At 31.3% G+C, this 69,675-nt stretch overlaps 9 protein-coding genes across 11 annotated transcripts; 4 read left to right on the forward strand and 5 right to left on the reverse strand.

The window, feature by feature from the left end:
• The first annotated feature begins 528 nt into the window (after positions 1–528).
• On the forward strand, positions 529–9,625 carry LOC114382800 (bifunctional dethiobiotin synthetase/7,8-diamino-pelargonic acid aminotransferase, mitochondrial). 2 transcript variants are annotated; one of them, XM_028342418.1, is made up of 14 exons: positions 532–1,299; positions 1,398–1,568; positions 2,613–2,874; positions 3,103–3,183; positions 3,448–3,568; positions 3,913–4,061; positions 4,446–4,540; positions 5,107–5,222; positions 5,304–5,441; positions 5,826–5,959; positions 6,061–6,192; positions 6,953–7,087; positions 8,565–8,677; positions 9,209–9,625. In XM_028342418.1, the coding sequence occupies exons 1-14, from the start codon at positions 662–664 to the stop codon at positions 9,387–9,389; spliced, it is 2,466 nt and encodes an 821-aa protein (XP_028198219.1). In that variant the 5' UTR covers positions 532–661; the 3' UTR covers positions 9,390–9,625. The 2 variants fall into 2 exon arrangements, 1 of the variants encoding a protein (XP_028198219.1); XR_003660289.1 differs by lacking the exons at positions 8,565–8,677; positions 9,209–9,625 and adding an exon at positions 6,475–6,548 and having other exon boundaries at positions 529–1,299; positions 6,953–7,080.
• Positions 9,626–11,818: 2,193 nt separating this feature from the next.
• On the forward strand, positions 11,819–18,184 carry LOC114382250 (calmodulin-binding protein 60 B). The gene is made up of 9 exons (XM_028341534.1): positions 11,819–11,966; positions 12,345–12,481; positions 14,179–14,254; positions 14,957–15,015; positions 15,231–15,724; positions 15,832–15,992; positions 16,068–16,271; positions 16,635–16,854; positions 17,213–18,184. Exons 2-9 carry the CDS (start codon positions 12,384–12,386, stop codon positions 17,794–17,796), a joined length of 1,896 nt encoding a protein of 631 aa, XP_028197335.1. The 5' UTR covers positions 11,819–11,966; positions 12,345–12,383; the 3' UTR covers positions 17,797–18,184.
• A 687-nt stretch (positions 18,185–18,871) lies between these two features.
• On the reverse strand, positions 18,872–20,302 carry LOC114382252 (xyloglucan endotransglucosylase/hydrolase protein 22-like). The gene is made up of 3 exons (XM_028341536.1): positions 19,916–20,302; positions 19,559–19,752; positions 18,872–19,461 (listed from the first exon to the last, which is right to left on the reverse strand). The coding sequence occupies exons 1-3, from the start codon at positions 20,174–20,176 to the stop codon at positions 19,059–19,061; spliced, it is 858 nt and encodes a 285-aa protein (XP_028197337.1). The 5' UTR covers positions 20,177–20,302; the 3' UTR covers positions 18,872–19,058.
• Positions 20,303–22,104: 1,802 nt separating this feature from the next.
• LOC114382251 (probable xyloglucan endotransglucosylase/hydrolase protein 23) lies at positions 22,105–23,708 on the reverse strand. Its single transcript, XM_028341535.1, has 3 exons — positions 23,131–23,708; positions 22,821–23,014; positions 22,105–22,696 (listed from the first exon to the last, which is right to left on the reverse strand). The coding sequence occupies exons 1-3, from the start codon at positions 23,407–23,409 to the stop codon at positions 22,306–22,308; spliced, it is 864 nt and encodes a 287-aa protein (XP_028197336.1). The 5' UTR covers positions 23,410–23,708; the 3' UTR covers positions 22,105–22,305.
• A 3,286-nt stretch (positions 23,709–26,994) lies between these two features.
• Positions 26,995–27,683, reverse strand: LOC114382622 (probable xyloglucan endotransglucosylase/hydrolase protein 23). The gene has a single exon (XM_028342178.1). It carries the CDS (start codon positions 27,497–27,499, stop codon positions 27,152–27,154), a length of 348 nt encoding a protein of 115 aa, XP_028197979.1. The 5' UTR covers positions 27,500–27,683; the 3' UTR covers positions 26,995–27,151.
• A 1,287-nt stretch (positions 27,684–28,970) lies between these two features.
• Positions 28,971–30,364, reverse strand: LOC114382621 (probable xyloglucan endotransglucosylase/hydrolase protein 23). The gene is made up of 3 exons (XM_028342177.1): positions 29,987–30,364; positions 29,664–29,857; positions 28,971–29,533 (listed from the first exon to the last, which is right to left on the reverse strand). Exons 1-3 carry the CDS (start codon positions 30,251–30,253, stop codon positions 29,137–29,139), a joined length of 858 nt encoding a protein of 285 aa, XP_028197978.1. The 5' UTR covers positions 30,254–30,364; the 3' UTR covers positions 28,971–29,136.
• A 6,019-nt stretch (positions 30,365–36,383) lies between these two features.
• LOC114381302 (probable xyloglucan endotransglucosylase/hydrolase protein 23) lies at positions 36,384–37,841 on the forward strand. The gene is made up of 3 exons (XM_028340520.1): positions 36,384–36,753; positions 36,926–37,119; positions 37,228–37,841. The coding sequence occupies exons 1-3, from the start codon at positions 36,469–36,471 to the stop codon at positions 37,628–37,630; spliced, it is 882 nt and encodes a 293-aa protein (XP_028196321.1). The 5' UTR covers positions 36,384–36,468; the 3' UTR covers positions 37,631–37,841.
• A 5,728-nt stretch (positions 37,842–43,569) lies between these two features.
• Positions 43,570–45,360, forward strand: LOC114381446 (CASP-like protein 2C1). Of its 2 annotated transcripts, none has more exons than XM_028340700.1 (3): positions 43,570–43,933; positions 44,112–44,169; positions 44,755–45,248. In XM_028340700.1, the coding sequence occupies exons 1-3, from the start codon at positions 43,776–43,778 to the stop codon at positions 45,004–45,006; spliced, it is 468 nt and encodes a 155-aa protein (XP_028196501.1). In that variant the 5' UTR covers positions 43,570–43,775; the 3' UTR covers positions 45,007–45,248. The 2 variants fall into 2 exon arrangements, with proteins under 2 accessions (XP_028196501.1, XP_028196500.1); XM_028340699.1 differs by having other exon boundaries at positions 43,578–43,933; positions 44,037–44,169; positions 44,755–45,360.
• A 12,361-nt stretch (positions 45,361–57,721) lies between these two features.
• On the reverse strand, positions 57,722–58,989 carry LOC114381478 (zinc finger protein 2-like). Its single transcript, XM_028340744.1, has one exon. The coding sequence runs from the start codon at positions 58,618–58,620 to the stop codon at positions 58,126–58,128; it is 495 nt and encodes a 164-aa protein (XP_028196545.1). The 5' UTR covers positions 58,621–58,989; the 3' UTR covers positions 57,722–58,125.
• Between the last annotated feature and the right edge of the window lie 10,686 nt (positions 58,990–69,675).

Raw genomic sequence — 69,675 nt, forward strand, 5'->3', positions numbered from 1 at the left:
AAAACCTGCATATTTTTTGTGATTTTGTTAAATTTTTGGATTTTGTTATAAAAAACTGAATCAAACTAACTGCAATGTATAATTATATTAATTTTTATTATGAGAATTAGTAATAAGTAGTAAATAATTTATTATTATTATTTTACTTTATAATGTATATTTTACTTTCATACCCTAAAAATGAAAATGATGTATCAATTGTGTTAAATATCACACGATGCATAATTTATTATTATGTTAAAAAAATTGATAATAAAATTTTATATTAATATTAATTAGAAGTGAAAATAATATTTTTTTAAAACTAAAATATGGTAATTTTTTAATAAAAATAAATTCATTTTTAAAATAATATACCATATATAATAATTATATAAATTTAATTAATAGTTTTAAATTATGATAATAAATTAAAAATAAAAAAAATCTTAAAATTAAATGGAACCAAACCATAAAAATTTAATTTGAGTTATATTTAATTAGAAAAACATCTTATCTAAAAACCCAAATTGCACCCCGATTCCCCGAAAGTCCGTGAAGAATTGGAGTATATCTTTTCAAATTGCTCTTGCTTGGTTTCCAAGTTCTTCAAACAGCGGATATCATTCCAGGTTTCCCTCCTTTTCCACTTGGTCACTCATCTTCTCCTTCGCCAATAGACATGTTCCGCTTCCCCTCCGTCCTTCTCTCCCGCCGCCTCCACCGCCGCGAACTATCCTCCTCCACCACCTCTCACCCGCCCTCCCTCCCTCTCTCCCACCCCATCTACCTCATATGGGGCTCCAACACCGGCGTCGGCAAAACCCTAGTCTCCGCCGGTATCGCCGCCGCCTTCCTCCTCTCCTCCCCCACCCCCTCCCAATTCCACTACCTCAAGCCCCTCCAAACCGGCTTCCCCTCCGACTCCGACTCCCGCTTCGTCTTCAACAAGCTCCGCCAACTCTCCCTCATCCGCAACCCCCACATTCCCCTCTCCGCCTCCCACCGCGTCATCAACTTGTCCCCTGCCGTGACGGCGTCAAATCCGTTGGCCGGCGAGGAAGGAGTTGGGCCCCCTCCGGAGCTGCTCTGCAAGACGCTGTACGCGTGGGAGGAGGCCGTGTCGCCGCACTTGGCAGCGGAGAGGGAGGGTTTGGTCGTGAAGGACTCGGTGGTGCTGGAAACTCTTGGTGAGTGTCTCGAAGACGTGGCGGAATGCGGGGCCGGTAAGGAGAGATCGGAGGTTCTGTGTGTGGTGGAGACTGCTGGTGGAGTTGCCAGTCCAGGACCTTCTGGCTCGCTTCAATGTGACTTGTATAGGTCTGTGTTGTTGCAATCTTGTTCTTAATAAGAATTGTTGCCAAATTTATTTATTTATTTCTGGGTTAAATATGTTTGTTCTTTTTATTTTCTGTCAGGCCATTCCGTATTCCTGCAGTTCTTGTTGGGGATGGGAGGCTAGGAGGCATTTCTGGAACAATATCAGCTTATGAGAGCTTGAAGCTGCGAGGTTATGATGTTGTCGCTGTTGTTTTTGAGGATCACGGTCTTCTAAATGAGGGTCCACTGATGTCTTATATGCGAAACAAGTAAGCTTGATTACACTAGTTTTTATATTTCCTTTCTGATTGTGACTTGAAAAACAGATAGCTTTTATTGCTCTTAAAGGATTACTTATGTTCCTTTTTCTAAGCTTGTTTTTATAAAACTGAAAATTTTGGACTGAAAAGGTTATAAGCACTGAGCAGTGAGCACTAAATCTCAAATTTTGAAAACATTCTCTATTTTAAGTACTGATGTCTTATTAAACAAATTAGTCAACAGTAAAGGTAAAGCAAAGTATTGGCAATTAATTAAATTAGTCTACAATAAAGGAAATGATTGTAATTTAGTTGGTTAAATAAGAAAATAATAATTGTTTTTATGGTGAATGCATTTAATGACCTCAAGCATGCTGAATGGTTTCAGCATTATTTATTTATTTACTTAAATTCATTTTTGGCAAGTATTGAATAAGCACCCCTAAAATCTTGTTTGGACTTTGGACAATTTACACAACATAACTGTTGGGTAAAATATTATAATGAATTTCAAAAGAATTAGTTTGAATGTTTTGCATATCAAAGGTGGAGTTTCAAGTTTGAGAATATTTATCCCATTTTTTTTTTAGTAAAATGATATTTGTTTGAGTAAAATTGATAAAATTACTATTTATGTGCTAATTTAGTGAGTTGGACACATTTATTCGAAAAAAAATGTTGCTTGAATATTATTGGTGGGGATAATTTGATAAAATCAAATATTTTGACGAAAGTAAAAAATTTAACCTGTGCCAATGTGGGTTTGAGGCTTTCAAGTTCCAACTTTCAATACAGAATCATTCTCTGCCAATAGGTTGCCAAATGTGGGGTTGAAACTTGAAATTTTCAGCTCTGAATTGAGCTTTATAAACAGCCCCCCCCCCCCCCCCCCCCCCCTTTTTTGTATATGCATACTTCCATGCATTTAAAGTTCCTTTATAGCCGCATTTATGATTCAACTAATCATTAATCTTTTTGATTTTTGGCTTTTCTGCTGTTTTGCAGTATTTTTGCTCTATGTTCTTATATACTATTTTTGCTTTCTGAATGCAGGGTCCCTGTTCTAGTGCTACCACCTATTCCAAAAGATCCATTGAATGACCTAATGGAATGGTTTGAAAGTTCTCATTATATATTTAGTAATCTAAAGGAAATAATGCTATCAGCTTATTTTGAGAGAATTAAAAAGTTGCATGACATGCCAAGAGAAGCAAGGGATATCATCTGGTGGCCTTTCACTCAACACAAACTTGTTCCTGACGGTGGGGTCACTGTAATTGATTCACGCTGTGGTGAGAACTTTTCTATCTTCAAGGTTTGTTTCTCGTAAAATCTTTATTCATTATTATTTTTTAATTCCTTAAAGCTTTGCAATAAAAATCTTATTGGGCTGCACTATGTTGTGCTTAGCTTACTGCATCTAGTGTTTACTTTAGAGTTAGATTCAGTGGTTTTATGGAATTACTTCGTTCATACTTCTTTATATGTATTTTGATATTGACACATAGATTTTTTTTTGCTTCATCTTGTGAATTTTTTTTAGGTTCAGAAGACAGAAGTCATAGCACCACAATTTGATGCATGTGCTAGCTGGTGGACTCAAGGACCCGATGCTATAATGCAGGTCATCCTCATTTTAAGCTATTAACTCTGTTATTCGAACTAAATAATCAAATTGGCTGTCTGATTGAGGGACAATAGGACATATACTTAAATAGTCAGTTTGAAGCCCAAATAAAAAGGAGGGTTGAATGTAACGTTTAGCGTTTAATGAATATATTGTTATTTGATACCAACTATGTTTGGCATATTTAAACTTGGTTGCCCCTTCATGATATCATCTCTCCAGTTTTCCTTTAATGCAATCTTTCCATTTAGGTGATTTCAGACTGAACTTGCTAGGGAGATGGGATATGCTGCTGCAAGATTTGGGCATGTAATGTTCCCTGAGAATGTTCATGAGCCAGCCTTGAATTGTGCTGAGCTTTTGCTTCAAGGTGTGGGTAAAGGTTAGTATGTCCTTTTATTACTTTCACATTATATGCATATGGGTCTGTGTGTGTATAAACTATTGAGATTCCACATTGACTAGAAATATGACCAATGTAGTTCTTATAAGACTAAAGCAGTCCACACTCCACACTTTAAAAGTTGATTTTGTGTGGTTGAGTTAGGATCTGAATTCTGATCTCAAAGCTATTTGATACTTCAACTACAAATATACGTTTCAGTTTAATCCTACTGATATTTATAGATGTTTGCCAATGCTCATTGTTATCTATTGAATGATGATACATTATTTTATGAGCAGTTTGAAGTTCTTTGCATAGTAGCTAACTCATTTTTTGTGCAGGCTGGGCTTCTCGGACATATTTTTCGGACAATGGATCTACAGCAATTGAAATTGCTCTCAAGATGGCGTTTCGTAAATTTTCTGTTGATCATGGACTTATTGTGCATTGTCATGAGGATACCACAAATGAAAGATCCACTGAGCTTATGGTTGGTGCCTTCAGTCTTTTAATTAATCTGTGATAGTTTTTGTCTCAGTGTATAAAGTTCAATTTTGACTTATGAGGATGGTATTCTATAAAAGCAATGGTATAATTTGCAGTTAAAAGTAAAAGAAGGGGAATATTGGCTGCTAATATCAGTCAAGCCCTTTTTATGCTTGGGGAGAGCAAAGCAATAGTTTGAAAACAAAAACCACAATGTTATGTGTCAGGCATATTTCCTTTTTGATTGAATATTTGTGATTATATGCTTGAAGTGTCGAAAGTTGAGATAATACAGCTGATATGTAAAATGTTTAATCCTTTTTATTAAATTTCATTTCATCCTATGAAGTTCACATGTTTTTAATGCTTGTGGATTTCACTATTTCAGGTCCTTGCACTTCAGAGATCTTACCATGGTGACACATTGGGTGCTATGGAAGCACAGGCACCGTCTTCTTATACAGGCTTCTTGCAGCAACCATGGTATAGAGTATAGACATTGCCCTCTACTGTGTATTTGTGAAATTGAATTTTTCTAATTTGTTTAATCTTTTGACTATTGTCATTTTGCACTATATTGTTATCAAAGTAATATGTGATAGATATTGGCTAAAAGTACTCCTCGTGAATTTGTAGGTTTTGAGTTGGGGATTTAGCTAGCACGAGAGTTTATAATCTCTCCATGTAAAACATTATAAGTAAAGGTGTTGAAAGATAGACCAAAAATAGACGAAACAGTTTTGGTCTGTGAATTTCTGTTCAGCATAGGTCCGATTACTAGTTTTATTTATTTTAGTTATTGGTTAAAAATCTATTCTTCATGTCAGTATACTTTTGTTTTACGAAGCTATGTTCTATTTTGTTTGAGAATTTTGATATTGATTGTTAGCTTGAGCCTTGATACTGTAGATCATCCTTTCTTGGAGCATATTTTCCATATTACTATCAGCCTATCAGGGAATTGATTTTAGTTTTCTAACCTAGCTAATACTCATGAAACCCTAGCCAATACTCCTGAAACCCTTCTAAGTTTATATTCTGTTTCATAGGTACACTGGGAGAGGTCTTTTTCTGGATCCTCCTTCTGTCTTTATGCACAACAGTACATGGAATGTTTCCATACCTGAAGGGTATCATTTGGAAAGTCTGAAAGGGAAAAGTATCAGTAAGTTCAAAATTTCCAACTTCAATTCCTTTATTGATTACTGTTTAGAATATAATTGTTTTATTGTTGATGCTTTCACAGCCTTTGCCTCACCTGATGAAATATTTCACAAGGGCAGAGATAAGTCTGAGCTTGCTACAGTTTATTCATCTTACATATCAAAAGTATTATCTGGATTTAGAGGGTCAAATAATGTTGGAGCATTAATTATGGAACCAGGCAAGATATTTGAGATTTTTCTTTTGCAGATTATAGTACCATTTTATTTTCTGTATCACCTCATGTACCCTTAATAATGTAATCCTGTTGATCTTATATTAGTTTAGTACATGAAACTGAGAAGAAAAGTTTCTCACTTTACACACTTCAACAGATAACACATCGAAGTACTTATCTAAATTATGCCCACAGTAGCACAATTACCTGTGTGAAATGTGAATGAGAGTGGTTCTAGGTCTTTCATACAAGTGGTTTTTTTTTTTTCTAGGTTCCTATATCTTCTTTCTAAAAATTGTTTCAGTGGCTCTCTGGATATTCTAATTAACTTATTTTCACCTTTTCTGGACATTGATCATCTCATTTGGGGCCTGAGCTGTTATGTAGTTATCCAAGGTGCTGGTGGAATGCATATGGTTGATCCACTTTTTCAGCGTGTGCTTGTTAATGAGTGTCGGAGTAGAAAAATTCCAGTAATCTTTGATGAGGTTTTTACTGGCTTTTGGCGTTTGGGAGTAGAGGTGATTTCTCTCAGTGACTGCTATTCTCTTATTTACAAAACTGTTTTTCATATTGTTCATTAGTTCATTTGTTTGATCAGCAGTTTATATTTTTCTCACAGACTGCAGTGGAGCTAATCCATTGTGTACCAGATATAGCTTGCTTTGGGAAGCTGTTGACTGGCGGAATTATACCATTGGCAGTCACCTTGGCAACAAATGCTGTTTTTGATTCATTTATTGGAGACTCAAAGGTATTGCAAATTTTTTTGGAAGACTTCTCTTTTGCAGGTTGGCTAGTAGGCACGGAAAGTCTGAAACTCCTGTTTTATTAGGTTTTGGTGCCAATGGAATGGATTTGTTATTATACTGATATTACTGACAACTAATGTATCATTTTTGCTGGCTGCTTTCCATCATACTTTGATTATCTAGTGAAAATTCTTTTGTTAATTTCCAACTTGATTTCCTTTTTGATTTATCAACCTATACAAACTATTAAGTAGCTTGAAATGATTGCTTATTCTTGATTGTAGGTTTTCTGAGTGCTCTTGTACGTTTGTAAACCAATGCCTGAAAATATACTGCATGATTTCTTGTGAAGGCAATGGTATTTTTTTTATCACCATTTGTATTTTAAGCAATTGACATGAATCTATGATAGATACTCCCAGTAGTTAGTTAGTTAGGTTAGTTGGTTGAAGCAAATTTATATAGCATGTGTGCTATATAAATAAAAAGGGAAGTGAAGAGAGAAGAGGCCATGTTGTCAGTTGTGAGAGCATTGGAGTCTTTGTGCATTGGGAGGTGCAGACCCCCTTGAAGTACTACAAGTTAGGCACTGTATTTAAAGGAGAAATCTGTTTTTTTTTTTTTTAATAAAACACGAGGTTCAATCATTATTAATTTGCTCATTATTTTTGGTCATACTAGTATTGTGTTCATGCGAAGCAAAGTTCCTGGACAGTGTTTTGATGACATAATAAAAGTGATGTATACTCTTGTTTTGGTTAGCTCAAAGCCCTTTTGCATGGACATTCTTACTCTGCACATGCTATGGGCTGCGCTGCTGCTGTTAAATCAATCCAATGGTTTAAAGATCCTTGTTCCAACCCTAACATCACTTCTGAAGGAAGATTACTTAGGGAGGTATGATTACTGTGATTTTTTTCCTCTGAACTTATTATATTAGCTTCTTACTCCACATAATAAATAAAAACCCAGAAGAGCATATATTTAATTTATATTTTTTTGTAATCCTTTTCAAGGTTATATGACTGGATGACAATACACCAACCATTTTTTTGATGTATTTCTTGCCATGTAATGAAACAAGGATTTGTTATTCCCTTGTTAGTTGTTATTACCATCCTATCATGCATTTTTGAATTTGTGCGTTCTTGTTTTTGCTAATTATAAATTGGACAAATGTTTAGTGTTTCCTTTCTAGCCTCTTCACTTTACTTTTGCTTGCCATTATAAGATGGGTATATAGTTTTTGTATTCAACTTAAAATAAAATTCAAGGAATTCATAAAGTAAATGTTCTACATGATGGAAATCTTTCTTGGACAATTTTTTTTGATTTGGATAAATTTTTTTATTGACTGTTACAACAAAGATAAAAAGTGGTACATTTTCTGCTGATTATGATAGAAACATTTCTGCCACCAAGTTATCTGTTATGGACTATGGACCTTCACATAGGAATGATAGGATTGAGTCACGGATCTAGAAATGGGAGATTTCTTGCAACCTAGAGTAAAAACGAGAAACATACCCGTCCTTGATAGAAACCGTCCCAAACTAACAAGTTTTCTGAAATTAATTTATCATCGATAATATTCCTATCAGATCCGCCCTTTAAAAAGGCTTACAAAAATATTCATAATTAATAGGATCATAATTAACAATTATCCTAATAACAAGTCGTTGGTTTGAGTGAAATTGAACTCAGACCCATTAAGCACTCAAGACCCCTTAAGCAAAGTCTCAAATTCAAGTCTTGTGGATGAAAAATATATGATTGGAAGGGGATATCCACTAAAGGTTGTCAGAAAGGTCTCCCAATGGAGATAAGTCAACTAGAATATATTAAACAAAATATTCCTATCAGATCCGCCCTTTAAAAAGGCTTACAAAAATATTCGTAATTAATAGGATCATAATTAACAATTATCCTACTAACAAGTTGTTGGTTTGATTGAAATTGAACTCAAATCCATTAAGCCAAGTTTTGAATTCAAGTCTTGTGGATGGAAAAACGTGATTGGAAGGGAAGATCAGATCCACTGAAGGTTGTCAGATAGGTTCTCTGATGAAGATAAGTCAACAAGAATAAAGAAAAAAGATAAATTGAAATAATTCATGATATAATAAAAGAGATTTGGTAATACTAATTAGTGGCACTCATCAGTATCTTTAATGAAACAAATGATACTTATATGTTCTAGTTTCCATAGACTGACATGGTTTGTTCCAGTAATTATGGGACTTGTCAAAGTTAGCATTGGAAGCTTTTCATATGAAATTCGATATGGTTGCCCACTGCCTTAACTTAATAAAGTATGTTATTTTTCACTATAGAGTAGTGTTCATTTGATCAAATTTTTATTGTGCATTTGCAGTTATGGGATGATAAAATGGTTCACCGGATTTCATCACACCCTGCAATTCAAAGAGTAGTTGCTTTGGGAACTTTGTGTGCCTTGGAATTAAAAGCAGAAGGCAATAATGCCGGGTATAAATTTATCAACTTTATCCTTTCCCCTTTTCAATAGTTTTGTGCATCTCGTTCCAGAATTCCTCTGTTAGAAAGCTTAATATGCATAATTTATGTATAACTGTGTCATACAAGAGTTAGTATGTTCCGAAATAAGTGACGATTGCAAGTAATATCTGGTAGTGTTTATACTGCTTTGCTACTACTGTAGTTTTGGTAGTTGTGATATTAAATTCCCCTAAAAAACTATTACAAGAGGTAAAAGGAAGCTCTTGAGAAAAGATGGTTTTGATTTTAGCAACGTGTAGATTGACAAAATATATCTTGGTGGTACTAAGATATGCCAGACTTAACGAGGGCCGTGAACTACAATCCAATGTGTAATAATTGGTCATGCATCCTTCTGTTACCTGCAGTTTTTTATTTTCAAATTCTTCTTGTTACAAAAACTTTTTAACTTTTTGATGGGTAAAATGTACAAATAAACCATTAATTTTGAGCACTTATTGATCCTTCACGAGGTTTTCTTCTAAATAAAGTTATACACAGGTATGGATCGTTGTATGCAAGACCACTTCTTGAGAAGCTTAGGGAAGATGGTGTATACATGAGGCCTCTGGGTAATGTCATTTATCTGTTGTGTGGACCCTGCACATCTCCAGAAGTTTGCAATCAACTACTCGTCAAACTTCTTAGGCGGCTTGAAGAATTTGACGTATGTAAGAATTGAAGTGGATAAGTCTAATATTCCTGCTATGGATTTTGGCTAAGTTTATTGCTACTATTATTTTTTGTGGGGGAGGAGGAAGGGGCATGAATTGTAAATCCAAGGGTTGCAATTAGCTTGGTTTTTTTTCAATTCAGTTAATGTATTTTATTTATAAATAAAAAATGTATCTTATTTCAATTCCCACCCTCCCCCCATTTTTAAGATGTTATTAATAAAAATGTTAAAGTATTTAATCATTTTCTTTCAATATTTTTGGAAAAAAAATCAAGTTATGTAATTAAAAATATATATTAACTGGAAACAAAACCAGAATAAATTAAATAGTCAATAGGTCTAGTTCAATCAATTGAATAGAGTGTGAGTAATTGTAAATTTTTTGATATTATTTTTTATTTTTATGGATAAAAAAAATAAATTAAATATAACCTTAGTTATTTATTTTTTGTAATGTATATTATTGTTTGAACGTTATGAACTTTTATTAAAAATGAATTATTTGATGTTGGATTTAGTATATATACTTTATCGATGACCATTTTTTTTAGAGAACCTGACTTAACCTATTTCTTAATTTGAGAATGATTTTTTTTTCCAAAATAAATATTGCTCTAAATTATGTGTCTGACAAACATTATTACGGACTACAGAAATATAAGTAGTATATTTTTAAAGAATGTGTTTTTTTTCTTTTGATTCTGGAAGAATGGATTGACAAGCATTGTAGATTGACAAAAAAAAAAAACATTATTATGATTTCTAGATGTATAACTTGCATGAATAACAATGATGTTAAGATATCTGTATTCTTAATTATATTTTTGTACCATGATATTTTATTATAATTTAATTATGAAAAAAATAATAATGATTTTGTTTTCATATTTGGTAAGCTGAGGGGGCTATTTTCCAAAAAGAGATGTATAGAGACTCTTATAATTCAGGTTTGTTCTCTTTGTATGATCTATTAATTAATTAATTGGTTTCTGAAAATTAAATTTTAAATACGAAGAAAGAAGTAATAACTGATTTATAAAATTGCTAATATGAAGAAATAGAAAAAAAATGAGAGATATTGATTGAGTATTTGTAAATAATGTCTAAATATCATTACTTATGTAAAAAAACAAAATCCTATCAATATACAACTGTTTCCTTTTTTTATTTTATTTCCTGACTTATAAACAAACGGCATTAATGGATAATTTTTCATAAATACTTATAGAAAAAAATAAAATGTAAAATGAATTGTGCTTTTTTAACAAGTTTAAATTAACTCATGTACTACAATTTTTAGAGAAGTCAGATAGAAGAATTTTATAAAAGCTAAGTTTATAAATTGATTTCAAGTTTATAGAAAAAATTTGATTGATTTTTTTTCTCTTGTTTATGAAAAATATATAAAAAAGGTTTAATTACTTAAGAAATTAGGAAAGCCATCTATAAGTCGATTGAAAAGGAACAATTTCGCAGATTTTGTTGGATGTTTCATCAATTTTGCTCGATTTGGCAAACTCACGTTGAGTTAACGCCAGTCTACAGCTTTCAAACTGCCCCAGCTCAGTTTTCTTACACACACCCCAAACACTGACTAGTTTTTGTGAATCCTCACGTTTTTAATGGTAATAAAACAAAAAAAAATGTTGACCAATAAACCCTACTAGTATTCTGTTCCTCACCCTGAAATTAGGATTTAGAATTTTTAATTAATTGCAAAACCAAACTCTCTCTATGTATCTATCTATATACACCGAATCCTAATGGGTGACTCTGCCAACGTGTCGTTGAATTGTTAGTTTATTCTCCTACGCTATTAATTAAAGAGTGCAAACAAGAGAAACTCTCAAGTGCTCCCGGCCTGCAACATATATATCATTTTCACCATATAAATTATTCATGTCTTTTCAATTTGATAGACAGCTAATGTAATATTATGTACTGGATTTAATAACATAACTCTATTAACAAATGCCTTAAGAACATTAATTAAAAAGTAAATAATTTTTTTATTAAAATTATAATAAAAATATATTAATAATATTTTCAAAAAATTTGTTATTTTTGATTCCTTAATCCGAAGTTGTGATGTTGTGGTTGTAGCATGGTGTTATCCACAACAAAAGCAAAGTGATGATGTTAGCAGTTAGTCACCCAGTGACGTGATCGGAGAGTACAGGGTGTCTGCAGTAACGTAGCAACTAGCAAGTTTGGTTTTCTAATATCATCCACCAAACATACGGCTACGATTGCACGACAAAAACTCAGAAGCATGATCAAAACAACGCAATAAGCGCATCATCGTTAAATAAGAAGATTAGAATCATCATACGTGTGAGTAAGACGTTAATTCAATTGGTTAAGTAATAAGGAACATTGTTCCGCAAAGTAGGTGATTATTCCCCCCTCCAGTTGAAAGTCTCCAGAGTAGACCGTAACTACATGAACGAACTGAAACTGTTGGACTTCCAACTAAGGCAAAACCAAAACTCATCTCATCTCATCTCATTTTCTCGCTCCTCTCTCTCTCTCTCTCTCTCTCTCACACACACACACACCAAACACTCTCAAGTTTTCTCTCAGGTAGTAGCATAGCACCTTCGTTTTCTTGCTTTATGTTTCCCTTTACTTTATCTCTCTCTCTCTCTCTCTCTTTTTTCTTTCAATTTTTCAGCTCGGCATAAACAATTTTGTTAGTTTTTTAAGTGTGTTTACTTCGTTTCCGACTGTTTTTCGATAATTTGCCGCTAGAGGTTGCATATTTCGGGCTTCGCACGTGCGCAATTTGAAGGGTTTTTTTTTGTGAAATTCGAGTTTAATTTGTTTTGTTCCTGTAATCTAGATCTGTTATGAGTTTCGTCTTTTCGGGCGCTGTAGCTGCTAGGGTTTCGTTGTTTGCTAGTTTCTTGTTTTAGTGTAGTTGATAGTGGTGAGTTTCTGTGGTTTTTGGAGTGGTTGCAGATTTGGTACTTTAGGGTATTGTTGAAGGAGAGAGTGTAAATGAATAAACCAACAAGCGACGCAATTAATATGGGGAAAAGGAGCCTGGAGGGTGGAGAAGATGATCAGCCCGAACGAAAGAGGCCTGCTCTTGCCAGGTAAATTAATTCCTCATCGTTTTTCAATTGTGTGCTTCCTTGAATTTCCATTCTAAATCCACCTTTTAAGTTTGGGGGTGAGAGTGGGATTTTAATTTTGACTTGGTCACTATTTTGCATTAGTTAGTTAATCCGAGCAATTGATAATTTGTTTGTTGGGGGGGGGGGGGGGTGTAGAATTCTAGTTCTAATTAAACATGGGAGGTGCTGTTTGTACTGATTCCCAGTTGGAAGCAGGTCAAAGGAATGCCAATCCATTGTAATCGAACAATATGCTTACTGCTGAAGATATTTTGAGTGTTGGTTAATTATATCACTATTACTAATTTTTTACCCCTAATTTGCTACTTGAGTCTGATGGCTGTGCCTATCTTACTGAAGTGCTGTTGTAATTGAACCTTTTTGTTGTCAATTGTCATTTTGAATGGAATATTACTTGTTACCAGTGTTTGAGACATACCGGTGTCATCTTTTCACTGTGGTGGCTTATGTGAAAATGCTCTTCTTGATGATTTTGATTCCATTTGAGTATATGATGTCATGCTTTTAAAAAGATTTTCTTCCTGATACTTCTAAATCATCCTTGTGGTTAAAACAGTTATTTGAATGGCCAAGCAAAGTTAACCAAGGTTGCATCAGTTAGTTGATTTGTTTTTCTTGTTTGCTTTTTTGCCCCTTTTAAAGTAAGAATGCTTAATACTACACTGTCCTTTATATCAGAAACAAATGACTAATTCATCATACTAATAAAAGTAGGTAAGTTAGTTAATTTAATTAGTATTATTATAAATTTAAATCTTATTCCAAAAATACCCATAGAAAGTAGTGGTAATATTTAGTGACACTATTCATAATTCAATAGATGATGCTTTTTCCACTAATGGATGTGCTTGCATTGTTAATAGGTCAATAATGCATCCACTTGCATGGAGAATGAATGAGCATCTTTCACAATAAATTAAGGATATAAAAGAAATTTAGCAAGTATTACATCTTAAAGTGGGTCCATGTTTCTTATAATTAGGACCAAAACAATAAATTCATTTGTTTCTTATAAAAAGGACGGGAGGGAGTATTTGATTGAGTATCTCACTCATTTTCTTATCTAATATTCTTCTTCCTTTAATAAAAATTTTCTTGTAAAAAGGTTGTAACTCGGAATATACTAATAAATATTGTGACTTGAGAGATTTTATCTCTTTTCTTATGATATTAAAAAATGTATTACCTCCTCTTAAAAAACAATTGAAACTTGTTTCCTTGGTAAGGAAGGTTATTGGCTTGATATTATGAAGTGCATAGGTGGGAGGCATTTCCCAGTGCATAATCTACAGTCATTCTCTATAAAAAAAAAATTTAAAAATTTTCCCCCACGTTTACTTATCTGAGCATGTTTTTCTATTGTTTGTTAATGACGTTTTTTGTTTGTTCAAATGCACTCTAAAAACGTTCTTCGGAGTTATGATCAAATTAGTATTCAGTAACTTATAACAAATGAAATGTTTCAGTGTTTATTTCAAGTAAATCAATATATATATGCTTTTAAACTAAAATAGTTATATGATTATTTATAAATTCATCTGTTAAACTTATAATGAAAGAAGATTTTATTTCTTATTAATCATAATCCATCTACTTGTTTCTAATTTATATTTATTGTTAGTTTCCTATAATTGATTGATACACATATTTTGCAGTGTAATTGTGGAAGCTCTCAAGGTGGACAGTTTGCAGAAGCTTTGCTCATCTTTAGAACCCATTCTTCGTAGAGTTGTAAGACATTTGGCTTCACACTATTTTCTGCTATATACTTTTCTTTTTGACATGCTTATCTTTTTGGTTTGGGGAACTGGGGTTATGCATTCTACAAAGTTATTTCCTTTTTACTCCAACTGGAAGCCATTTTTACACATTACATCAATTTCTGAAGTTATGTCTTCTGATATGCTATTTGAGAATGCTGGAGTATTTGAAGTGCTACCATGATATAGGCTTCAAAAACTCATTTTTATCCTTGAATAATGTTGATTTGGGATTTTTGGGAAAATTTATGATTTCTCCCCGATTTTTTGACTTATTAACGTTGTTCTTATTGCTCCTAGTTTGATGTAGTATAAAAGATTTTGGATTATAATATTTAAACTAGTGGTTATCCTACTTACTGTATTCTGCTATAGCATTTTCAGAGCTGACTGCTATGCGCCATAATCCAAGATTGGTATCTATGTTGTTTAGATCATGACAGTATATTGCACAAACAATCTGCTTTCAGTGTTCCATCTAACTTCATCTTATTCTTCCTTCTTAGTATGTCATGATTATAGGTCATTTATGTGAAAACAAGTTTGGCACATGATTGAGAAAACGAGCAATTTTGTATTCATAGATGAAATTATACTGTAATATGATTTATTATGTTATACTTGTAAGTTTCTGCATTTGGTTCTTAATTGATTCAGTAATACTGATGAACAGGTCAGTGAAGAAGTGGAGCGTGCTTTGGCAAAGTTAGGTCCTGCAAGACTTAGTGGAAGGTTTAAGAAATTCTTTGCAAATGCTAATCATTAAGAAAGTTGCATTATAAAAATTAAATTCCATTTGCCTTTTTCCCACCCTTCTTATATTATGTCCATCCTTTCAAACATATACATGTAAACTGTCACCACTTCAATGCCACCATAACATCTGCCATTTAAATTTAGTACCTCAGTGAGTCTGGTATTTTCTTGTGACAGTTTAAAAATTCCAGGTCTCCTCCTAAAATGATTGAAGGCCCTGATGGTAGAAGCTTACAGCTGAAATTTAGGTCCCGGCTGTCTCTTCCCCTATTCACAGGAGGAAAAGTGGAAGGCGAGCAGGGGGCTCCAATACATGTTGTTCTGATGGATGTCAATAGTGGAAGCGTTGTAACATCTGGACCTGAATCCTGTGTTAAACTTGATGTTGTTGTCCTTGAAGGCGATTTTAACAATGAAGATGATGAAGATTGGACTCAGGAGGATTTTGAAAGCCATGTGGTAAAAGAACGTGAAGGAAAGAGACCTTTGTTAACTGGGGACCTGCAAGTGACACTCAAGGAAGGAGTTGGGACATTAGGGGAACTGACGTTTACAGATAATTCCAGCTGGATAAGGAGTCGGAAATTCAGGCTTGGCTTGAAGGTTGCATCAGGTTTTTGCGAGTCCTTACGCATTCGTGAAGCTAAGACAGTGGCTTTCACAGTTAAAGATCATAGAGGAGAACGTAGGGCTATGCTTCTACATCTTTTAGTTTTTCTCTAGCATCAATGCTCTCCCTGCATCTACACTTAATACCATCTTTTAAATTTTATATTTTGACCTTTTTCTCAGTATATAAGAAGCATTATCCACCAGCATTGACTGATGAAGTGTGGAGATTGGAGAAGATAGGCAAGGATGGGTCATTCCATAAGAAGCTGAATAATGCAGGAATAGTCACAGTTGAAGAATTTCTTCGGCTTGTGGTTAAAGATCAACAAAAATTGCGGAATGTAAGTTTAGGTTTTGCGTCTTAATCTTGAAGTTAGGCCTTTTTCCAGTTGTTTTCTTATATCATTCAACTGTAGATCCTTGGGAGTGGTATGTCAAACAAGATGTGGGAGGCTCTTTTAGACCATGCAAAAACATGTGTTCTAAGTGGGAAGCTCTATGTTTATTATCCAGAAGATGCAAGAAATGTTGGCATTATTTTTAACAACATCTATGAGCTGCGTGGCCTTATATCAGGAGACCAATTCTATTCTGCTGATTCTCTCACTGATAGCCAGAAGGTTAGTCCGTGTCATGTGTTTCATCTGCTGATATTAATAGATAATGCGACTTTAAGTGTTTGATGAGCTTCTGTAGTTCTCTATGATAGTTTTTTCTTCTCCAAAAGTTGAGCATGCACTTAAGTTACTGGCATACTTCAATTTATTAATTTAATTGATGCAGCATTGCTGTCTGTATCTTCTTCCCTCACACTTGCACAAACATACAAATATTGAACACAAATAAACAAGTAAATCTGTAAATGTTATGTTACTGATTAAGAAATCCTAGATAATGATCAGGACTGTAACATTTAAGACTTGCCAAGGCTCAAAGTTTGCAGTTTCCTTTAAGAAATCTTCAAAATGCTTTTGCAAGTCCAGGTTTATGTAGATTCATTGGTGAAGAAAGCATATGAAAATTGGGATCAGGTTGTGGATTATGATGGCAAATCACTCGTGAATGCTAAAATTGCTTCTGAAAATGAACTTCGGGTGGAGTCAATTGATTATGGTAGTGGTTTAGATCATCAACTGCAACTGCCGGCACTTCCCGTGTCTGTTCCTTCTGAGCAGCAAATCAATTCAGGGATGCCTGTTGGAGGTAAGCATTACCATTTCCTTGAACTCTGATTTGATGGATGTCTCTCCCCACCCCACCCCATCTCTCTTTTCATTTGGGCTGGGGTGGTCAGATTCAGTTACTTTTGTGTCTCAAAATATGATTTGAGTACAGCTCTCCGATGATAATATTGATAGAAATGAGATATTTTCTGTAATATTGTAAATAAGAAAATTTCAAGATTAAGAAAGATATCTTAAAAATGAATCTTCTCCCCCCAAGGGAACTATTGCATATACATGAATAAATTTGTTTGTTTGCAAGCGTTGTGCTACATTGCTGATTGCAAGTGTGTGATGATCTTGAGTTGCAAATGTATGCTAATACAATCCCTTTTCAGGTTATAATGATAATAATATAGTAATACGATATCCAACCCAGTCATTGATTCCAAACTCCAGCTCCCGGACTCAGTTCGATAGCTCATTATATGTGTCTAATGACCAATTAATTAGCAATGCTCACCAAACCCAAAGCACTAGTAATGATCGTGGCCCAATTGGGTTAGCTCTTGGTCCTCCTCAATCATCGACATCAGGGTTCCATGCTGGTAGCTCTTCTATTCAGCCATCTACTATAAATCCTTTTGATGATTGGTCACACAACAGGGACAAGGGGGCTGATGAATTCTTTTCGGAAGAAGAAATCCGCTTCAGAAGTCATGAGATGCTAGAGAATGAAGATATGCAGCAGTTGCTTCGCCTCTTCAGCATGGGAGGTAATGGCTCCATGAGTGCTGAGGATGGCTATTCATTCCCATCATTCATGCCATCTCCCAGTATACCAAACTATGATGAGGATCGCTCTCGCCCAGGCAGAGCTGTTGTGGGATGGCTGAAGATCAAGGCAGCAATGAGGTGGGGCTTCTTTATCAGGAAGATAGCAGCTGAGAGGCGGGCACAGATAGAGGAGTTAGATGAATAGGTTGTTCGGACAATGGTTGCAGGCTTAACAGTTAGCCTTAAGATAATACTGATATTCTGCAGATTTAGTTGTCTTTATCAGTGCCAACCAAATTGTGCAGTCCATGGTGTTAATATTCTTGATTTATGCATCTCTGTATCTGATTTGACAGCACGTTTGCCCCAGTATCCTGTACAGTTTGTTGAAGCTTAGGAAAAACTGTGATTGTCAATTTGTTTTTCACTTTCACGTTTATGCTCCTCACTTTCCATTGGCTTTGGGTTTTTAGGGATGATGTGTTTACGCAACCTCCCTCATATTTGAGACGATAACTAAGATTGGTCATCTCACTGTATATTTTGAGCTACTTGATTTTCTATTTATATTACGAGTTATTATCTTGTTATCATCCGTGGCTGTCTTACTGTTATCTTGTGCTGTTGAACATTGGATGCTCGTTATGCTTTTAGTTGTTGATTCTGAGCACGGAAGGATTTTCACAGTATATCCATATCCTGTGTTGGTTTGGCAGTGTCTTCGTATGAAAGAGAAAGTAGAAAGATTGATCCGTTTTGCAGTAGTAGGACTGATTTCTCATTCCCTGAAGTACGAAATCATCCCATCAAAAGGTTTTGGGTCGTCGTAGTTGCTATAAATAGGCTTGGTTAACCGGCCCTCATTTAATTTTCCAATGGAAAATTAATTCTATATGAAAAATATCTTGTAATGTATATTTATAGTTTAACTAAATTAATCATATATCTTAATTACGTATAATGGTTTATAATATTTTTAAAATTAGTTTTACCTAATTTATAAATAAAATTTTGCACTTAATCAAAATATATTTCAATATAAATTTATATTTGAGATTAATTAAGTCATTCATTCTAATTTTGTTTAAAAATTCAGAGCTAATTTTATCGATATTCTTCCTAAATTTATTAGGAGGAGCTCAATTTGGACCAAGTGCTTGTATGTTTTAAATTCTAATGAAAATAATTTTTAGCCTTCATACATATACCTAAAATTTTAATCACATTTTACTTGCGTTGAAGTGCGAGATTGATTTTAGTAGTGTCACGAGTCTAAAAGGTGGGAAATAAAAAATATAAGAATTTATTTTATTATAAAAATGGCCATATTTGTTTACATAGTGATGACAAACAGGGGAACAAATGAAAGAATTTAACTACAGTAGCTACAACAATAAAACTAATACTGGTAGTGGTATGACATTCTGATCATAGAAAATATAAGGAATGCGTTGCAATGTTTTTCTCTCAAGAGATGTTGCATTCTGGAGGAAGACCCTGTGGGAAGCGCTTAGTGTCTGTGCAATAATTGTAAATCATGTAGTTCTTCTGCACCCACTTCAACCTCTGATGGCCTGTAGCGTCCAATTCCTGTGAAAGCCATGAACCACTGCCACTGGTGGGTGTAGAAGAAGTTTTAGCACAAGAAGATGCTCCAGAAGACCATATGCAAGCCTCAGCATTGAAGTTTCTGTAGGAAGCTGTGAACGGAGCTTGTGTCCAATCTGTCTTCACAAGTCCACCTCTTGTTGCCCAGTCATCAGCATTCCACAAACTAGAATATATCCTCATTGGCTGATTCTTTGGGAAGGGAACCCCAATAGCCTCCGAGTTCTTGAACTCTCTAATGGGAGTGCCATCAACTAAGAATCTGAATTGAAGAGAGTATGAGAAACTATGTTAAGGATCATAGGGTAGAATAGAGAAAAAAGGAAACAGAGTGGAAAAATTTGTAGATAAGGACTTACATAATCCTCTGGGGGTTCCACATGATGGAGTAAGTGTGGAAATCAGCAGTTGGGTCAAACCATAGATAGAATTGTTGTTCCCTGTCCCCCTTGCCTTGGCTGAAAACGTTTGTGTGAAGGATGTATGGATCACCACTCAGATTTCCAAGAAATTCATAGTCTATTTCATCCCAAGTTGATCCTTTTGAAGATAACTGCAAATGCAAATGCAAACAAAAGGCATGTTTTCTATTATTAACTTTGAATGACAGTGTTTATAATAAAGGGATAAAAAAAAGTAAACCCCATTAATGGGTTATTAGTATTTTTATTTTTCTACAATAATATAATAGTAATAAAGTTAAAGGAAGAACTTACATAATAGGCAGTGACGGTGCCAGCAGAGTTTCCAGGGACAAGCTTGAGCTGCATGTCAATCTTCCCAAAGAGATACTCATTCTTTGATTGAAAACCTGAGCCAGATGCTTTGTCCAATGAAAGAGTGAGTAACTCTCCATGGTTTAGTATCTTGGAGCGGCCATCTCCCCATGTGATGTCAAAGTCTTTGTTTAAGTCCCCAGCAAAGGCAACCATCACTAGAAGGGGAAGTAGAAGCATGTAAGAGACAGTTGAAGCCATCTCCAGAAAGCTGTATTAGTAGTGTGACCAGTGAGTGAAATATCTTTAGCAATTGGTAGTGATTAGTGAATGGATAATGTCATGTGTAGGAAGCAGGGTTGATGATGGTATTTATAATATATAGTAACATTTCCATAAGTCGGTTGGTAAGGAGAGGATAATTGTGAGGTGAGGAAGGGCATGCGAAATTGGCAAGCTAAGCTGGACACAGTTGCCTAGTTTTTGTCAATAAGACAGTGTCCAGATGCTACTCGCTATTATCTTGTTAGAAAGGACGCGGTTGCTCTCTTTTTCAAAGACATGCTTAAGATTCAGGATGTCTTTTCATAACTTTTAAAATTATGAGGTGGCTCAATTTCGATTTCGATTAAATTTTTATATATTTGAATTGTTTTCAAAATCAATTATGGTACAAAATATATGATAGAGCTGAAATAAATAAAAATAATTTTTATTTTTTTTATCAAAATTAATCAATTATGTAAAATTAATTTATTGTACAGTGCACGGTGCAATTGTTTGTTTGAGTTTGAGTTTGAGTTTGAGAACCTACCAGCACAAATTCTATCTACTTTGGTAGACACCAGCAAGTGACAACCAAGCCACACACTTTTCCAGCTAAAACTTTAATATAACAACCATCACGTACGCAATCTAATGTTTCATCCTTACCTCAAAAAATATCTAATGCAGATCTTGTCTTTGTTTAGTTGACATATATCAGTAACATGTTTTTTTTTAATTGTTAAATAAAATCTGTATTTTTTAAATAAAAAAATGAAACTCGCATCTTTTTATAAATTCTAAGTTTACTTTTTTTATAAAGACCAATATTAATTGATAATTATTAATTTCTTTCAGCGGAAAGGATTCATACCACAAATTCCCCATTCCTTTCTTCTGCCGTACAGTTTATTCAATAAAAATATACTCAACAAAAATTCACATTTCTTAATACCACTTTTTTTTTTATTTATTATTTTGCCTTGCAATTGATTAGAAAAAAAAAATATCCCCAGAGTTTTTAGTTTAGCTTTTTTTCACTTTCTGTTTCAAAATAGTAATAGATTTTATGCCAGAAGTGGTTTATCACCTAGAAATTAGATAATTTTATTTTTATTTCTTATAATTTTTATTTAACGTCTAATTTATTAAAATACATATTTTTAGTTCTTATACTGAGATAAATTACATAAACTAATAACGTGATAAAGAAATCATTCAAAGCTGATATAAATTGATTATATGACATAATTGATTAGTAGAATAAATTAATTTCAACAACTAAAAATATGTATTCTAGTGAAATTATGGATCAAATAATTTTTTAGTTACAAATTTTATTTTTATTTTTGTCTATCATATTAATTACTCATTTTATCTCACACTTTTCTCTTCCTAATTTTATATTTTCAAATAAAATTATATTAATTATTTATATAAATTTAAATTAAACCTTTGTTTAGTTCGTGACTGCTTTAGAAAATCGCATGAAAATGTCCTGATAGCGATGTCCCCTCAATGTAATTAACTTTTGGATTTTGCTAGTTCTAAAGGTATTAGTTAATGAATGATATGAGGAGTATATTTTTACGGATTTTAATAAAAATATTTTTATTATTACATCCTTAATTGGTGAGGACGAGCCCTAGTGCAGCGGTAAAGTTGTGCCTTGGTGACTTATTGGTCATGGGTTCGAATCCGGAAATAACCTCTTTGCATATGCAAGGGTAAGGCTGCGTACAATATCCCTCCCCCTTCGCATAGCGAAGAGCCTCCGAACAATGGGGTAAGAAGTTTTTTTATTACATCCTTAATTGGTGTTCTTGAGGCACTGATAAAACATTATCTCACTCATTTTTTATAGTACATGCAGAAAACATTAGGCTTCAACTATTTTTGCTCAAAAAAAAAATAAAAATAGGTAGTTTGTAAAACGGTTAAGAAATTTTAGTTTAGGCCCATTTACAAGTACAAAAATCATGAAAAAATTTGACATCCAAATAACAGAACCGTTATTTTACATCGTAAAAGAGCACAAACTGTGAACAGGAATTAAAAAAAAAATAATAAAAGAATGGTAAATGAAATTATAATGTAACACTTGTGCTAGTGGAAGATGAAGTCCTCTACGAATGTGTGCATTCGAGTGGAAGGCCTTGAGCAAATCTGTTTTTGTCGGAGCAATAATTGTAAATCATGTAATTCTTCTGCACCCAGCTCAGCCTTTGCTGAGCAGTGGAATCCAGCTCTTGTGATAGCCATGCATTAGAGGATGGTGAATTTGATTTGCATGTGGATTTTCCTCTGTTCCAAACACAAGCGTTAGCGTTGAAGTTTCTGTAGGATGCAGTGAAAGGAGCTTTGGACCAATCGGTTTTGATGCGTCCACCCCTTGTGGCCCAATCATCAGCGTTCCATAGGCTTGAGTATATCCTCATCGGTTGCCTCTTCGGAAAAGGAACTCCAATTGATTCTAAATTCTTGAATTCTCTTATAGGGGTGCCATCCACAGAAAAACTGCAACGCACAATTATAATAATAAAAATTATCAACTAATGTGCTACAAAGAACATGTGATGATGATCTATTTATTTAGCAGTAATTTGCAATTATATATGTGGATTGGGTGCTTAGTGCTTACACAATGCGTTGGGGATTCCAAAGAATTGAATAAGTGTGGAAATCTGCAGTTGGGTCAAACCAGAGATAGAATTGCTGCTCTCTGTTGCCCTTGCCCTGGCTGAACACATTAGTATGCAGAATGTAAGGGTCACCACTGAGATTCCCCAAGAACTCGAAGTCAATCTCATCCCATGTTGATCCCTTTGAAGATAGCTATTAAAAGAGAAAAAGAAAAAAATTATATTATATTATATTATATTATATTATATATCTCTGTCATTGTCAACCACAGAATTAATCATGCAATCTCCATAATTAATATAACTTACATAATAAGCGGTGACAGTGCCAGCAGAGTTTCCAGGAACGAGCTTGAGCTGCATGTCAATCTTGCCAAATAAGTATTCGTTCTTGGATTGGAAGCCAGAGCCAGAGGCCTTGTCAAGGGAGAGAGTGAGAAGATTGGCGTTGTTGAGTATTTTTGCACGACCATCTCCCCACGTAATCTGAAAGTCTTGGTTGAAGTTACCGGCAGCACAAACCACAATGAAAAGGCTCACAAGCAGAGGCACAAGTGATGATAGGCTTGGAGAGAAGGAAGAAGCCATATATGTTATTTGTATATATGAAATGATGCTAAGGTTTGATGGTATTGGTTGTGGTGTGATGTATATATATATATATATATATGGTGAGAGGGTGAGAGAGAGAGAGAGAGAGAGCGTGTGTGATTAATTTGCATGAAGCTGTGGATAGTTGGTATGGTACTGTAAGAAGAAAGCTGTCAAAAACTATGATATGGTACAAATTAATGGCAACTTTGTCGTATTTAATTGATCCCCAAGGTAATATTGGCTGTTGATGCACGCACGCGGTTTTTAAGAACTGAGGCTGCATATGCAGTCACTATCCTGATCCTCAGGTAAGTTAGTATGATGAAAGATTTTAATGGATAGGGTCAATCACTTTTTAGTATAAAATCGATATTACAGCCCAGAAATTTCATTCTACACACCAGAATATTTAAAGAGAAAGCATATTCGAATATATGTGCAAGGAAACCATCCACGAGTTTCCGAGTGCGTGTGTCCCACGAGTTTCTTCTAGGGTCAAATTTGGAAAGCTCTATATATTTTATTCTAGTTGGTGTTCTCGGTCAAGCCATATTCGAATATGGTTGGGGCGTATATTGGAGAGCTCTCTATCCGCGTTTCTCATACAAGGTTGGTTAATCTTGTAAACATATCACGTTTTACCATTTTTTTCGATAATCCCACGAATTTTAAGTGAAAAGTGGACTCCACATGTTTTCTAGCAAATTTATTATTACTTTATTCTCAAACCAACAATAGAAATGAAACTTTCTTTTGCTTTTCTTTTCAATCCTCACTTTCTTTGCCTTTCTTTCCATGGAAACGAACAGGCCCTAAGCCAGGCACCGATTATTTATTTATTTATTTATTGAGTATCCACCTTATTCAATACTGGAATTAATTTCCTAGGTGCTCACTGCTAATCTCAGACCCACATATTGTCATTTCCTTGTGTGAATTTCCATGGATTCCTGTTACCAGTGTTATTAACTGCGGATTGGGGAAAATGACACGAAGTCTGCTATATTTATAATGGGTAGCATTGGCAGGCAAATATTTTATGTCACTCGACATATATAATTTATATATCAATTATGTATGTATACATTTCTCAAACTTAAAAAAATCATAAAAAATTTAATATCTCCAATTTTTTATATCAAGAAAATATAAATATTCAAATACTAAGAAAAATGATAATAAACACTAAACACTAATTTGTACCCAAAAAAACACTAAACAGTAATTATTCAAATACTTAATAATTTTAACCATATATATCAAATAATCTAAAGTAAATAAGTAATAAATGATAGGAAGTTGCTATATATATATACACCATTTTTTTAAAGTACAACCTCATTTTTTATTTTTATATTTTAATTATTCATTATACCCTTTTTACTTAAAAGAGATACACCCATTTAGCCCGCATGTGATAAACTGCCGAATAAGCTTCTGTTAAGATGAGCGAGCATTTTAGCTAGGGATGTTGTTAGAGACACCCAGCAGTACTGCTGATGCATCCAACATTTTTTTATTTTTCTAATTTTATTTTTTATGGACAAAAATATTTATAACGAATTAATTTAAAATTAATGGCCCAATCAATATTAATATATATTGGTTTTTTGATTTTTTTTAATTCCTTAAAGTTTTTTTTTTAATTATTAATATGTTAAATTACTCATTTGTGCATTAAATTTTTTTTACTATTACAAAATTTAATATATAATTCATATGATCTATATCAAAATTAATTATCACAAAATTTATTATTTAAATTTAAATGTAGATTAAATATACATTAAAAAATTTAGTGTTATGTATAACAATATTATTTATTTTATAACGTAATTAGCTCATTAGCTTGGTTGGTTAGAGCGTTGTGCTAATAATTTGAAAGTCACATGCTTTTATGGAAGAACTTCATCCGTAAAAGACAAAATTGGAAAAATGAGAAAATGCTGGGTGCATCTAACAACACCCTTTAACTAATCCCAACTTGCTTGGTTTATGAGTTAAACACACTATTCATAGGCCCAAGTCAATTTAACCTTAAAAATATTTGTTCAATAACTGGAACCACCAAATAGCTAGAGTTTTAAATAAGTCAAACAATTTAATTGCATGCAGTTTTAAATAAATCATATACTTGTATTTTAAATAAAACTATTTTTTAAAAACTAAATTATTTTTTATTTATTGTGTATTTTTAATTTTTTTAATTTAAATATAACTATAATTTAAACTATTAAATTATAGTAATAATTAAATTATTAATTTATATTTTTAAAAATAGAAAGTAAAAATATTTTATTAACTCTAATTTATATATATTGTGTGGAGGCTAGGTTTAAGGGTGTTTATTGGTAGGGTTTCATCAAACTCATTATTCGACTTGATCAACCAAAACAATTTTGGTTGAATTTGGTTAAATTTGTGTAATTTTCTATCAAATTCGAACTAAACTAAACCAATCTGATCAATAGCGAATTAGTTGGGGTTGAGTCAATGGATAAAAAAATAAAATTTTTAAGAAAAATATATTTTTTACCTTGTCATTTTCAAATGACATTTTGATATATAACTTTTGAATAGCTATATATAGTATATGTATTTTTATTTTATTCTTTCAAATATTTATGCTATAAAGACAAAAATCCATATACAACTATGAAACACTACATAGTTAAAAAAAAGAAAGAAAGAAAATAACACATTTTTTTATTTGTTCTAAGGTGTTTTAAATGCCTTTGGAGTTTAAATAAATACAAATTCTTACGAAAAGAGATGTTAACTTTCATACCAAAATAACTTACCATGTGATCAATTTAAAAGTTAAAACAATTAATGCTAATACAAAAAAAAGTTAATGCTAACTAATAAAATAACGCATTAAAAGAAATTAAACCAAAACTTTAATAATAAAAAAAAAAGAAACTGATGCTAAGCGGTGAGATGACATAAAAATTGATGTTACCATAGCCAATTTAAACAATCCTAACTAATAATACATTAAAAATATGTTACATTATATTGTATCGGGTTGGGTTCATAGGTTCAACACCAAAATTCAGTACCAACGAATAATGTGTTTAGTTGGAATGGGTTTACTCTTAGTCAAAACACTAAAATATCAAAGAGTTTGGGCTAGGATGGATTAGTTTGGGTTCATAGGTACCCATATTCCTGCACTAATTCTAGAATATTTTTTTACCTTCTGGATTGGTTACTCTAGAAGCAACAAAAAAAAAAGAGTACATTCTATAATATAATTTTACATTTCACATTGACTATTCCAGAAGGAAAAAAAAGGTTTGCCGGAAGCAATAATCCTATATTCATGACTAGGTTTACATCTCTAAATTCGATCCATGACTGGCTTTGACCCAAATTGATGTTTTTTTTCCTTTGTAGGCAGGTTCCTAACTCTATTCAAATTTACTTGTATACCTGGTCTCAAATATTGAATTCGTATTATCTTCATACATTCTCACATATATACTTCTGTTTGTTAGTTTGTTGCTCCTTTGACTATGAATATTAGCAGAGCTACAGCTTAAACAAATTAATTTTAGCAAATTTGAATTCTGTAAATTAAGTGTAAAAGATTCAAGATATATTAGTGAGGCTTCTTTCCGTTTCTTGTCATACAATCATGATGTAAATTAAGTGTAAAAGTTTCAAGATATACTAACTTGCAAGTATCAAAGAATAAAAGAATGAACATCCATACAAATGAAAACCAATTCAATCATGATGCTTGGCACTCTGGGGGAAGGCCTTGTGGAAATCTATTGGTGTCAGTGCAGTAATTGTAAATCATGTAATTGTTCTGCACCCAACTCAGTCTGTCTTGGCTTGTTGAATCCAACTGTTGGTTGAACCAGGCATTGGAGGAGGCAGAGTTGGAAGTGCAAGATGATGCTCCAGAATGGACACAGGCATTGGCATTGAAGTTCCTATATGATGCTGTGAATGGAGCTTGGCTCCAATCAGTCTTCACAATGCCACCTCTTGTTGCCCAGTCATCAGCATTCCATAGGCTTGAGTATATCCTCATTGGCTGCTCCTTTGGGAATGAAACTCTTTTCGATTCCATGTTCTTGAATTATCTTATTGGGGTCCCATCCACTGAGAAGCTGAAACATACATATGAACCACCATGGATTGATTAATACAATTCATGCTGTGAAATATCAAAGTTTAGTAGCATTGACATTAATTGAGGCATGTATAAACATGATACATTAATCTTGAGTACAATACAATTGTATACTGTTACTATACTTACCTAATAGGCAGTGACAGTGCCTGCAGAATTTCCGGGTACAAGCTTGAGTTGCATATCAATCTTGCCAAAGAGATACTCGTTCTTGGACTGAAACCCTGATCCGGAGGCTTTGTCAAGGGAAAGAGTAAGAAGATCGCCGTTGTTGAGTATCTTGGCACGACCATCTCCCCATGTTATGTCAAAATCCTGGTAGAAGTTGCCATGGAAGAGGCCAACAATACCAATTCATAAAGGACGGTTTTTGTTGAACATGTGGAATGAAGAGATGCCATGATTGTTTTGAATGAAATGAAATGTAGACAGAGGAAGGAAAAGATGTAATAGCTTGCTAGAAGTAATGAAATCTGAGAGAGAAGGAAAGAAAGGGATGATTGTGGCGGATAGGTAGGATTGGTATTTATACAAGTATGGAAGCTGCTATCACTATTATCAGCTTTGCGCGTAGGACAATTGTTAGTGTGTCAGTAAGAGTTGGAACAGACATTAAAATATTAGCAATTGGCTGTCATGTAGTCATGCCAAGTGGTTTGGTCGATCTTTGGACGCGCTTTTGGTTTTTTAATGGCCCAAGAAATTACAAAGTTGGTTCGGAATGGGCATGCTTCTGGTTCTCTAAATATTCATAAGAAGCAATTTCCAAATACGCGTGCATATAACGTTCTCTCAAGAAAAATACAAAAGTAACGTTTGGGTGAATCCAATTATAGAAGAGAAGAAGTAGACCGTGACTCCGTGAGCTGGTCTAATCCATGGCACATAAATGCTCAGATGCTAAAAGCGTTGACCACATAATTTTATACAGATTATGCAAATATTAATTAATCGCCTAAATCTTCCACTTTCATACGGAATATGTCCTTGTCCTTCAATAGGACAGTTGGAGAAACATATTGCTTCACTTGTTACTTTAAAAGCTAAGATTGTGATTTTTATATTTAAGAGAATTTGTTTTGTCAATAAAAAAACAGATCCTAAGTTTCTTTCTTGTAGTTTGCCTTGATCTTACTTAATAAATCTTTTGTTATTATATAGTGAATATTTAATCATAACTAATTATGTAATTATATTTTATAACAAAATCTGAAATCATATTCAATCTAAAATCATTTTATCGTGAATTTTAATTTTATTTTTAATTTGTTCAGTTTTTGAATTATTTAATTTTTATTATTTAGATTTTTCTTTTTTTTAACTTTTATCATATTAAATCAGTTTAATGTGATAAAAATATTCGTAAAGCACAACTGTTATAACTAAAGTCTTTAAGGAAAATAGGAAAGAAAGAAAGAATGAACCATTTGAATTGAACACTGTATAACAAGACTTTTACAACTAATCAAAGAATTTATCATTATGGAAATTACAAAAGATAAGAAAAAGGAAACTCAAAAAGAGAGCTGAAAATTGGAGTCTGGATCAATCCACACAGGGAAATTAAAATATTTTTAGGCAGTGTTACATTCTGGAGGAAGGCCCTGTGGAAATCTTTGAGTGTCAGAGCAGTAATTGTAGATCATGTAATTCTTCTGCAGCCACTTGAGCCTCTCCTGATTAGTTGAATCCAACTCTTCTGAGAGCCAAGCATTGTTGGAAGAGGAAGGGTAGTTTGAGCCGCAAGATGATGTTCCAGAGGACACAGTGCAGGCATTGGCATTGAAGTTTCTGTATGAAGCTGTGAAAGGAGCTTGAGTCCAATCTGTCTTGACAAGGCCTCCCCTTGTGGCCCAATCATCTGCATTCCACAGACTTGAGTATATCCTCATTGCCTGGTTCTTGGGGAATGGAACACCCTTTGACTCCATGTTCTTGAACTCCCTAATTGGACTTCCATCCACCGAGAAGCTGAAACAAAATTAACAAACAAATTTATTTAGTTGCTTCCAGCACAAGTTATAAGAAAAAAAATGCACATTGAATTAATTTTATAATTATTTATATATATCGAGGATTGCATACTAAGTTAGAAACCTACACAATACGTTGGGGGTTCCAGAGGATGGAATAGGTGTGAAAATCTGCAGTTGGGTCAAACCAGAGGTAGAATTGTTGCTCCCTATTGCCCTTGCCTTGGCTGAACACGTTGGTGTGAAGGATGTATGGCTCACCGCTCAAATTACCCAAGAATTCAAAGTCAATCTCATCCCATGTTGCTCCTTTTGAAGATAACTGAAATTCAGCACCACGAATATTTCACATCACTCTATTAGTATTATATATGTTAACCTATTACCGAAGTTTATGAACAATATGTATGACTAGATGCAAATATAGTAGTAGGGTAGAATATGATTATACGTAGTAGGCTGTGACGGTGCCAGCAGAGTTGCCTGGAACTAGTTTGAGTTGCATATCAATTTTACCAAAAAGGTATTCGTTCTTGGATTGGAAACCCGAGCCAGAGGCTTTGTCAAGAGACAGAGTGAGAAGCTCGCCATTGTTGAGTATCTTAGCACGCCCATCTCCCCAAGTGATATCAAAATCTTGGTAAAAATTGCCCGCAGAGGCAATCACAAAATACCCAATTACCGTGCATATTAACAATGCAACTCTTGAAAAAGCCATTCAGAAGGTGTTTCAAAATTCAGATAAAATTAAGCAATATGTAAGAATGAATGAAATGGTATTTGATTATGAGAATGTTGGGTGCTAAAAGTGTGTTATTGCAAAGAATGGCAGGCTTGAATGGTATTTATAGGTGAAATAGAAAGTAGATAGCCAGAAAAGAGGAAAGTTAGAAGAAGGTACGTGGAATGTTGATTTAGTTGTTTACAGCTGGTGAAGAATGAGGAACGAGTAAAGTAGTAGTTGTTATAGATGAACGCCCACACGAATCATTGCACGCGTTTCTCCATGAAATGCATATAAGAATTAAGAAGCACCGCCATATATACACTGTTGTCGTCGTTGGAGTAGGTCTCTGATGTCGTATCTAGAAGACTAAAACTATAGTATGTTATTGCTACCTTTTTTTCATTATGGTCAGCATTAGTGCCTTTTTTCAACAAGTCGTGAAATCCTCTTTCTTCGACACAAACATTTGATTTGCACGCTTAAGATTATATAAACAATCATGAGCTGTTTCCTTACTAAATCTAATTTTATTCTGTACCTATCCAGTAGTGTTTTAGTTGACAAACACCAGCAACATTTTTTTAAAATTTTTTTTATTACCAAATCAAATTTGTGTATTTTTTAAACAAAAACTGAAAGTCATATATTTTTAATAATTTTTTCATCAAGTTTATGGACTTGTTGAGCTATTTTAATTTCCTACTTCTAAATCATATTATAATTTTTTTTCAATCCTCACACTAGCTATAAGAATACTAGAGTAGTTAATTATAATTGTAGCTATCTATTCTTAGATAAATCTTCAATTGGCATTGTATATGAAACCGATTTACAATTATCAAGAAAGAAAGTTATCTGATAAGTTCTTGTTGACAATATGAATTAGTTTATAAAACTGAAAAAAAAGTTAAACACAAGCTGTAAATCAAAATAAATTTGGTACTATACATACACTTTTCTAAAACATACTTATTGAACCATAAAAATTTAATTAGAAGAAAAAAATTAGTAGTGTATTTTATTAATAATTTCAAATACACTACTAGAAAAATGTTGTCCAGAGACAGACGAAATTGATCGTTATATCGGAAAAAATCAGCCACTACTTAAATCAGAAACAGAAAAGATGTGCACCAAAAATCCAACTCTCTAAGTCGTTAGCAACCGAAATGATCGTCGGTCGCTGTGTTGCTAAACCGCTATAACTTAATTAGTCTTTTACCTTACAATCAATTAAAAAATGTTGTCCCTGAGATCGTGGTTTAGGGTTCATAATTTTTTTTCTTTTAAATATTATGTTTGATTTTATTTTCTTCCATTAAAATTTTATCAAAAGATGAAATAATAAGATAAAGTGAATACAAAAATTAAATCAGAAATATTTTCTCAAACAAAACAATTTTGTTTTATTTATTTATTTTAGTTTCAAAATAATAATTAATTTTATGCTAGAAAATAGTTTTTATCTCCAAAATTAGCTCAGTTTAATTTTATTTATTATAGTTTTTATTATAAAATTCATGTTAATTAGTTCTCATTCTTAGGGTATGTTTTGATTTGTTAAACTTATAGTATTGGATAGGAAAAGAAAAAAATAACGCAAGATAAAAATATAAGTTACATGAATATTTATTAAAATCTAGTATTTTTTTAAATGATTTTGTTGGTTAGTTTTTATTTTTTTATTAAAAAGGTAAAGATAGATAAAAAATATGTGTTTTTAATATTTTGTATGTGAGAAAAAAATTCTTTCATGATTTTTTTAATAACAAAAATTAGAGATTTTATCGTATATTCATAAACTGAACTGAATTTGTGTTGTCTCTTCTTCTATTTTAAAAAAAAATCAAATATGAAACAAAAATATTTATTATATTTAGTAATATAATTTTTAACAAATCAAACTTACTATTAATTAATTATGTCAAGTGGTGACTTGACAATTGAATCATTTAAACTAGACAATACTTAATTACATCACTAAATAAAGTATTTTTTATATATTGAAACCACAGTTGTTTTCTACGAGAGAAAAGCATGCATTTTAATGAAATAAACTAATGATAATAACTAAAGCTACGCTTTCCGATCTGGTCACTTTTTTTTTTTTTTTAAATTCACATCTTAGGGACACTACTAACAGTACGTGCATCATCATTTATCTATGGTTCAATAAATATTTCTTTTTTGAAAGGTTTCAATAAATATTTACATAATACATATTTAAATTATATAATTTATATAAAAAGAATTAATAATAATTGATTTTGATTATGTGTAACTCCTCTGCATCCAATCAAGTGATGAATTAATATGTTAAAATTAAGAATAATTTTGAATCACAATTTATTTCTTTTCCATAAGAAAAACCCTCCACTGAAACCGACAAGTGAATTCAAAATTCTGACGCAGATAGTCAGCATGTGCAGACAAATGGAAACTAGTCACCAGTGCCAGAAAGGAAGGCATATTGTTTTTAATGGGAAACATGGGCAAGAGGAGGAAATGCACTTGCTTAATTCCAAATTAATTAATGTGGGGTTGCTTTGATACTTGCACATTAAAAGAGCTGGATACAGATCGCTTCGGTTAATTAAATCACTTTCTCTAAAATGGTTTAATTTTTTCAAAACCGCTCCACTCGATTTTAGATCGGTTCGCTTTAGTTATTTTTTCACACCCCTAGGTCACTAGGTGTGATTATATATGTTCTTAATTTTGATCAAGTATAAAAAATAATAATTTTAATACTCTTTCTTTTTCTTTTTTAAATGCTAGAGTTTAAAAAAAACTATCTATCTATAATTTTCAAAATTGAAGATAAAATAATTACTTTTTTGGTCAACTATACTCTTACTTTCAATTTCCATCTATATAGAAAAATTTAAACAATATCATAGGACTGTTTTTTGGCCAGCTATATCATAAGACTTAGGTCTAAGCTTTAACAATACATAACAAGATTCATTAACACTGACAAGTTTACATCAAGAATAAAAAATCAATTTAGTTCTTGTATTTTACTGTTATTTTAGTCCCCTGAAACTAAAAAAAAATACGGGTAAAATAGGAAACAAATATTTACTTTTAAATTAAAAGAGTGATATAATATTTATAAAAAAAATATTAAGTCATGATATTTGCTATATTTTCATTTTTGAAATTATTAAGTAAAAAAATGGTTATCTATAACAATCAATAAAAATAATATCATATACTGGTTTCCATTTTTTAAACTTATTTTACTCCTTTTAACTGTCATAAAGATAATTTAAGTGCACATTTCCTCACATTTTCTATTTAACCTCCGCTCTTTCTTCCTCTTTTTATTTTGTTTCTATTTTAAAAAACAGAAAGGAACCTTCCCCTAGTTTTAAAAAAAATTGAATTACCTTCTATTTTCTTTTAAAATTAAACCCTCAAACATAATTTTAATTGCTTAAAATTAGTTTCATTTTATTTTAGTCTGGATCCAATTCCGGACCCTAGTCAAAGTACATGAACTCGGCCCAAATTCGACCCACAAAGAAGGCACAGCAGACGCGCGAAAATCTAAAACTCTGCAAATATGTGGTCATTTAACTTTGCTACAATTACGAAATAATTTGTACGAAACAGAGAAAAATCAAACGTGACTCTATTTTATCGGATAATTATTAGTTAAAAAATTTATATAAAAAATAAGTTTAACATTTGACGGAAATCACGTTGAATCGTTGGTATAAGATTTCGTGAAATTTTGTTTAGATTCAGAAAATTTCCTGGCATGGTGATTACTGATTACTCTGTGGCAGACAAAGTGTTTTACTTGAACAGCTTTGGAGTAATTTTGCAGAAAGGAAATCTCCACCTCCACTCTCAACACACCTCTAAAACGATTTTCCCTCACATTTACGTTGAATTATTGCATGCATGTTTCTTTCTCCGTCTCTCCAGGTTTGCCAAAGAATCTTGAACTTTCAATACGTTTTATTGTCAGACTCATTCTGATTATCAATTACCTGATGATAAAGGCTATAAATCTAAGAAGGTTCCTCGCACTGGAAATGAGCAAGTACTGAGAGGAATCCACACCTATGAAGCACAGACACTTCAGCCCTTTGTCATGTCCGGTGTCCGACACGCGTCTGTATCAGTGTCTGACACCGACACGACACCCATATTACGTTATATATTTTGGACATTACAGGTGTCCACGTGTCCGTATCCGTGTTGTGTCGATGTTGGTGCTTCATAGATCCACACTCCCCCTTTCCCCACTCCTCTCCAACGCCTTCATTTTCGTTATCACTTACCACATTTGAATTGATCTATTCAATGGATCGTAGATGAGTAAAATACTAAAATTTGTGGTATTACAAAAGATGCAATGGAAAGCAATAATAGGAATCTTATTATTTATATAATTTTAAACTCCAGGAGGATTTTTTATTATAATTTTTAATAAATTTCAACAAAAAAATATGTATTTATAAGAAGTGTGTTATGTCCTCCAAAAAGAAAAATTACTCCAAAAAGTAAGACTTCCACCTTCTCCTATGACAAGTTTTCATGAACTGATAAAAAAATATTTTTAAAAAACATTATTTTTTATAAATATTATTTTTTAAAATTAGTTTCTCAAATCTATGATTTTCAAGAAATCAAAACTTTCTCTCGTGCCCAAACGTCCCATGAGGAATGCTCTTAAATAAACATGTAAAATTAACACACTTATTATTATATATAATTTTTTTGGATGGAATTTTTTTATTAATTACTTATAAAAGAAGAAAATATGAAAATAAACTAAATTAAGTTTTTTCCTATTAGTTGAAATCAACTTATGTATAAATTAAATGAGATAATTTCAATAAAAATTAAAGGGGATAAATTAAGTTAACTTTATAAAATAATTTATTTTGGCTTAATAAATTTTTTTTATCTAAACGAAGTATTAAAGTTTGTGATGGGATGATAATATAAAGAATTTTAAGTTATTAATATTTAATTATTATTTGATGAGTTTTACATACATATTTCATAATGAAAATTATGTTAAAAAATATGATTTTTTTTACATAGTATCTTAGCGAATAGTAACCGATAGTTAAACCGCTTCGCTATTGTCTAGAAAAATCCTTTTCAGATTTCAGATTTATCCTCTCTGCTCTTAAGGATTTTTTTTTATTTTTTATTTTTTATATCCTTGGTTATCTCATATTTTAGTTGCATAATGTAAATAGGTTATAACCAAGGGTGAACGCTTCTTTTGGTTTCTGTCTTGTAAATGGGTTTTTGGTACTCCTTCTACCAATGATCAATGTACATGTTCATCTTCGCAAAAAGAAAGAAAGCAGGAAACTGTCCTACTCAAATTATATGAAAGTATATATAACACGTTTTGTTATAAAGAAAAACACATTTTTACTGTAGTAGTGTAGTTTATTGAAAGAAAAAAAAAGAGAGTAGTGAATTAATATAATTAATAATAACCAATGAAAAAAAGTAGTGAATTAATATAGTTAATAATAACAATCAAAAGTAGTGGTACAACACATATCTCTTTCTGTAAATAATTACGAACACGTGAAAGTTTGAGTGAGGTTGATGACTTTAACTTGTAACCATGGGTCTTAATTTCTCTCTATACACGTGTAATTGTGATGTTGTGATGTGATTTGCAGCATACACAGGGCCAGAATTTCTAGAATTTACATACATGCATGTGAAGGAATGAAACTAATCCCTCCTTGCCGCTGACCAGGCAAGCCAAAAAGGTCCCGTGGAAGATACCAGAAACTAGACTTATAAATCCTCAACTTGTAGCACTTTGGATAAATCCCACGAATCAACAATAATACCACACGCTTGCAAGAGCCGAACCCAGGTTTGGTTTGGTGGAACAAAACAAACCTAGGAAGTCATAGCCCTTGCGCCGAATGTGTGTAAAATAACAGAAGCACCACGTAATGGACCACTATAAAGTATAAACTACTATGACAAATATGCTATTGAATCATATTGCTGTCCAGCTGTTGAGTTCCCACATCATCCCACCCATCAACTTTTTATTATTATTCAAACACATCCCCAAGCCTCCACAAACCCCATAGACTACTATAAATTCGAGGAGGTGAAAAATTTTCCTTCTCATCAATTAATTGTGCACGAAATACCAATTCTGTCTCACATAGTTCTATAACACCACAAACTGTCCAATTCCAATGGTTGTTTTCTCTTGTGTTAAAACAATGGTTGTGCTTGTCCTTGCGTTTCTAATCTCTGTGCCTTCTATGGTTGCTTCTGCTGTCAGCTTGTACCAAGATGTTGATGTCACGTGGGGAGATGGCAGAGGTAAGATTCTGAACAATGGTCAGCTTCTTACTCTGTCTCTCGACAGAGCCTCTGGCTCTGGCTTTCAGTCCAAGAATCAGTATCTATATGGCAAAATTGACATGCAAATCAAACTTGTCCCTGGAAATTCCGCTGGCACGGTCACCGCTTTTTACGTGAGTCCCCTTAATCAATCCTAATTCATCTGATTCAATAACTATCCAAAATAGTGCCAATAACTTGCTTAACACACCACAACACACACACACGCATACATATTCATATTGCATATTCATGTTGCTTAATTAATTCTGACTATTTTTAATGTATAATTTGTGCATGACGCAGTTACGTTCAGAAGGGTCATCTTGGGATGAGATAGACTTTGAGTTCCTGGGAAATCTGAGTGGTGATCCTTACATAGTTCATACTAATGTGTACACACAAGGCAAGGGTAATAGGGAGCAACAATTCTATCTTTGGTTTGACCCAACTGCAGATTTTCACACCTATTCCTTTCTCTGGAATCCTGCACATGTTGTGTAAGTTTATAAAATCTAAAGCATATAATGATATAAATATAACCTTGAATTGGAAATTAGAATATTCAATATTCAATACTCAATGCATGGAATCTTTTACTTTACCAGATTCTATGTTGATGGAAGACCAATTAGGGAGTTCCAGAACTTGGAGGGTGCGGGTATTGAATACCCAAAGAAACAGCCTATGAGGTTATATTCAAGTCTATGGAACGCTGATGACTGGGCAACAAGAGGAGGGCTTGTGAAGACAGATTGGAGTGAAGCACCATTCACTGCTTCTTTCAGGAACTTCAGAGCCAATGGTTGCGTTTGGTCCAATGGGGTTTCTTCATGCAACTCCAGCACCTCTTCTGAAAAAGCTTGGCTATATTCTCAACAGCTTGATTCCACAAACCAGAAGAAGCTAAAATGGGTGCAGAAGAATTACATGATTTACGATTATTGCACAGACCTCAAACGATTCCCTCAGGGTCTTCCTCTGGAATGCACGGTTCGCACCAAGTCATAAGAAAAATATATGCAAACTGCTTTTGTATTTGTATATGTCAATATGTTTGTGCATTCCATTTTCCCATTATACTGCATCGCTTGTCAATGTCATTCTTTCTGCAATTATTTTGGATTCAGCGGACGTCGTAATGTAATAATTAAATGTTTATTAAAGTAAAATAAATAAAAATGGGATACTATTTCTGAGCAATAAAGTAAGACTTGCAACTTGTTGGGGACATTCGAGCAATGGGAATTTAAACTGCGGTTCGCAACATTACAAGGACTAACCTTCCTGCTGGATTTAAACCTAGACCCACCACCTCCTTTGGTTCTGGATTGTTAGTTGATACTATAAAAAGGTAGTGAATCATGGTGTTGTTCATGCATGTCACTCTAGAGTCTAGGCATGAATTATAAAATTAAGTTTCTTTTTCTTTTCTTAAACACCTGATTTCTCTTTCAAAGTTTAATTTGATTCGAAAATTTCTTTAAGAGACAGACTACTTTTAATAAGTATCTTAAATAAAATAATAAATACACACTTAAATAAGTTAATAAACAAACATTAATTGATAAACAATTAATGAAATTAATATTTTAAATAAATTATTTTAAAAAAATATTATAATAAAAATGTAATATAATAGTTGTAATATAATAATAGTCGATTTCTTAGTTTTATTTTTATTCAAATATTTCTTTTTAAAAAATAATCATAATAAGTAGAGATAACGTACTTACATTTTTAAGTCACGAAGCGGAGATTTATATCCCTCTCGTGAGACAATTACTATATTTCAGTGTTAGGGACACGTAATAGAAAATTCTACAACTGAGTTAAATGCAAGTGTACATTAACCTGCTCCATGTACCTAATAGAAAAACTATAGGATAAAACACAAGTGGTTAGTACGTAATTTAGTTATTTAGGTCTTTTAAACATATGATAGTGATTCAATTTTTGACTATACAAATAAGAGAATTATGCTTTGCTTGGTACTTTTTTTTTTCTCAGAAGATTAGTAAAGATAATGAATTTTTTTAACCATATGAGACTTTTAAACATACTTTTTTTGCTTGTTTTTTATAATAAAAAATGTAAAGATAATGAAAATTCTAACCACCATAATACAAGTGCACGTTAAAATGTTCTTTGAAAAAGTAATAAAAATTGTACACAATACGCAAATGAAATGTGAAATTAAAGTTATTGGATAAATTTTTTTTTAATAGAGGCTTGAAATTAAAAGGGTAAAATAAGACATTTTTTATTCCCTCAATTACCCTATACTCACATGTCCCTTGTCTCCCCTTTAAACTTAAATTAAAAAGATCAAAATCACATATAAGATAAAGTATAAAGATGAAAATTAAATATAATTAAGTTAAAACAATAATATGAACTACAATACTGATATATAGCTGACTGAACAAGGAAATACAAATATAAAACATACATACTCCTCTAATCCTATTTCTGCTATTTTCCCTATTACATACATCTATTATCATATTTAAAATTCAAGTTCACTTTATAAAAAATAAATTCTCGATGGGTCTTAATGAACTATTTTAACATAGAACTGTTAAATTAATGATTATAGTTAATTTTTAGTTAAAGTAAATCATTAATTCAATAATTTGCCAATGTTCAAATAAAGTGGAGTGTAGTAGAATCAGATTTAGAATTTGTCGTTATTTATAAAATCTCAGTCAAATATAATTTAAACTTTCAGATAAATCATTCCACCATTAACCCATATTAAAGACTAAATTAATTAATTTACATGAAACTATTTGAAATTGAAATTGATTATTACTTAATAGTCGACTATTTGTTGTAAAATAAAATTTAAGTAAACTTAAAAAGATTGGAATACATGATTATGATAATTTCATTCCTGCAATCGGGCAGTTCATGTTATGATGAGCCGAGCCTAACTGGATTGGAACTAAGTTTTCTTTGAAGAAGATAAGATAAATAATTGTTTTTGTTTTTAAGTTGTAATTCACTTATAAATGTGTTTTAAAAGATAAAAATATAAAATTTACTTCATGAAAATATAAAAAATGTGACAAATATATTCGACCGTTAACTTTCATCTGTCATCGTTAATGAAATAATCTAAGTGGTACAAAGAGATGAATTTGTTACTGAAATGATTGTCAACGTGACAATGTTGACTAGATTGGACAAAAATATCAATAAAATATCATTTTCAGACGTAAATGTAAGCAACTTTTTGTTAGACGAAAATGTCAATATTTTTTATTGGAGAAAAGTCTTAGTAATTTTTTTTGGACCTAAATGTTAGTACATTTCATTGGACCAAAATGTGATTAAGTTATCCTTATTGGACAAAAATGTTAGTAATTTTTTATTGGACCTAAATATCAGTATATTTCTATTGGACTAATTTGTTAGACCCAAAATTTTGTTTCATTTAAGGATAAAATATAATTTTAGGATAAATTTTCATCATTTTTTATCATTATAAGCATACCATTACAATAATTACTTAAAAATATATTAATAAACATAATTTAAAACAAACATATAATAACGATAATATTGATTATCAACCATAATTTGTTTGTCACAATATAAATGATAAAAAATAAACATTATATCAGTTTACCGAAATAAACATTGTAACAGTATACCATTCATTATAATTTTTTTTTCAAATTATAATAATTAGTCACAATCTACTATAAATAAAAGATAAATATATCTCATATTTCACTTCTTCAAATCTTGACTATTTTATTAGCGGTGACGAACGAAAGTTAACGGTTGGATATATATATGTTGCACTTTTTACACTTTTTGAGAACTAAATTTTATATTTTTATCTTTTGGGGACACATTTGTCAGCGAATTACACATAAAGGATAAAAATGACTATTTATCCATTTTTATTCCCAGAGAGTGAGAAGACGAAAAGTCAAGAAAATATCATATAACAAATATGTTCCTATGTTGACAATTAGAGATGGTCATATTGACAATCATGTTAGTGACAAGTTTGTCTCTATGTGTCAGGCAGATTAGACTATTGTATTAGTGACAGACAGAAGTTAACGGCCAAATATATTTATCGCACTTTTTACACTTTTTGGAATTAAATTTTGTATTTTCATCTTTCAGGGACGCATTTGTCAAGAGAATGACATATTTAAGGACAAAATGACTATTTATAAAAAAAAAGACTTTTTTACCACATGAGGGTAAAATTTTACTCAATTTTCTAATCGGGAGTATCTTTTAAAAAATTATCCCAAAAAGAGGTAAGTCATAACACGAATTACGACTTATGAGTTAGAATTCGTAATAATTCTTATTTTTTTTAACTAAAGTTGTAAAATTATTTATGATTTTAGTTAAAACATTTTTTTTATTTTACAACTTTAAAGTTGTAAAGAATTTTTTTTTTGGGTTTTACGACTTTAAAATCATAAAACTTTTTTTATTTTTTTTTTATTTTTATGACTTTGAAGTCGTAAATCTTTTTTTTTTAAATTTACAATTTCTTTATGCTTTTTTTAAAAAAAATTAAATTTTTTAAAAATTATTTAAATGTATAATAAATGATATTAAGTTGACTTATTCATTAGTATATTTTTTTATGATTTTATTTGATATATTATTAATTTATTTTAATTTTTTATTATTTAAAACATGTTATATATTTTTTTATTTAAATATTTTTTTATTTAAAGTTTAGATAATCTATTAATAAAAATACTTAAAAAATTAAAAGGAGATATTAAAAATTTGAGATGGACAAACTAATTTCAAATAAGCCTAAGAAATATTCATTATATAAAAGTAGAGGATATAATCGTACTAATTGTCTATATAAATAAGTACATGACTAAAATAACTTGTACTTTTTATGTTTTTTTTCATTTGTATTATCTGTTTTATATTAATGTATTAATTATATTTTTTTATTAATTTTTATTAATAGATTATTTAAACTTTAAATAAAAAACATTTAAATAAAACAATATTAAAAATATATAAGATGTTTTAAATAATGAAACATTAAAATGAATTAATAACATATAAAATAAAATCATAAAAAATATACTAATAAATAAGTCAAATTAATATTATTTATTATACATTTAAATAAATTATTTAAAATTTTAAATAAATAAAAAATCATAAAAAATTGTAATTTTTTTTAAAAACTTAAAAATAAAAAAAGAGATTTACTACTTTAAAGTTGTAAACCTTAAAAAAAATTATTTTATGACTTTAGAGTCGTAAAACCAAAAAAAATCTCTACGACTTTAAAGTCGTAAAAAAATTATTTTAACTAAAGTCATAAATAATTTTACGACTTCAGTTTAAAAAATAGGAAATAAAAAGTCGTAAAAAGTGTGACGACTTCTAAGTCAGAATTCGTAATTCATGTTACAACTTATTCCTTTTGGATAATTTTTAAAAAAATACTCCCAACTATAAAATGCGGTAAAATTTTACCCGTGGTAAAAAAGCCCAAAAAAAAATACATTGACTTAAGTCACAAGTTATTCCGCTTCGATCTAGTTGTCACAACTCATAGCAAACACCTATGGAATATGGATTCACTCATTTATAACTTTTAATTCGTTCCACATGTTCCACGCGTGGATCATATTAATTGCGAGCCCAAGTGGCAAGCTTAGGCCCATTTCGGTTTTTCATGAATTCAGCACGTACACATACGCAGCAGCCAGCAGGTTGCATAAATCTGCCGAAACTGAGCAATTAATTATCCTTAACTACGTATAGATTTGAATGTAATGTAAAATCAAAGCGTTTATGAAGTTAGTTAAAATTGGTTGGATCACTGATGTGGCAATAAATAAAACCAAGCTAGCTTGGTAGTGCCTACAATTTAATGAGGATTGCCTTATTGATGTATAGTAGATAATTCTAGTTTCATATGACCATGTGCATGTTCAAAACTAGTTTATGAAAAATTAAACATCACTTTCCAAATTAACTATTTTTACTAATGGAAGAAAAAGACTATTTTTCACTTTGGCCACTTTGCTTTGTTGAAAGTACGATATCATTGTAGGGCAAGAAAAAGACGGAAGCTGGTAGATCGCTTTTGAGTCTCTATCTATCACTTCAATTTTTCTATCCACACATGAAAACCTAAAAAATGTTAGATTTTTTTAGACTCCCTTTTTATGTGGAACAAAGGTTCAAATGAGAAAGTTTATTTTGTCTCGCGTATTTTAGTGGAGAGGGATCAGATTAGAAAGAGAGATTCATTTGATAGAGAAAAAACAGCTACAAAACATTGATAGAGAAAAGAGAGAAAAAATCATTGTGATTTTCGCACACCCATCATAGAGTGTTTTTCAGATTGTAATTGCGGATTCGTTCACCGTTGTATCAGACTGATTTTTGTGGACAGCAGGTACTACACACGTGATACTTCAAATTGTTTGGTTGAATCGTCAAAAAGATATCTGAAGAGAGAAATAAGTGTTTCACATTCTCTGCTCTACCTTTTGAGATTTCATCTTCTTGTCTATTGTAAGTCTTGGGGTCTGTTTTAATTTGACGGTTTGTAGTAGGTTTTAGTGGACTTTTTGGAGACTCTCTTGTATCTTTATTTATTACAGTGAAATTATTTTTTTAGTCTGAACGACTCATGGTTTCTATCCTTGCATTGAGAGATTTTTCATGTTAAACTAATTGTGTCTCTTGTTTATTTTTTCGTAATTTCTATTTTTATTGGTATTCTTCACATGTTCTTTTCGAGAAATTTATTTTAACTGCCTATTACTTTATTATAGAATTTTTTGTTATTGTGTTTACCTTTTTTCCCATAAAAAAACCATACAACTATGATGTAATAGAAATTTTAAAAACAACTTATTACTGATACAATAAGTACACATAAAGATAGAGAGATCCAACTAATTTGGTTGAGATAAGATCGATAATAATAAAAGTTAGGTACTTGTTGAGGTTATTATACCCACCATATCCGTGTATGGTTTTCAGCCAGTATTATGAAGTCAACGATTTTGGAAACATGATACTACAATAATATATAGGGATCAACCACAATTCTATAAAGAAGCTCAAGGTGGAGCTAAAATTAAGAGCACGGGAAAGAAAGGATCAATTCATCTGGTCGAAAAAAATGAAGTTGGGAATGGCGAGAGGGGAAGTTTGTCTAAGGGTCTCAGCAATACTGGTTTTGGTATTAACAGCATGTTTGGTTGCTTTAGATACCCAAACCAAGGTTGTGTTCATATCTATTGAGAAGAAGGCTACATACAAAGACTTGAACGCTCTCAAGTAAGAGTTCCCTTTAATTTCCTTCTCTATGTTCTCCGATTGCTAGCTGTGGCTTAATATATATTCCCAGAATTATAGAGTTGGGAATTTTACGTTTTCATAGGATCTTGGTGTATGTTACATGTGCGGCTGCTGGTTATAATCTGCTTCTATTGTGCAAACACTCCATTTGGTCTAGAAAAAACTTCAAAGGGTCTTATCTATGCATGGCTTGGATTTGTTTCTCGTTGGATCAGGTAAATTACTCTTTTCCTAGTTATGAATAAAACGCTTTCATGTGTGCATACTTTGATCAAGATATCATTGTAGCCTGCCACTGGAGAAGGGAATAATGAACTAAAGCAGATTCAAAATCTTCAAATTGTTCAGGACAAAGGTTTAAGTTTACTAATTTGGTTCCAGTTAGGTAGTTCATGTTCTCTACCAAAACAGATAACAAAAGTTGCAGACTCTCGATCGGGTGGAAAGTGGAAACGGATGTGATGATAGTGTTAGGAAGTCCCACATCGTCTGTTCAGTCTTTGAGGTGCAGCTTATATATTTGTTGGACAACTTCACTTGATGAAATCTAGAGCCCGTCTTAGTTTTCTCCACCATGTCGGTGGAAGGGAGATTTTAGGAAGTCTTACATCGCCTGCCTCAGAATGAAATAGATCGTACAAGCAATTTATTTTGGTAGAGGGTGTCCCCACTTGCTAGTTTAAGTTGTGGCAATATATAATACCATCAGAATCTAACCAGAAGTATATATTAAAAAAAAGAAGATTCTATGTTTGAAATTTGAATATTAATAATTGGTTTATGTTAAACTTTGTGAACAGATCGCTGTGTACATGACATTTGCTGCAAACACTGCAACAATGGGAGCCGCGGTGCTAGCAATATCTGGATCAGAGGCCTTTCAGTGGCTAAAGGTATGTGACAAATTCACAAGATTCTGCGTCGAAATAGGAGGAGCTTTGTTATGCGGCTATGCAGCGTCCATGTTAATGGCTCTAATATCAACTATCTCAGCCTACAAAGTGTTCAGGATGTACTCACCAAAGTGGTTCTTGCGTTTGAAGAGCGCGTGATCATTATCTATCTTTCAAGTCATGCTTAATTTGTATTCTGTGAAGTTTGCAACAAGGAGCAAAATATATATGAAGAAAAGCTAGTCAAAGGGTGGTATATATAGTTTGCCTTTTTTTTGTTCTCAAATGCTATTAGGCTGATGTATTTTCCTTCTCTTTTTTACTTGTGTGTAGTTTTTCCTGCCTAAAGTACGTACTTACTCTTTTTCCAGTGAAAGAAATAAGCAAAAAAAAAAAAAAAAGAAATAACAAAAATAGGGGATGAAAAATAGAATGAAAAAAAAATGTTTATTATTTTTATGGATAAAAATAGAAAAAAAAAACATAAATGAATTTAGTCCTTGACTCCTTGTAGTATATATAAGTGTTTTGATTTTCATTTTTTATATTTTTTATTTATTTTTGTTCTTATTATTGTTTCTTTTATGGTTCCTACGTACTGGTAGGTTTTGTCTATTAAATCTAATGAAAATTTGTGGGGACTAAAATGGGAAAGGGAAATTACAAGGACCAAAACAAAAACAACATTAAAATGATAAAAAATAAAAATAATCTATATTATAGGGAAAAACATTTGTTTAAGTTAAATTTAATTATAAAATTAATCTTTCAAATATTGCAAATGCAGGAAGCAGAAAATAAATTAAACCTACCACAAATACATTGGTAACTAGCAAAAATATTATAAAAATTAAACATTAAACATGAGTTCATAAAATTCATATATTGTCATAAGAGAAATATCAAAAATATATTTTTTAACCCTCTTTAATTATGATTGATTGAAATTTATTAGAAATTATAATTTTTTTGGAGTATCATCCCTGATTTAATTACCTTATTTCTTGATGTTGAAGTGTTTATTAAGTTTCAACTAATAATAAATAATGTGTTGCTAGCCCTTATTGATGACACATACTCCCACAAGTGAGGAGCAACAAAAGCAAAACGTAAAATAAGAGGTAGAAAAACAAATGGTAGTACATGAACATTTTTTTTATAGATAAATGTTAATTTATTAATTTTTTATAGAAATATTAGTTGAAAAAATTGAATCTATGATCCTTCAACCTCATCTTCTCCCTTAAGCTTTACTTTTTCAACCATTGAGTCAATTAACCAACCTTTATCTCCGATACTGCATGAACGTGAAATAATAAAGCAAGTAGGCAAAAGATGTATAACATAGTACAAACAAACAACAACCACATCAACAATAATTAATAGAAAGAAATAAAAAATATAAATAACGAATTTTTTATATTCAAAGTATACATTTATGTTTTTCATCTGAAACGATATTTTTCTTTGGTCCATCGAAACTATATTAGCTGGCGCAATATTACTTTCTCGCAACTTGGCCCCGCATAATCCAATACTATAGTCATGCCTCCGCGAGAGCAGTTTATAGATTTTATTTATTATTCTGAGCAGTTTGTAGATTAGAGATATGCTCTCAGGCCTGAAATTGGCCACCATTTTGCTCAAGAAAGAGTGGTTCCCGTCATGGTCACATTTTTTATGATCGGAGCAAACTAAGTGTTTCCTGTCACATTTAAAAAGAAGAAATGAATTATATCATTTTAAAATATTTTGTCACACACGAGAAGACAACCGTTAATATCAAAAGACAAAATTGAGAGCATGTCCATCCGCCACAGTTTCATACACAAATTTCTTTATCATCTTTAAAAAAAATTATGATCATCCGCTAAATTAAGATAGATGATGAGGTGTAATGTGTTCTTATTTATATAGTATTATTTATATATTATTATAAATTATTTTTAAAATGTTTTGAAAATAATAAATACTCTGCTCACTAAAACGACTGAGAGAGTCAATTAAATGAACTTTTCATTTTTCTGACTGATGAAAAAATTTTATATTTTGACACATTCCACACGGATTAGAAATTATCACTTTACTAATTACTACAACATAACTGCAAAAGAGCCCAAGAATAGAAAAGTATGTCCAAACTAAGTTTAATACGTGCATTTCTTGGGCTATAGTGCACTTGGCAGAAAGTTCACATAGCTGCGTAGTTGTGTGGGCCGCAGTATTCACTTTTGGGTTATTTTTCCTACACCCAACAAATTTCTTTTACATCTAGCATATTTTAAAAAAATTTAACTTTATCTTTCTTTTCTACTTCTTCTTCAATGAGATCAATCTATAATCCGTATGGGTCATATGAATTATTAAAATATGTTTGTGAAATAATTTAAAATTAATGACTCATGCAAGTCTCAAACCTATGACTTTCACATATTAACATAACACTCTAATCAACTGAATTAATAGGTCAAATATATTAAAAAAAATTAATATAAAAATATATAACACTAAAATATGTAATGAATATTTGATACACATATAATTTTACATAATAAATTTTATAACAATTAATTTTGATCTAATAATGTATTTTTTTTAAAAAATTATATATGTAAAATAAATATTATTAGATCAAAATTAATTGTTACAAAGTTTATTATATAAACTTATATGTGTATTAAATATACATGAAAAAAATTTAGTATTATATATATCGACATTAATTATTTTTTAAAATAATTAACCTATTAGTTCAATTAGTTAAAGCGTTGTGTTAATAACGCAAAAATCATATGCTCAAGACCTACATGAGTTATTAATTTTAAATTATTTCATAAAACATATTTTTAATATAATATGTAAGGGTATTTTTAGTTTTTCTCTTTTATTACTAGGTGTATTGAAAAAAATATTGGATAGAAGGAAGAAAATCCCTTCACTTTTTTGGACCTCGAGGGGCCTTTTTTTGCAACCCCACATGGAACTTATTAAGTAAGATGAGTGTTTGTGTGAGATGAGATAAATAAATCTGAACTAAACATAAATAGTTAGGATTAAATGAGTGTTTGTATTAGATGAGATACATCATATGATTTCACATGCTTACTTTGTTGGTTAATTTGAAAATCGAGATGATACTGGATAAATCTGAAGTCGTGTATAACACTTTCAGATTGAATCAAATTTCGGGGTTCAACCAAAATTGTTCAATCGGATAAAATCAGAAGATTATAATTCAAGAGTTTTGTTTTGGTCTTGTATGTTTTTCACATATCTTTTAATCTTTTGTAATGAACATGTCCTAATCTAGCATGCCAAATTTCTGATTTTGTCATATTAGTTATAGAACTACACGAGACCATACAAACAGATTCATGAACAAAAGGAACATCAATGTTTAATTTAAACATTCCATTACAACAATAACCAAATCCAACAAACGAACCATGTCTTGACAAGATGTACTTGTCACTTTCAAGTACTTGCTTGAAACCACAATTATTTAAAACCATACTAGATAATAAGTTCTTACGAATACCAAGTACAAATAAGACATTATCCAAATACAAACTTTTTCCGAAAGTAAAAACTAAATTCACACAACCTAATCCTAGGATTGGTTCAGTTGCAGCATTGCCCATCTTCACAATAGAGCCATCATCGATTGGTCTAAATTCCTTGAACCAACGACGATCTTTGCACACATGGCTTGTTGCTCCCGAATCAAACCACCAAGCAACATCATCATCCTGCACATAGAATGCATCAGATATTAGTGATACATAATTTGAATTCGTATTCGAATTAAAATTATTCACTACAATCTGACCTTGTTGCTTTTCAGGATCATTAGACCCACTTGGACCAGCCTTGTTCTTTCCTTTGAACACCCGACAATCCCTCTTTAAATGACCAGGTTTCCCACACTTCCAACATGACAATTTTGTCTGTTTGTTTGGACCTTTGTTCTTATTTCCTTGAAATTTTCATTTGTTACCTTTAGCATTGTAATTTTGCTTAACTGTTCCACTTTCCTCTACCATATTAACGGAAAAGGAACCTGCTACGTTTTTATCATTGACTTTGTCAATTTCCTGAGCCCTCAGCGACTCCTCAATCATGAAATGACTACCGAGTTGAACCAGAGTCAACTCTTCCTTCTTATGTTTCAAGGTATGCTTGAAGTCTTTCCAAGAAGAAGGCAGTTTATCAATTATAGATGAAACTGCAATGGATTCATCCATTTTCAAATCATGTTGAGTAAACTGACCCAAAATCCGCAGCAGTTCATTATATTGTTCCATAACAGGCCTCAAATCAATCATTTTGTAATTAAAGAAACTACTAACTAAGAATTTGTTACTTGAGGCATCTTCTGCCATATACTTGGATTCAAGAGAGTCCCATAATTCCTTAGCAGACTCAACATTTTGATAAATATCAAAGAAAGAGTCAGACATACCGTTCAGAATGTGTCCACGACAAATGCAATCGTCGTTCTCCCATTTCGAACGCTTCCTTGTTTGATCTAGAGTTTCGTTTTCCATATACACCGGCATCGGTGTACTCAGCACATACACCACATTCAATGTTGTCAAGAGAAAGTGCATCTTCTTCTGCCATCTTCTGAAATCCTGCCCTTCAAACTTGTCCAACTTCGCAAACTTGCTTGTCATCTTCGAACTATCGTTCGTCATCTCGAAAGATTTGATTCAATCTTTTGTTGGTTAATTTGAAAATCGAGATGATACTGGATAAATCTGAAGTCGTGTATAACACTTTTAGATTGAATCAAATTTCGGGGTTCAACCAAAATTGTTCAATCGGATAAAATCAGAAGATTATAATTCAAGAGTTTTGTTTTGGTCTTGTATGTTTTGTCACCCGTTATGCTTTCTGAACCAGAATGATTATTTATGATCAAAGAAAAGGTGGTTTTTGGCGGTTGATGGAAGTTATTTCTTTTTAAAAACTGCCGTTGATGGAAGTTTTAGTAACTTCCATGTAACTTCCAACCGTTGATGGAAGTTTTAGTAACTGTTGATGGAAGTTTTAGTAACTTCCATGTAACTTCCAAAATTTGCCTAAACCGAACATCTCGTTATTACATTAAAATAAGCGTGCACTCTTATTTTAACATAATAAAGAGATCAATTACACTAAAATGTCCAACAAACCTCCCCCATTTTAGTGTAATTACCGATCAAATCACCAAAGTCATAACATACAACAAACTACTGCATAGATGAAATATCGTGACGATTGAATTTCATCTTAGCAAATTACACGTTTCAAATATTCGAATATCAGGGTGTCACTAAGGATTGAACCCTTTCTATTCATAATGAATACATGAAGATAATTTGCACAATAGTTTATAACATTACTCTTGCTCGACACTAATTTACTAGCCTATGTCCCTATCCTTCATAAGCATATCAAAGCCAAGTCGTAATGTTATAAACTATTGTGCAAATTATCTTCATGTATTCATTATGAATAGAAAGGGTTCAATCCTTAGTGACACCCTGATATTCGAATATTTGAAACGTGTAATTTGCTAAGATGAAATTCAATCGTCACGATATTTCATCTATGCAGTAGTTTGTTGTATGTTATGACTTTGGTGATTTGATCGGTAATTACACTAAAATGGGGGAGGTTTGTTGGACATTTTAGTGTAATTGATCTCTTTATTATGTTAAAATAAGAGTGCACGCTTATTTTAATGTAATAACGAGATGTTCGGTTTAGGCAAATTTTGGAAGTTACATGGAAGTTACTAAAACTTCCATCAACGGTTGGAAGTTACATGGAAGTTACTAAAACTTCCATCAACGGCAGTTTTTAAAAAGAAATAACTTCCATCAACCGCCAAAAGCCACCTTTTTTTTATCATAAATAATCATTCTGGTTCAGAAAGCATAACGGGTGACAAAACATACAAGACCAAAACAAAACTCTTGAATTATAATCTTCTGATTTTATCCGATTGAACAATTTTGGTTGAACCCCAAAATTTGATTCAATCTGAAAGTGTTATACACGACTTCAGATTTATCCAGTATCATCTCGATTTTCAAATTAACCAACATACTTAAAGTCACCTGACTTTGTCTTTTAATTTTAATATTTTAAGATTTCATCTAATGGACATAATTTACTCGTCTCAAATAAATTTGATATTAGTTTTCTTTGTATTTTTTAAAAATAGCCAACTGGTTTAATTCAATTTTCTGTTTTTAGAGTGAGTATATGTTATATTGATGTAATATAATCTCTCTTTGCATATATGCTGGAGACAAATCAAGTGACATTCTCCATATATATCACATGGGATCGATCAGACTAATGCAATGTTTTCTTTGTGAATTGGGAAGGAAGACATTTTGACATACCATGTGATATATATACACACGCAGAGAAAGAGATATCAAATTTTATTAATTTTATTCATGCCCACACTAAAAATCAAAAATTGAATTGCACCCATTGGCTATTTAAAAAAAAAATACAAACAAAACTAATACAAATATTGTTTTGTCAACTAGCTCCTTGACCATTTCAAACTGCCAGTGATTATCCCATGCAAGATGAAGTATCTATTAAACCAAAAAGCTTAAATCTGATGGAAAGGAAACCAAATCTTCTAGGAAACGGAAACAAAAAGGAAAAGAAAAACACAAATTCAGAAAAAGAAACATAATCCTGATTATCTTCACATGAAGTAAAATGGTTCATGCTAACTACACGATAATGACATACTAATCAAAGTGGAATCACTTTGACATGCATGGCTTTAATTTGTTGCTTGTTGGATACAGCTTTCTTTGTGAAAGGCAAACTTTTAGTGTCCGTTACGTGTCAAATTGTTTCGTCCTTGTTTCACATAACAGGCTTTAGTTCCTTTTAGACCTCAGTAAAACCTTCCAAAACAGTGTTGCTAAAATGAGAACATTATCCCACGTAAACCAAACAAGTTTCCGTAATATGAGGCGTTTAGCAAATTCAACAGATAGTTCAAATTACTGTCTTGAGTTGACAGTTGGATGAGTAAAATTTAAGCGTATATTTATTGAATTTAATAGTAGTATATATTGTAATTTAATAATAATTAAATTATCATTTTGATAAGTTTATTGACTCTTATAATTATTAATATTTTAAAAGTTACATTAATTAACAATAATTTATAATTACATACATGATTATCAAACACAATTTTAAAAAAATAAATTAGCTATATATTGTTATCTTGTGAGACTTAATCGATGAATCCAATTATCTAAATTAAACTAATTATATTAGTTTAACTTGGTTGTTTAATGAGTTAGATTTTCACTCCTATAAAAAAATAGTTTTTTTAACTTCACATCAAAATTAAATAAACTCAATTAAATATGATTAATTCACATTTGATTTAATTTTACCATACATCTAAATCAATCCAATCAGTCAACACGACTGATCTTACACACTTTGTGTATATATGTGTGCGTGACTATTTTATGTAGGACTATTTTTAAAGTTTATAAATAGTTGCCCATACACACCAAATTTGGAGAAATAGATTTTCTGATTTCATAGATAAATACATGACAAATTAAACACTATTATCAAATATCAGCATCTTCACAGGAACGTTGAAAGAGAAAGTTTCTGTAGTAAGTGATTTAAAAAGGCTAAAAGTCCACAACGCACTTGAAGGGGTAGATTAACTGGAACAAGAAAGACACTGAATTTTTTGCTTCATTATAGCTAAACCGGTGAAAAAAAAGGAAACCATGCAAGCTGGGCCTCTACCTTAAACAATGAAATGATGATAAGTGGCTGATTAAGCAAGTAACAAAGAGTGTGCCCCACCATAGGACCAAGTCGAGGACGTAAGGACTGATAGTCAAGGATCTATGGACCACAATAATGCAGATAATGATGATGGATTATCGATCTGTGCTACTTAGCATGGATTACAACCTTAAAGAGACACCTAACATGGCCCCTCACAAACTCTATAACTTATGAAATTATTATGGCCGACCGTATCGAACCCACTTCGAGGGTTTTCAAAAGTACTTAGCAACAATCCCTGTCTGGTTTACTAATGATCCATCCAAGTTCTGCATTTGACATTTTAAGTCCCTGCACATATGTTTGCACCTCCATCGTAATTCCAATTTCTTTTACCATTATAATGAGTAATTATGCCAAGGTTGAAGCAATTCTTAATTTCTTTTACAATGCTAATAAACACCATTTAAGAATGCTCTATCTGTAATTAAGATTGGACAACGAAAATTAGTTTTTTTTTTTTTATCTTACTTGAGTTTAATTAGTTATTTCAATTAATTTGGCAAAAACAAAAGTGTATATTAAACAAACTTATGGAATTAACTTAAAATACTATTTGATTTATTAGTTGAATCTATTATTTGATCTAATAACATATAATTTAATATATATATATATATATATATATATATATATTATTTTTTATCTTCAATAATTAAATATAAATTCTCATTTAATTACCATATTCTTTAATTTTACATTATATATTTATTTTAATTATTACACTAGTTATACTATTATTAAAATATCTGATTCTTAAACAAAATATAATTGTTTAGAAATATATTTTTTCTACAAAATAATTAAAAAAACCATATGGACGCGTCCTTTTACATTATTTTAATTATATATTTATCTATTAGTTTAAGAATTAATTTTATTAAATACTTTTAACTTAATAAGCTAATTATCTTAATAACATTTAACTTTTAATAAGAATTTTTTTTCTCAGCTAATATGTAACTATCTTTTTTAACTTTTGGCTAAATTATAAGTTATTTTTTCAAACATAGTCTTAATTTTTTTTATTTCTAATCATATATTTTTTGCACCATTTTTTTGTATCTCGTTTGTTTCATATGCAAGCAATATGTTTCAATAAATTATTTTTATTTTAAATTTAATTATATATTAAAAAATCTTTATCAAGTGAGCAAAGGATAACTTCATACATTTAAATTGTTTAAATATATATTTTAAGTAACTTTAGCTTCTTTTAAAAAAAATATTTTTAACGATGTTAAAATAAATAGAATAAATTATATATATTTTAATATAAGAGTGGACGAACAGTGTAATATTCAAAACTCTTGTAAGAGAGAGTATGAATAAATGACATTAAATGAATACTATTGAATCTAATAATCGTTCAGAATGTCTGTCAAACACCGAAAGTCGGAAACACCTTCGCTAACCTGAGAATGTCAACTAGTACTTTTTTTTTTATTACAAAAATTAGGTGAAACCTGAAGGAAAAAAATTATAAAGTTAGTGTTAAAATTGTGAAATTATCATAGTCCATTAGATTAATTAATACTTCAAGCAATGTTACAATTAGTTATAAATAATTACGGAACTACTCCCATGTGTGTACTTGCAATCACTTTTATCAAAAATGTGTATACGACATTTTCTTTTACAGATATACGACAAATTTTAAATACAAAATGTCATATACTTTTATATACGAATAATTTGAGGTTTAATTACTGTACATTGATGTAACATTTATCTAATTGAAAATAATGTCTTCCGTAGATATGTTGCACTGTAATAATAATCATAACAATAGTATATATAATGCATGATTGCCGATAAAAAAAAAAAATATACACGATTACTATTAAAATATTTTAACATCTAGGGCAATAAAAGCAATATGAAGTGGTTGATAAAAAAATATCTATTATTATGCCCCTATACAATTTAACTTTTATTAGAACAAAATTTATATCAATGAAGATATTTTAAATGTATAACATATTTTTTTATTAATAAATGATAAAAAAAATAAAAAATAAATTATCAATCTAGAGTGACAACTTGCACAAAGATCATACAAGCACATAAGAAGTTATTTAAGTTAGAATGTGCTGTTATTTGAGAGGTAAAAAAATATTAAATATAGAATACTAGATCATATTTAAGTGGTTAAAATTTAAAAGACATATCACAATTTGTTAAATACCTATCAAAACAAAGGTTAATACGGATTAGGTCCAATCGATATAATTATAGAAAAATTTGAACATGGAGCAATAAAAAATTATCAATTCTATTCATGTTTGTTCAATTTGTAGTAGGTGTTAATCCAACCTGATCCATCTCGACCACAATCGAAATTAAGAAATTGGATGATTGGATTAAATTTTTAAAAGAATGCATATAAATGAAAAAAACACAAAAATTAGAGGGGAAAAGTAAAATATAAAAAATTGAAAGACAAACTCATAAACCTGTGTTGCTCTAATACTTTTTTTTTTACATAAATTAAGAAAAACTCATAAATAAATTTAAAGAGAGTAATAATTTTAAAGATATTAACTTTAATATTATTTTCCTTTTTTAATCTCTATATAATCACTTCCCTTACTCTAATGGTTCATTTTCAAAGGAATCAATCTTCCTTATTGGAAATGATATATCACAACAACAAAATTCTAAAAATTTATATATATATATATATATATATATATATATATATGTGTGTGTGTGTAAAAAATTCGGATTAAAAATGAAAAAAAATAATATTATATTTTAAATTTAAAATAAAACTTATATTAAGATTTATTTTTTGATACAACACTTATATTATCAGACGAAGTGAGTAATAGATATATTGTCTTTGTTGTTAGATTTAGAAAGAAAGAAAAATGAAATTGAAAATTAATTAAGCATCGTTAAATACTAAGTATTTTTTATATTTTACTATGATTAGGTTAAGTACTGTTAAAAATTTACTAAGTTTGTTTGAAATTCATATATTTTTAAAATGATGCAACCCATTACCCTAACCCTAACTCATCCATGAAATTCTGTTCTAAATCATTCCTTCACTTGAAATATTGTATATGTGGTAAATAGTACAAAATGAACTCAAGTAGTCTCCAAAGTCATTTAGCTTCACTTAAGCAAAGGCTACATGAACACGCTTTATTATTTTTATTATGTGTTTGGTCTAAATGAGTGAAATATCATACGACATTTAAATTTAAAATCACATAACTGCTAGGTTTACATATATAGGATGGAAATTCCAATTTTTCGTCAAATTGATTTTTTTCTTCCATTCTAAATTTGTTGAGAGAATTCACGAAATCTCATTTTTCATGGGGATTCAATGAATTTGGTTTTGATACTGTCAACTAATTAAAAATTACTTTAAATATAATTTTTAAAATAATTATTATAAAATTCAATAATATTATCACATGTTACTATTTATAAGTGAATAATAGGTTAAAAACCTTTACATTAAAATGTTCTATACGTGTATGAAATAGTATATGTTAATTTTGTTGTATGTCTGACTCCACGCACTATTTACTCTTAAAAAAATGTAATTTGGTAAAAAAAAAAAAAAGAAAGAGAGAGAGATGTATTTTCTTTCAACGAGAACAATGTACGGCATCAGCACATCCACAAGTAATTAACTGAAAGCAATCCAATAATTTACATCCTGCACTCCAACGTGATGTAATGGAAAGCACATCCATTGCACGCGATTGAAACTTGTCACACTTGTTGAAGCACGAAGTCTACAACTTTATGTGTACCAAAATTCGAATGGTCTTGCTTCTTGATCTAGTTAACAATGAATTTGACATCAACAAAGATATTGCCTATTAAAAAGATGCAGATAATTAATTCACTTCCTAATTGTTTGTACGAATTTTCAACTCCATGACAATAACACTATTTATCATAGTATTAAATTATATTCCACTCTAACTCCCAAAATAAAGACCATTTATTCGTTTATGTCCAACATAAGAAGCCGTTGAAAGAGATGGGCATAGTCTGGACGAATTGTCTGGTGAAGGACCACATATAACAGTTATTTTTTAGAACATTAGTAAAAAGAAGTTACTCCTAGCTAGATTAACTGTCGCGTAACTATTCTAACTTGACCAGCAATCTCACATTCTAGTCCTCAATATAATGTGGTTGTGATAACTACTCATCAAGAGATTTGTCTCACATAATGGTTAAACTCGACTCAAACAATACCGCCTTGGGTAAAGAATATTTGTGATTTATAAAAATAAAAATAAAAATGAAGCGATGACTCTTATTTCTAGTTCTATATATAAGTATATATATCTTATCTCAACTAGAATTTCTTGTTCTGAAGCAATTGGGGATTTTAATAAGCTCATCATCATTTCAAGCTAGCCCTTTCAACATCGGAAGAAACCATGCTAAGAAGCTTATTATTCATTTTTTTTTTCCTTTTTCTTTATTAAGCTCTTGTTGGGGTTGCTTGGGGGTGTAGATTGGTGGCAAAGCTAAGGAAAATGATACATTTTCGTTTTTAAGAATCAAGAAAGAATTGCATGTCGGGAACTATAAACGACTTTCTGAAGAAGACATTACTTTGTGTCAAAATTAAATGCACACACAACTTTTAAGGAACTTATTTAATGCACATAGGAAACTTTAATTTCTCACCAACAATACCATGTGAAATATTTTCAGAAACTGTATACAGACTGAATGTAAGGTTGTGCTAAATGACACTAGCAGCATAAAATCACAAAGAAACCGAGGCTATCTATATATGCAGTCTGCGATACTGCAACATGATTTCATAATTATACCATTACAGGTTCAAGCTTTTAATTGTACATCTGCTACTCTTTCATGTCATATGCATATTAAGAAGCATCGTGGCATGGAAATCCCTAAAAATTGCATGGAATTTTAAGTCTATGGCAAATCCTAGCCTGGTTTCTGATAAAGATCAGTTAGTTAATTACACTACCGTCTGCTGCGGCCAATGAATATTTCTTGTTGTATTCCTCCATTTCATTTGATCAAACTTATTTCTCTCTTAAAAATGTCTCAGATTTCAATGATAGATATACTGCCATTTTTACTTCTTACAGTACGAAAAACGTACAAAGTAAACCATAAAGATAGCCACAGTCACAAATATAGTAACCTATGTAACCTGAAATAAAGCTTCCCCTTTACCTCCTAAAGAAAAAAATTGGCACTGGCTCGTTCTGATCTTCTAAAAAGTGTCACTTCAATTTGTTACATGATTGATTCCCCAACACACCCCTATCTAGCTAGCGCTAGCCCCTCTCACTGGGGCATTGTTTGCTAAATTCATAATCAGAAATTAACTCATAATGGTTCATATTATATTCATCACTCATAGAAGCAAAAGATGCCATAGATCACCGGTTTTTCAATATTGAAATTTCAAAGCCTCAACGACAAGTCCAGTTGGCCCATATCCTCCTGAACATGTTCAGAAGTATAACCCCTTGACCAGGAAGAAGCCACCCCTACCCCTTCCTTGGAACCATAACTGAACTCTTTTCTTCCACCAAGCCTCGCATAACTTTGTCCTTGGTTATCCACAACCCCAAGAGCACGACCAAGATGGTGTGAAGCACCAAAGTTTGATCTTTGCTCCGGTGATCCATAAGATTGCATGTTTGAACTCAGTTCCCTGCTCTTCTTGGCCAGTGTCCTTTCAAGCTTGTGAGCATTTTGATGACCCCCTAGTGCTTGAGAGCTATAGAACTTTCTCTGGCAATAGTTGCATGAGAATATCCGTGGCTCAACGGGACTAATAGGTGAAGGTGAAGATGATGAAGAAGAAGATGGCTCAAGAAGAAGATCTAGGTTGAGATGGTTCTCATCATCTGGTTGGCGTAGGTGAAGAGAATAATTGGGGTTATGGAAATTCATGGCTTAGGTGAAGAGAAGATGGTGTACAAAGGTAGTGGTAGTGGTTCAAACTTCAAAGTGTAATATGGAGTAAAAAGTGTGGACAAGAAAGCAATATAGAGCAAAGGATATATGATGCGAAGTGGGGGTGAGAGGATCTTTATGTAATATAAGAGTCTCAAAGGTTCACTGTTCCTGCAGATACAAATAGTAGTATATTGAGTGAAAGAGTGAGAGTATTGAGTGAGATAGAGGGACATGTATCTGCAAGATCAATGGAGAATCAAAGAGGTTGTCGCCTTCATTAATGGCAGAGTTTGGATCCTTTGTCGGTCGATGGCCAAAAAATAATGTTATGGGGTACCCCGTATGAAACCCACCGAGAAGATTAATCAGGTTTATTTGTATTTTAACTTTGTTTCTGTCTTCGAAAATGAATGGACGTTCAATTTAAGCATATAATCAGAAAATTTTAACTAGCACTGTTGTGAGCCCTTGTCAACAACGAGTTTAAACTCAAATCATGCAGTGTTCCATCAATGTTCCCATTTTGGAATTACAAAATGGGCAAGATAAACCACCTTGACTCGACTAAACAATGAACATGATTGGAGACTATTTTTACATTTTTGTCTTAAATCAAGGGCGTACTATACCTATGTTCCACTCTGGCACTATCTGTCCATAGTGGATTGGACAATGAACCCGTTTTAGCGAAATCGGCGGCTTAGAATACTTAACTAATATTGAAGCATTCTGCTCATATACATACACCTCGCATGAATTACGAGTCTATATATATGTAGAATTTTTGGTGAATAGTCTAATCAAATAATCATTCACGAACATTCATATTTTTTATACATTTAAAAAATATTTATTATTTTTTTTCACATGTCCAATCATATTACTTATTAAATCTATAATTTTTTTTCTTTTATTTCTTTCTCACCAGATATCTACTAGCATAATAGGTGTTCATTGATAATTTTTCTAGTCTATATGTAGAATAATCAAGTTGTATAGAAGCAATGTATATATGTCTGTCCATGTATGTACATATAATAATAAGTACAAAGGCTACTCAATTTGGGTGTATTCAGTCAATAATGGCAGACCTACCAATAATCCATATTTTCCCTTGGATTTAATTGAATTTACATAATGTGCATTATTATCATCAGAACCCAATACAAAGCACGCAATTACTTGCCAATGAGCGAATATATACCCCTCAACCCAAAAATAATATTTTAAGGTGTGAGGTGTAATTTAAAGGGTGAAGTGCGTATTTATACTTTCTGATTAAAAACGAAAAAATATAGATAAATACCCATGATGTTATTCAACACCTAGTTCAAAAAAAATAATATAAGTCTAATAGGTGATATATAGTAATAGAAAGAGAAAGATACAAAAAAAAAATATTGATAACGTGTTTAAAATTATGAGTGTTCATGTATCACTTGTTGTTACTAAGTTCACTAGCCAAATAGCTCGATCTTCACTTTCGCCTAATTCTGTTATGATCTTTGATCTCCTTCTTCTATGTGTGATGGGGGGTATAACAAAAGGAAATTTGCGGATCAAGTCAATTAAGGTCATACTACTCATATTTTTGAGGATGAGTAAAAGCATACATTTCTTCTAGGGTTATCAAGTGAGAAGAAAGTTACCTTCTTTTAACTATTCCTTATTGTTGTGTGCTTTCATCATGTAGATCATGTCTAGACATATTTGAATATGGGACACCTGCCTGAATACAGGATATTTGTTCAACTAACTATCGAGTTTATAGTTTGTTGAGTATACACCAAGCTTATGACTTAGGGTACACAAGTCTCCCAAACTCCGAGTTCAATATGAACGAGAGAGATTAATGTATTTGTTGAATATACATAAAGCTTATGACTTGTAAGGTACATCACTAATCTTAAAAATTAAAAATAAATATAGTTAGACACCTAAATGCTATTTTACACCTAGTGAAAGAGAAAAAAAAGAAAAAAATATCATATGTAATATATAATGTGATAGTAAGAGAGATAAAAAATGAGAGATAATGCGGTAAATCCTTATCTTTTATTAAACATGTCTATATATTTTATAATAATTTTAAAAGTTCAATTTTTATGTATTACTATTATTATTTTATATTATCATTCAATTATAAATTATCATTTAAATTATTTTAAAATAATTATTTTAAAAATCAATAAATTTATCATATCATAATAAATTATAATTAAATAACGATATAAAATTTTTTATACAGTATAACTCTTTTTCTTTAATTTTAATAGTTTTTTTGTTTTCCGATTTACCTTTTACCGTACATCCTCTCTCTTTGAAAAGAATCAAATAAATAAAACGGCAGGGTAGCTTGTACATACATAATTCCTAAATGTCGATATGCGGTGAATTTCGTACACCCTTTTGAATCCATCTCTCTAACATTTACAGACCTGACTCTATTGAATCTGTATTGATGACTGCCTTCAATTTCATCACCTATTGTCAGTGCCAGAATGGAGAAACAGGTAGTTCTATCTAGCTCTGTACTCTGGCTTTGGCACGATGCCATTATTAATTAGGACCAAACTTACTCTTCTATCTTTCTTTCTCTCTCCTTCCCTCCCACCCTGGTTCAGTGATTTTACAAATTGTTGACTGGACCAAGCACATGGGAGATGGAATTATAAAATGAGACATTATGCTTATATAATTTCTTTATACTAAAATTTGTGTAGCATAGAAAAAAGTGTGATAAGATGAAATATGATAGGAAAAAAATAGTATTATAAAAAAGTTATTGTATAATTTTTATAAGATTGTTGCGTAGCAGACAAATTAAATTCGAACCGTCTTCCTACACAAGTATTTGTTATACACAAAATCCCCAAGGCTTAATAATTTAATGGTAAAACATGATTGAGGGATCATAATCTTGTCATCGGCTATCATTTCGGAGAGGCTTGTCTGCAAATCGCAGACACAGAATGAACCAAGAAACTACGTCCTGTTGCCGTATCAGTTACTTGGTCTTAAGATTCCGAAGCTAAGTAAACATTAATTCTTGTGCAAAACTAAACAATATCCAGTCAGTCAAATGGGATGTTTCCCTTCGTACTTGAACAAACCTACATTAATGATAACTAGGTTCCATGTATATGCAGGTTAATGTTAATATATACAATTATTAATAAGAGTTGTTGTAAGGGATTGTCTGGTAGACATGTTACACAGAACTGCACTAATCTCTGCAACTTTAGGTCTTTAAATTAAGACACTATAACATGACCGTGATAAGAAGCCACGGTTATTGTGATGATATATACTATGTACCAAAAAGGTGTACTTAATTATGATAAATAAAAAAAGGTTCAATGCGAGTTAGCAATAAATGGTTAAAGATATCATATAAAGTCTCACATTTCTAATGAACGTGGATTCAAATTTTCATGATGTCACTTTGTCTAATTGGTGGTAACTCTTCCCACCCTGTCCGTTAATATTATTATATTATAGTGTCTTCTTATTCCAGAACTCTTGATTATATATATATATGTGTGTGTGTGTGTTCCATGAGTGTTGTATTCTCCATAAGAAGGTGCGATTGATATTTTATTTCTTATTTCCTTTCTCCACGTACTTGTTCCCAGTTAGCTAGTCTTCATTTTATCCCAAAGTTGAAATTTATCCTTTCTACATAAAAAATATAGACTAGAAAGATAAAAAAAAAATACAATTTACTAAAATGATATACCTAAATGCATTATAGATATATCATAACAATATTACACGCTTATCATATCACAATGTATTTTAATCTAAGAGAAATGTTGGTTTAGACCTGTTCAACAGTAAAAGTTGGTTTCAACATGTTGAACTGTAAAATTTTGGCAACCCAGTTCTCAACTTTCAAAATGCTTTTTATTCATGTTTTATCGTTATATATATAAGCTAAGCTAGCTTATTGTTAAGACTTAAGATGCACGGTTTAAACATGAATTGCAACAGGATATGTGTATTATTTACGTGTTCTTAGATCAGAAGGGAATGCGGGTGTAAATTGAATTGCCAATTGAGCTTCTTCTTTTTTCCAATTGAATTTTTTTTGTGGTCCAAACTGTACTATTTTTAAAGTATGCAGATCGAATATCATGCAACGGAGTACGGATTCTCTTTGTATTGAACTACAGGCTCTCTTGGGTGCCAAATTTGTTTGGCCCATTTGTTTTATTAAAAATAGATCTCTAGTAACACAACTGTATACTTGACGTATTAAAATACCATTATATCAACCTCTTTTTTATATATATAATTATATCAACTTCTCTAAACATCAAATTTATTGACTAAATAAACACCAAAAGGATTTCTGGCTTTCGCGCGGACATTATATGACATTTCTTCCAAACCTCTTAGCTAGAATAAAGAAAAAAAAAACTCACAAGGAAAGTCTTAACCACAAGATTAAGGGCGTGCATGTGTCAAGGCCAATGCTTAAGATCCACAGTCATCTCATGTTCTTAAATTTCGTAAAAAATTAAAATTATTTTTAATTGAAATTATTAAATGATAATTTTTATTATATTAATTATAGTTAATTTGTTAGTGAAATTGTGAAATTCAAAAATAAGTATAAGAAAAATTATTTTACATTTAGGGACCCAGTGATTAGGGAACAACAAATGAAAAAGGAAGGAAAAAACATCACGAGTTGGAATCCCTCCAAATAACATTTATAATAAAATTAATAAATTAATATTTGTCAAATCCAACCAAGGAAATGATAGGATTCTATTTCACCATTTGGTTTTTTCTTTTTGAGGGAAATAAAGCACTTTTTTTTTTTCACCTAACAACAGATAAATTCAAAACTATTTCTAACCATCATATTGTTTAATGTAATTTCTTCACAGATAGGTAGAGTAAAGTAGATGTTTAATTTAATTTGAAACCATTATCCTCTGAAGGAAAACTTTAATGTTCACTTTCTCTTCGCTATATGGTGTCAACACCATGCCTTGGGTGTCTAAGACATTGGTATCTCACGCACTTTGGCCTTAATGAGGAGAATCAGGAGATCGATTGTTACAATCACAGAAATGGCCTTTAATTTAATAAACTTTCTGTTCTCCGTATATTTTTCTGATTTCAAAACTAAAGTCTGAAAATGTTTATTAAATATATATTTGTTTTGTGTATCGAGATATTTCCAACCAAAAGCCAAAAGGACTAATGATCCTTCTAAAACAAATTAAACAACCCATTAATTAATGTACCCATATCATAAGGTTCTTTGCTTTGTGAAACCAAAGAGGTGTAATACGAACACCTTTTGAGGAGGTTACCCATCTTAATATTATTTTCACTTAAACATGCTTAGTTTTGATAGATTTGATGTATTGGTGTTTGAATGATCACATCCAAATTAAATCATTCATCTAATTAAATAACATTTTTTTTTATTTTTTTAAAAAAGTTTTTAAGCCCGACTTGGTAATGATTATTGATTTGCAGTGGGAGAGAGAGACATGGAATCGAGAATTGCAAATCCTAGTGACAACATTGATGAGATGGAAGCAAAGTCTTTTGTCTCACGTTTAAATATGAAATATATGCGAAGATATACTCAGATAAGAGATTCTTTATATTGAAATATAAGTGTGAAGTGAAGTCGTATACCGGGTAAGAATGTAAAGATTAAATACTATATAAATAAGGATAAGACTTATAAAATTTTAAGTTTTTGGATTAAAATATGATGCCAGATTCACTTATATGATCGTTTCTGATCATATTAGTATAAATTTTTCTGATGTTTATCCCCTTCCCTCAATTTCACAACAAGTTTATGTTTTTGCTGGTTTATATATATATAAATATGTGTGTGTGGGTGGGGGCGGTGCGTGTGTAAACTAAATACATAAGTAATATTAGAAGGGTCCTCTCTCCTTTTACTTTGTGAATCTTTTTTCTGCCTCCCCGTGGATAATGACCTCTCCTGTGCTAGCTCCTCCAATGGAATGGCTCCTCTCCTTTTTCTTAGTGATTAACATTTCTTTTATGGTACACATTTCAGCTTTAGACTTTGGTTATGGCTTATATGGCTGTGACTTCTTATGACATGATCGATCATTAAAGCTCCAAAATGAACATGTCTCGTCACTAGCAAGTTGCAACTCCTCATGACGCGCGCGCGCGCTACACATTTTCTTTTTCATGCTTCATTTTGTCGCTTTGCTTCTTGCCTAGGTCGCACAGTACTGCTTTCTGAGCCTAATTAAATGTGGGATTTAAGAGTGGAAAATATGAACATCAAGTCACGGGGCTAAAGTCAAAGGTTAATTATGTGGATAGTTTGAAACATATTCTTTCCACATAATGTTCCAAATATTTGCAATTTGGATCCTCTTGTTTCTTCAGTCAAAAGCACTCTTGAAGTCCTTTTAAAGAGTGACATACTGTTCCTGTGTAAAAATAAAGCATGTCCTCGAATTGGTTTTCAGGATATATGGACTCGTGAATTTCTTAATTAATGATTGATTCATGAATTCCACATATATAGTTATTTGAAGAGGTGTCCTATGAAAATTTCTAAGCACTCTATATGGAGATAACCTTAATTAACTTCAGATTTATTTTTACAAATTTAATTTTTTTTTTATTGGATATGAAACTAATGTTCAATTTGAAACTTAATTACACTTGGTCATACTAACCTTAACTTTAGCTTCAGTTCAAGTTTTGGTAATCTAGATAACCTTTTCTTCCCTCCGCCACTCCTCCAAAAATATCTAACCCTGTAGGTTTATGTGAGCCAAAATGCTTTTACAACATTTAATGAGATGACCAACCCTTGAATCCTTTTGCTATATGGGAAGTCATGATTTTGAATTGGATCCATTCATAGACCATCAAGTACTAGATTTTTATTGCTACAGCTCTAAGTAGAAATTTACCTAATCAATTTATAATTGTGACACTTTGCAATTACCTTTCTCTTCTTTAAAGGAGGCTAGAGTTTTGTGTCTCATAGGAATATAGGATGGTATATATTGTGTCGTGTCCTTTTTTTGTTGTTTTTTTTATGGGGAGAGGCGAGGTTGCTTTAGCTAGGCCAAAACAGATATTGGTTGTTCTAGTTCATTTTGGAAGAAACCGGAAACTAAGTTTGCTCCTTTCAACTTGGAAGACTAAAGCAATTGGTGGACCACACCGGAACCGATAAATCTGAATGTTCAAGCGAAAAAAGAAGAAAACAATCTTCCAATCCAGTTATCTTCAATTGCTGCTTCATTAATCAACAGATTAGTGATTCCAATAGTATTCTTTTTCAGGTCCAATTATGAGATTAGTCATCTTATACAAATTTAATTATGCACATGTCTAAGAGTTAGAGTGCTTCTTATATACTCTTTATTAAAAATGTCTTTTGTTGTTTATTATACACAGGTATATAAGGCTTTTACATTATCTCATTTTGATGCTTCTTTCTATCTATTAATTCTTCCATTCTTTTTTATATATAATCTAGATTAGCCAAAAAAGGTGCATCTGATTGTATCAACATAATAATGTTCAAGCTGAGAATGATAGACTGGTAGTCATAGTTAAATACTTGGGATGCGCTTGGGCTTAATGATTTTAGTGGCTGAAACCATTTGATAAATGTTAGAAATATAAGACTTGAATTCAGTCCCAACAAGACGCCGCAGGTGAAGGACCTCAGGAAGGACGTTGTCTTTGATACACGAGAGTAGAAAGTGCAACTATAGTAATAATTACAGGGAGAAAGAACTTTTCACTTATAAATTTAAATGAAGTGTGATTGTAAGGGGACATATTTACTTTATTTAATAACTTTTTTTTATAAAACTCAAATTCAATACTTTTAATTGTTAAATTGTATATGTGATATTATTTTGATGATCATACATATTAAATTTCAAATAAATTAAACATTAATAGCATTGCAAAAAGAACATTAACCAACGATTTAGCGTTGGATTAACTTTCATTAGTATAATTTTTCTCTAATGAAATTTAAACTAGCAGTATAAATATTGTGAGGTTATACTTATAATATGACATCAATTTTATTAGTATAATATATCATATTATTAGTACAAAACTTCAAAGTCTATATAATAATTTAATTTTCGTTAAGAAAACATTATATTAACGAAGTCAATCCTAACACTTGATAATTGTTATCTGTAAGTAAATGAATTTGTTTAATGGTGTAAGTAAATAATTTTATGTATAGTTGGTATTTGTCTGTATTATACGACGAAGTGTCATTTCATATAAAATCTTGTAAATTTGATAAAGATAATCAAAACTTTCCATCAAACTATTGAATAGGTAAAATCCAATAATAAATTTAAAAAACGCAAGCGAGAGGGAAGGGGCAAGAAGGGAAATTTATTGAGATAAATTATGAGTGTTCCATCTATATTTAACGGGTTATGATCAGTTGAATGTGAGAATTTCCCAACTGCAGAAAGAAAATCCGGATCCGGCAAGAAGAGAGAGGAACCCACGTCCAAATGTGCCACACTTGATTTTTTATTTTTTTTTATTACTAACTTTAGTTTGTGGTACATATGAAAAACATATTTTTCGCATAATTCCATTAATGTCAGTAAGGAGAAAATGTATACATGAAGCAGAGCCCGCATGTTTGCAATAAGGGTACAAATCATATACCTCAACTGTGCAAATATGGGTGACTCTGTAGAAGTAACAGGATCCAACTGTTCTAGGAGAGAAACGACAAAGACATGTAACTTTTGTTTATCCTGAGAAATTGTATTATAATAAATTTAATGAAATATTTTTATGTGGTCTATGTAAATTTAAAGCTTTTATCAACATAAAATTTGTTACAAATTGCATTGGATGTTTTTTACGTATTTAACTTAATATTACTGGTGAGGGTGGAGTTTGTGTCAATCTTTATGATATTTGGATTTAAGATCAAACTTGATTTTTTTTAAATATCTTTCTACAATTTGACTCTAAAATAGTAAAGAAAGAAAGATGCATGCAACTAAAGTTAAAAACAAGTAAATTACAATGAAAATAAAGAAAAGGGAGTAGAAGAGGAAAGGCAGTGAATTTAAATAATTGGAAATATAAAAGAACAAGAATGTAAATCAAACAAGATAACTTGGAAAAAATGTAATATATATATATATATATATATATATGGAAGAGTGTTTGTGTAATGTATTTCAACAACGTAATGGTCAAGAAATTTGATACAAACTCGTGTTGAATTGTTTATGATCGAATATTTAAGATTTTGATATTTGTCACTTAATAACTATTAATAATTGTCTTTTCGATCTTGAAACATCATCATTTTTATATCTTCAAACTTGGCTGCTTAGTTTTGATTTCGATCTTGAATTGATTTCTTCTCAAAGTATTAATCATTCTTTTAGTATGATTCAAATCAATTCAAGACTTTACATATCATACCCTTTCGATAAATCAAAATTTGACCGACCAATTTGAGAATGATATTTCTAACACTTAAAAAAATATTTTAATTTGACACCAATAATAATCATATTATTTTAAAAGATCTATTCCCATTGGCATCATCAATCCAGAAGATTAGATACTAGGAAACATCCTTCCCCAGTACTAGCTACTGTACAAGGATGATATCGACTTTGACAAGTTGATCATATAAGTAACAAAAAGATTTGTTGTTGATCAATCAATTAATAAATGAAATTATTTACGCCACTTGACTTAATATTTTCATTGTTTGAAAAGATTTGTTGTCTTGCTAGCTAGTTTAATCTAAATTCTTTTTTTTTTTTGGTACTGTGCCTAATCTAAATTCATGTTTTCTCATTTTACAGTCTAATAAACCATTAATCTTGTCTCTTAAGTTTCTCAAATTCCGTATTGATTAATGTGGTAAGCTCCTTCTTCTTGAGAAATTATTAATTAATCTTAAATTAACACGTATAGTCAAGTTTTTTAATTTATAAGAAATAATTAATAATAATAAACTATTTCATGTTTTGTGAAGATTAATTTGGATCGTTAAGGTTCTTGACATGCAATAATTTTGCTTTGTTTTCTAAACTATTGAAATTCGTACAATTCTATAGAATCCGGGGCAATGAGATTGGCCCCAACTGAAACTACACCACCTCCTCGATCACTGAAATGTTTAACTTTGGTGTCAAAGCTGTTTGGACAAATATACTGGACACTCAACTACACCACTAACTTTATGTCAAACGTATCTCTTTTAAACGTCTAATATGAGAGCCATTCATCTGTCTCCATTGGCCTCACTCAGTTTTTGATAATTTGAACAGGCTTTATATTTTGGCCTTATACGGAAGATTTGTTATGAACGAGCGGAAGAAGCAAGCTAGCAAAATCATTAGAAAAAAAAGCCTGGAGTCGTGGACCATATCTATCAGTTTGTGCTATGAGCTCTACCTAGCTATTAGACTAGGTAAGGTGGATGTGTATAGGTAGTGGTTGTGATAGAATTTAAAAAAAAAATAAAAAATAAATAAGGACTAACATGTGATGAAACAAGAGTCCCATATGCGGGTCGAATTGAAGATGGAAATATGGCTTTGTAAGTAAGATAATAATAGGTGGCAGACATAAGAGTGAAGCTAGTTGACCATAACAGACAGAGTCATCTTGTTGGATATTGGAAGATGAGGTGTTACCACTTAACACTTGCCACTTTGTCTACCTATCTTCCCTTAGTTGGAAGTGGGTATTGGAAATTTATTTGGATTTATATGTATACGGGGTTAATAGTGAAATTTATTTGGATTTATATCTTAGACATATGTATACTTTATGTAAAATATATATATAAATTTAGGCATTTTCTGGATAGGATAATTCTTCATACATTGAAGTATTGAACTGTGTTGTGTTATTAACGTAAGATATGATTGCGTGTCTTTTATTTAGACTATTGAGTAGTAATTACTAATTACTTTTAAGAAACACTATTAGAGCAGTAATGATTGACCACTTAACTAATCACTATAACAGTAAGCCTTTGTTCTG

The sequence above is a fragment of the Glycine soja genome, chromosome 13, assembly GCF_004193775.1.
Source record: "Glycine soja cultivar W05 chromosome 13, ASM419377v2, whole genome shotgun sequence".
Taxonomy (NCBI): domain Eukaryota; kingdom Viridiplantae; phylum Streptophyta; class Magnoliopsida; order Fabales; family Fabaceae; genus Glycine; species Glycine soja.

What these genes read in the sequence shown, in the direction of transcription:
- LOC114382622 (XM_028342178.1), bottom strand. Translation starts at nt 27,499, where the DNA reads ATGGAATCGAAAAGAGTTTCATTCCCAAAGGAGCAGCCAATGAGGATA.
- LOC114381478 (XM_028340744.1), bottom strand. Translation starts at nt 58,620, where the DNA reads ATGAATTTCCATAACCCCAATTATTCTCTTCACCTACGCCAACCAGAT.
- LOC114381302 (XM_028340520.1), top strand. Translation starts at nt 36,469, where the DNA reads ATGGTTGTTTTCTCTTGTGTTAAAACAATGGTTGTGCTTGTCCTTGCG. An exon ending in GCACGGTCACCGCTTTTTAC is followed by an intron (nt 36,754 to 36,925) that starts GTGAGTCCCCTT and finishes TGCATGACGCAG; the next exon opens with TTACGTTCAGAAGGGTCATC. An exon ending in TGGAATCCTGCACATGTTGT is followed by an intron (nt 37,120 to 37,227) that starts GTAAGTTTATAA and finishes TTACTTTACCAG; the next exon opens with ATTCTATGTTGATGGAAGAC.
- LOC114382800 (XM_028342418.1), top strand. Translation starts at nt 662, where the DNA reads ATGTTCCGCTTCCCCTCCGTCCTTCTCTCCCGCCGCCTCCACCGCCGC. An exon ending in AGAACTTTTCTATCTTCAAG is followed by an intron (nt 2,875 to 3,102) that starts GTTTGTTTCTCG and finishes AATTTTTTTTAG; the next exon opens with GTTCAGAAGACAGAAGTCAT. An exon ending in AAAGATCCACTGAGCTTATG is followed by an intron (nt 4,062 to 4,445) that starts GTTGGTGCCTTC and finishes TCACTATTTCAG; the next exon opens with GTCCTTGCACTTCAGAGATC.
- LOC114382252 (XM_028341536.1), bottom strand. Translation starts at nt 20,176, where the DNA reads ATGGCTTCAACTGTCTCTTACATGCTTCTACTTCCCCTTCTAGTGATG. An exon ending in GCACCGTCACTGCCTATTAT is followed by an intron (nt 19,753 to 19,915) that starts GTAAGTTCTTCC and finishes TTGCATTTGCAG; the next exon opens with TTATCTTCAAAAGGATCAAC. An exon ending in TGGAACCCCCAGAGGATTAT is followed by an intron (nt 19,462 to 19,558) that starts GTAAGTCCTTAT and finishes TCTTCAATTCAG; the next exon opens with ATTCTTAGTTGATGGCACTC.
- LOC114382251 (XM_028341535.1), bottom strand. Translation starts at nt 23,409, where the DNA reads ATGGCTTCTTCCTTCTCTCCAAGCCTATCATCACTTGTGCCTCTGCTT. An exon ending in GCACTGTCACCGCTTATTAT is followed by an intron (nt 23,015 to 23,130) that starts GTAAGTTATATT and finishes CTCTTTTAATAG; the next exon opens with CTATCTTCAAAGGGATCAAC. An exon ending in TGGAATCCCCAACGCATTGT is followed by an intron (nt 22,697 to 22,820) that starts GTAAGCACTAAG and finishes TGTGCGTTGCAG; the next exon opens with TTTTTCTGTGGATGGCACCC.
- LOC114381446 (XM_028340699.1), top strand. Translation starts at nt 43,776, where the DNA reads ATGAAGTTGGGAATGGCGAGAGGGGAAGTTTGTCTAAGGGTCTCAGCA. An exon ending in AAAGACTTGAACGCTCTCAA is followed by an intron (nt 43,934 to 44,036) that starts GTAAGAGTTCCC and finishes ACGTTTTCATAG; the next exon opens with GATCTTGGTGTATGTTACAT. An exon ending in TTTGTTTCTCGTTGGATCAG is followed by an intron (nt 44,170 to 44,754) that starts GTAAATTACTCT and finishes CTTTGTGAACAG; the next exon opens with ATCGCTGTGTACATGACATT.
- LOC114382621 (XM_028342177.1), bottom strand. Translation starts at nt 30,253, where the DNA reads ATGGCTTTTTCAAGAGTTGCATTGTTAATATGCACGGTAATTGGGTAT. An exon ending in GCACCGTCACAGCCTACTAC is followed by an intron (nt 29,858 to 29,986) that starts GTATAATCATAT and finishes GCTGAATTTCAG; the next exon opens with TTATCTTCAAAAGGAGCAAC. An exon ending in TGGAACCCCCAACGTATTGT is followed by an intron (nt 29,534 to 29,663) that starts GTAGGTTTCTAA and finishes ATTTTGTTTCAG; the next exon opens with CTTCTCGGTGGATGGAAGTC.
- LOC114382250 (XM_028341534.1), top strand. Translation starts at nt 12,384, where the DNA reads ATGAATAAACCAACAAGCGACGCAATTAATATGGGGAAAAGGAGCCTG. An exon ending in TAAAGATCATAGAGGAGAAC is followed by an intron (nt 15,725 to 15,831) that starts GTAGGGCTATGC and finishes CCTTTTTCTCAG; the next exon opens with TATATAAGAAGCATTATCCA. An exon ending in CTCTCACTGATAGCCAGAAG is followed by an intron (nt 16,272 to 16,634) that starts GTTAGTCCGTGT and finishes TTGCAAGTCCAG; the next exon opens with GTTTATGTAGATTCATTGGT.